The 72089-nt window shown below is 44.3% G+C and overlaps 2 protein-coding genes across 2 annotated transcripts in view; one reads left to right on the top strand and one right to left on the bottom strand.

Moving 5' to 3' along the window:
* Positions 1 to 11518: 11518 nt before the first annotated feature.
* On the bottom strand, positions 11519 to 40287 carry LOC119446788 (solute carrier family 25 member 35). The gene is made up of 4 exons (XM_037711337.2): positions 39102 to 40287; positions 33732 to 33950; positions 17630 to 17803; positions 11519 to 13459 (listed from the first exon to the last, which is right to left on the bottom strand). The coding sequence occupies exons 1-4, from the start codon at positions 39474 to 39476 to the stop codon at positions 13307 to 13309; spliced, it is 921 nt and encodes a 306-aa protein (XP_037567265.1). The 5' UTR covers positions 39477 to 40287; the 3' UTR covers positions 11519 to 13306.
* A 24424-nt stretch (positions 40288 to 64711) lies between these two features.
* Positions 64712 to 72089, top strand: part of LOC119446789 (receptor-transporting protein 4) — a 71241-nt gene continuing 63863 nt past the window's right edge. The window contains exon 1 of the mRNA XM_037711338.2: positions 64712 to 65262. Within this exon, the coding sequence (XP_037567266.1) occupies positions 65108 to 65262 (155 nt within the window). The 5' untranslated portion in view covers positions 64712 to 65107. The remainder of the gene's footprint in view (positions 65263 to 72089) is intronic.

The raw sequence follows: 72089 nt of genomic DNA on the forward strand, positions 1-72089 counted from the left end.
AGGTACAAAGTGCATCAGGTGACGGTTTTCTTGCTTTGCATTGCAAAACGTGTCCACGGCACCCTCTTCTAGATGACACTGCCATTATATACAGGGATAAACGTGAGAATGTAAGAATGATAATAGAAACTGAGCAAATCAATCCTCTCGGCCGCTGACCAATGTATCAGCAAACCGTCACTATCATTGTCGGCGAGAGAGCTAGATTATTTGTATATGCCATGAAAGCTGACCACATTTGCAATTCATCATTTAGATTCTTGGTGTTTTCTTGATGCAGCAGCTTTATATTGCTTTTATTACGTAATGTACTTATCTTCAGAGTTGATATCGCTGTGCACGTGGTTTCTTGTGTATAAGTACGACCGGTCCCGCAAATAAATTTCGTTGTTGATAGTTAGCGCTTGTCTTCGGCTTCGTTTCTTCTCGTGTCCGTGTTTTAACACGAAAGTGTTTTATGCCGGGGTCCACCAAGACTTCACTGACGTATTTCCGTCACGGAAATACGTCATAGAACATAATACAAAGAAAGAAACCAGAAGAAAAAGTTCCACAAACATGCAAAATTTGGGAATCGAACCCACGACCTCTCGGTCCGCGACGATAGATCGCCGAGCGTTTAACCCATTGCGCCACAAACGCAATTGCAGAGAGCTACACAGACGCGCCTTATATATCTAACTCTCCTCCGTGTACCCGCGCTCTTGCTCGGGGCGGTGCCGCCGCCTACGAGCAGAAAAGAGAAGTACTGCATTATGACACTAACGCGCACCGACAGTGAACGCTTCGGTGGTCTCAGCTCTACGACGCCTCGATGCCAGCATTCGAAGGGACGCTGGCATCAAGAAGCACTACCAACGCCACCTAGGTGGCGTTGGTAGTGGCGTTCACCGTACTCAGCACAGCGGAGCGCGGCCTCCGCAATTAGCTCTGAAAATGTTTCTGAAGTTGATCGCGGAGGCTGCAATTACGACGCGCTGTACGCGCTGATTTGACTCGGTGACGATTCAGTTACGTGCTTTGTCTTGCGCGTTGTATTAGTGTGTCAGTTACGTGCTTCGTCTTTCGCGTTGTGCTAGCGTGTGCAGCGTAGTGCAGCTTCCATATGCACGACGGTTGCTCATGGTCATCGACGTTGGTAGTCGTGATGGAGGAGACGTGCCACCAGGCGTCAGCGTGGGTGCATCAACGCCTAAGGGCGCTTTAGCCACAAAACACCAATAGACATTATATATCAATGTGCAATAAACATTACACTACTTCTGTGAAGACACGTTTCACTTTCGTGTTCTATACCGATGCCTATATAAGAGGGATCAACCACATTTTTTTTTCTGCGCTATCCAAACACCAGTCCATGATAGTCCTTGGCACCGAATCTTCTTCTTCTTTCTTGGGTTTTACGTGCCAAAACCAGTTCTGATTATGAGGCACGCCGTAGTGGAGGGCTCCGGATTAATTTTGACCACCTGGGGTTCTTTAACGTGCACTACAACGCAAGCACACGGGCGTTTTTGCATTTCGCCTCCATCGAAATGCGGCCGCCGGGGCCGGGATTCGATCCCGCGATCTCGTGCTCAGCAGCGCAACGCCTTAGCTGACTGAGCCACCCCGGCGGGTGGCACCGAATCTTGGTTAAAGACTTCAGTTGATGATAGTGAGGTGTTTCCAGAAAACTACGTCGTCTATCACAAAGATAGGCCCACTGCAGGTGGGGATGTCTTTCTGCTTGTTCATTCATCATTACAGTCTTCCGCAATTTATCCCGAGTGCAATGCACTGGAGTCTGTATGGTGCAAGATAGTCCTATCTGATAATTTCGCATTCACTATTTGAGTGGTTTATCGATCACCAAGCTAAGATATTAGCACAGTGCAAACATTATATGAAATTCTCTCCGAGGTGTCAGTGCTTCTTGGGCGTGATTTTAATCTGCTTGGGTTATCTTGGTGCAATGATACGTGTTTTAAGTTCTAGCGGGCGCATGAACCTTGCAATGAAAAATATCATTTAGTCTGACGCAGTACGCTACCGATCCTACTCGCAATGACGCTGTGTTAGACTTACTGTTTTGTAACTCGTCAGATTTCGTAAGAAATGTGACTGTCATTCCGGGAATTAGTGACCATCTTGCTGTTGTTGCCGGTATCCGATAATAAAAAAACCGAGCGAAGTTATCTACGAGTACAAGGGTCTACTTTTATGAGAAAGGTGACTACGATGCCATTTCTCAAGAACTTCGTAATTTCTGTTTTCGAGTTCTTATCTGAGGAGCGTAATGTGCATGATATGTGGGACAATTTTAGGAACATATTACTCGAGCTGGTAAGTGCACATATCCCCAATGTTGATTCTTCGCGGCTTAAAAAGCACAAACAGCCATGCGTAACAATGCATATACTAAAACTTATCAATAAAAGGATTAGCGCCTTTAACGCATTCAAGAAAAGCAAATCAGCTGCTCATTTTGAAAAACTACATACGATTACATTCGAATATAAGCTAAAAACGGGAAAAGCTAAAGATGACTACTTCACCGAGCTGAGCAACAAAATGAAATCAAACCCTAAAATGTTTTGGAAGTACTCACAACAGTGTGGTTCAGATTCCCTCGGAATACAGGAGTTAAATTATAATGGTAAGATAATTGCGGAAGGCAGGGATAAAGCTGGGTGCCTAAACAACTTTTTTCATTCGGTATTCTTACCCACCCACACCCCTTATACTCATCCACCTATTATGAATATTTCGCCTATGCTTCCTGTTGAGCTTGTGATAGCAACTTAGTAGAGAGCTATATGGAGTAAGGATAGTAGTTTTATAAGCTGTATAAACTTGGACATGCAGCAGCACCAGCAACGCGCAGAACTGTTGTCGACGCCGTCGCCGTTTTGCCCGCGTTCGCACCGAACGCGTGCGGCGTTGATGATGTTGCCAGGGCCTCTGGGGGCGGCTCGGAGGTTTTCGACGAGATCAGAACGGGAAACTCGTCGATCAGCATCGGAAGGCTTTACCACATGCTCGCCTCGCAACGTTTTTATATAAATACGCATTTAGTGCCGCAGCTAAACGTCGCCTCCCCTCCCTCCCTCCCGTCCCCCCATACGGCCTTTCGCGTGACGGAAGACGTCGCGTTTGCTCTCTCTCTCTCTCTCTCTCTCTCTCTCTATATATATATATATATATATATATATATATATATATATATATATATAGAGAGAGAGAGAGAGAGAGAGAGAGAGATATATATATGTATGGTAAATATATATAATAGTAAATATAATATGGTATATATATATATATATATATATATATATATATATATGGTAATTGTAAAGGAGGAAAGAGACGCTTAATTCTGCAGCCCTCCAGGGAGCACGGCGTAGAACGCGTGTTTGTTCTCCGCCGTGCGTTCGCTCCACGTGAAAGCGCGCGTCCCTCGCGCCCTTTTACTCGCACATACAGCGTCCGGCGCGCGGCGACGATTTCATCGCCGTTGACGTCATACGGAACCTCACGGTGACGGCGACTACGACGGCAAAAATCCTCTTTGAGTGTCCATATAATGGCTATCGCAATAAAGCTATTGAACGATATTGATGAGATTAAATCTAGTGGTCCTGATGGATGATGGAATTTCCATCAGGACCACTAGATTTACTACAGCGGCACATAACAGCGGCACATAACAGCTTCGCGGCATCACACCGCTAGAAAAAACCGTCTGCCACATACGCGCACACCACAGAATCGTAGTCAAGCACAAGAAACATGAGGCAAGCTGCTCACACACACGATCACACAAAAAAAGCACACGAGAATGCGCACGCAAAAGCACATCAACACGCATAAATCCTGAGACGCGCTCGCCCATTGACAGCGACGCGACGCAGCAGGCCGCGCCTTTTTTTTTTTTTTTTTTTTTTTTTTTTCTTAATCCAGGGGCCGTGGTAGAACATAGTTCAGGTTGGCCAGTGACCTCGCTTGGCCGCGCGTCCTTGAGTTGACGTTGCCATTCAACATGTCCCCAAGAGGAGGCCTTGCCACGTGTTCTGAAAAACCTATGACGCGCGGCGCACATATGCTCCTGCCTGCACGTTGCATCATGAACTGGATCATGTGAAGGACACGGTGTAGAATTGTTTTTCGGCGCAAACTGCTACTACGTTTAAATCAACAAAAGATGCAATTTCGAAAATGGGCTTGAAGCAGCATGTGTATGATGTAAAAACGAAAAATGTAGCTTGCGACGTACTTGCGGAGGATGTGGCAGCCTCCAACCATGGCACTGGCCTTCTTGGACAAGGCTGTCGTTATCGCCAACAATCAGCATATCACGGTGGTATCTCGTGGGCTTGCTACCGAGGCTACAGATAAGGCCGAATCGCAGCGATGGCATTATTGCATCTGCATACGGAATATGCCTAGGTCTCAGCCCTGGCGTCGTCAAATGACGACATGACTTAGAATCGGAATTTTCAGCATGAAAAAAGAGCTGAAACTGCTTGTATTTTCCCCGCATCGTACTATTGAAAGTGCTAGTGCCATTGCCATGGTTAGTCACCTGACTCTACGGAGCTGTGTCGAACGAAGAAGAAGAAATGACAACAACAAACATGGCAGACGCGCCGTCAGGTACGTGCACTTTTTTTCTTTTATAATTCAATAACCCCTGCGTAGTTTACGTTGCGGTTTTTTTTATAGTGTCTAAATAGATTGCAGAGAACGCATGTACTTGAATAAGCATCATTGCATTGTGATATTACTTGTAAGAAGATGTTTTTTCCGTGTGCGGTTTTGACGACATCAGGGCTTTGTGGTTGTATATGGCGTGCCGTCGGCTTGCCATTGCGTCCGATTTCATTGGGTTTTTTTTTTTTTCATTTTTTTTTTCAGGCACGCCTATACCGTTGTAAGAGGGACATGAGGACGATGACGTAGCCGGTATCATGGTCGTGTCGAGGACATTGTGCGCGTACTCGCCCGAAAGAGACCCCTGGAGAGAGCCGGAGGTGCGGTAGTGCATCGGGTGGTCGACGAGACGGTATCGGGGCAAGTCGAGGGAGGAAGGCTTGTCTGATGGTGGCTGACGGGCACAAGACGAGATGCGGGTAGCGCTGGCGGTGGGAACGCATGCAGCGATTCGCGCACCGTGCGGTCAGCCACTGGAAGAGGGTAGTACGACGGCTGTACGAGCAGTGCCGTCGTTCCTACTCAGAAGGGCGAAGGCGGCGAGCCGAGCGGCGGCTGCGACGACCAGCGTGGCAAGCTTCTGGAACGACACTGCGCGTGCCAAGCTTGCGCCTTGAGCACGCACTGCGCTTCCTTATTTTTCACTTCTTTGACAGCCGGCGCCAAGGCACCGGCTGAGAGCGCCGACCAAAACGCCCAGCGTTGCGGCGTCGGTGGACGCTACACCGTGTATACCGACAGATTCATTCTATTCCCGCCAGAACTTGCGTTCTAGGAAGAATGCACGGATGCAATTTTCCGTGAACTTGATAATGGAAACTTGTCTGATGTGGAGGGCGAAATCGACGGATCTTCAGACAGCGGTGATGAGTTTGAGCAGCCTGAGCCAGATATTTCACGTTATCAATGCCTCAGTTGTGAACGCATGACTGGAGTATAGAAGTGATGCAGCTGCACGAGGACTGATGCCTGGCAAGCAACTGGACTTACTGGACTTCATCCTCCATATTACTGAAGCACTTGCACGAGCCGACAGCCGGCCAAACGTGCAAAAGGGAGGAAGGCCGTCACTCTCCCCTCTGGTGACTTCGAAAAAAGCAAGATATGCTGAAAATAGGCCTGTACAAGACGTCAGGTTTGATCATGTGGGACACTGGCCTCTTCGTACCGACAGCAGAGAACACCGTTGTAAGCTTGAGGGATGCACAGGACGAACCCGTATCATGTGCGAAAAATGTAACGTGCACCTGTGTCTTGCCAAGGCTCGAAACTGCTTCAGAGGCTTCCACATGAAGAATTAGTGAAGTTTGTGTTTGCAATGATTGTGTTTTCCACTTCTGAATAAATGAGCTTTTCACTGCGTTTCGCAACCACTGAGCCCTGATGTGCGGTTTTGACGACATGACTGTAAATCGACAAATAATTGCACAAATGACTTATTTTTTGCTCAGGCATGTTTCTAGAGTCCTTGTGGTGTAAAATATGCAAAGCAAAAAAATATATGCAAGAAATAGAAAATCCAGGGCTGAAAGGGTTAATTAACAGTTACTGTTTGCAAACAAGGCTACGGTATAAATGAGTGGGAACTGTTATCAGTCATATGCAATAAAATCTTTTTATAGCGAAGTTGAAGGGGCGGCCAAAATTACGTCATTATATTCATTACTGCCGTTCACTGCAGTACATGCGCAATGTCGCGCACAAATTTGAACTGGCATAGAAGAAGACGGCTTTTTGGCCAGCAGAACCACTACATGGCCACGTGCTCGCTGAACTTCTAATAAAACAGCGAAAGAAACTTCGGCGTCCTTAACACACCACTTTTTAGCATCTGACACGATTGCCTTTACGGCAGCTGCCTTCTGTTTCAATGTGATGATCTTTCGTTACGCTTGATGGGTCTTCTCGCATCGCGAAACCGGCGAAACGGAGACGCAGTTGAATAAATAGGTTGCACGCTGCGACACCAACAATGTTCGTAGTGTTTGAGCAGCACGTGGTACACACAGGGAGGCGTGGCCTCTGAAATTGCACCGGTGCAATCTCCGAGGCCACGCTTATAGCTGCACTAACTAGCCTGCGCGGTGCCGCAGTGAGAAAAATTGCGACGGCGATCTAGAGTCTGCTTATGCGCAACTACGTATAGTGGTGACAAAAAAGTGTTCGACGGTGGATTCAACGCAAATACCTAAAGGTTTTAAACATCGGCACCGAATGTGTGCTCTACCCTGCGGAAAGCAGAAGCGAGCCTGCAAGGGTCTGGCATTTCTTGTTTCGTATAAATTCAAGTTTAGTGTATCTATTGGTAGGATGATTTTACTTCGTTGAAACGAGGTTATAAAAACTTGGATATCTTCGGGGATTTCAGCGGGAATGTCATTTTGTTGTATACAATAAGTTGTTATATCCCGTTTCATTAAAACGAAGTTTCACTGTAACATATTTGTTAATATTTTGTCTTACCTTGTAATTGCAGGTGCCAGATCTGAGGTCAAGCATCATTGGAACACGCTGAATTTTCTGCGGGTGCATCAACCTGTGGAACTGTTTAAGCCAGCTCCCTGAATCGTGAAGTGACCAAGTTATGATCACAGACAGCCGCAATGCAAACTCTAGGAGGTGCATTAGAAACATTTTGCTTATGTAGTGGCGTGTTACTGATTTATTAAAAATTCTTTGAAACCTTTGGCCACTTTAGCGCTTCATTTGTGTGAATAATCATGCTTTATGTTAAGCGTGGCTTTGAAACTTGTTTATCGCTTTTGTGGCTTTGCCAATATTTAAGTGATGCTATGGTGGGTTGTAAGAAATGGGCCATAGGGATTGGTGTTGTCGGTAAAGCCAAGCTTTTTTCAATATTGCGAGGAATAGGAACATTCTCATTGATTTCTCTATGAAGCAGATAACAGGGAGACACTCAATTCTTTTATAAATAATGCCATTATTGAAGGGTGTATTGTGTATCTAAATTCTTGTGCGTGCCAAACATCCATGCAAGGAAAACTTATCTAATAGTGTTGCAGGAGTCTTTGATATCATTCCATCTGCAAATCTAGATCAGTGTTGACGAGGTAAGTAAAATGATATTGTGTCTTCCCGGACCGTAATGGGCAGTGTATGCCGTTTCTAACCAGACCACTGAAGCTAAGCAACATTTCGTTTCATAGTTGACATCGGAAGGAAACAGACCATCTGGATTGCAATATGGCCCAATTTTAGCTTCTACAGACTTTAAAATGTCATCTTTGTGCTAGTGCTTCCCCTAGCTGAGAATAGATTAGGTGTTGAACTAAAGTTTAGAGAGGTGAAGTCCGTTGTACTTTATATATTAACACGAAAGTGTTTTATGCCGGGGTCCACCAAGACTTCACTGACGTATTTCCGTCACGGAAATACGTCACACGAACATAATACAAAGAAAGAAACCAGAAGAAAAAGTTCCACAAACATGCAAAATTTGGAAATCGAACCCACGACCTCTCGGTCCGCGACGATAAATCGCCGAGCGTTTAACCCATTGCGCCACAAACGCATTTGCAGAGAACTACACAGACGCGCCTTATATATCTAACACTCCTCCGTGTACCCGCGCTCTTGCTCGGGGCGGTGCCGCCGCCTACGAGCAGAAAAGAGAAGTACTGCATTATGACACTAACGCGCACCGACAGTGAACGCTTCGGTGGTCTCAGCACTTCGACGCCTCGATGCCAGCATTCGAAGGGACGCTGGCATCAAGAAGCACTACCAACGCCACTTAGGTGGCGTTCACCGTACTCAGCACAGCGGAGCGTGGCCTCCGCAATTAGCTCTGAAAATGTTTCTGAAGTTGATCGCGGAGGCTGCAATTACGACGCGCTGTACGCGCTGATTTGACTCGGTGACGATTCAGTTACGTGCTTTGTCTTGCGCGTTGTATTAGTGTGTCAGTTACGTGCTTCGTCTTTCGCGTTGTGCTAGCGTGTGCAGCGTAGTGCAGCTTCCATATGCACGACGGTTGCTCATGGTCATCGACGTTGGTAGTCGTGATGGAGGAGACGTGCCACCAGGCGTCAGCGTGGGTGCATCAACGCCTAAGGGCGCTTTAGCCACAAAACACCAATAGACATTATATATCAATGTGCAATAAACATTACACTACTTCTGTGAAGACACGTTTCACTTTCGTGTTCTATACCGATTCCTATATAAGAGGGATCAACCACATTTTTTATTGATATATTCACACTCACCATGTTTATTGCTTATTTGTTTCTTCACTTTTTTTTCCTCTAAGTGAAGACATGGTAACTTTATGGAATACATTGTGTTGAAATACCCTACATCGTGTACTGATTTCACGTCCTCTGCACTTTACACTAAGTATATTTTCACAGTCACTCTTTTGTAAATACTGTCAAACAAAATTTAAGGCTTAATTAGCTAAATACGAGTGACTAGAAAAGGCCATGCCTTAGTTTTCCAGTAGATGTTTAAAGCATTTAAAAACGTTTTCAAGACATCCTCAAAATGTACAGCAGAATGTTTTGTAACCGTTTTCAAAACGTTCCCAAGATGTCTTGCAGGACGTCTTCTAGCTGTCTTTAAGACGTCTGATATCCCAAACTTGGCAGTGCCTTAGACGGTCTTAGAGACGGTTACAAGACATTTTTAAGACGTCCGACAAAATCTTGGTAAGATGTCTTGAAGTTTTTAATATCTTTTGAAAACGTCTCCTAGACATCTTGTAAACGTCTAAAATAGTTTTGAAGACGTCTTGCTTATCTTGTCAAGACGTCTTAAAGATGGCTTATAGACCAATTTGTGTTCAGTGGGGTAGATTCTGAAACAGTTGTTTCGGTCTACAATGACACGTTAGTATTCCGCCGAAGAGGGCAAAATTTCCTGCAGTCCGTGGCCATTGCCGTGGCGTGGTACATTGCGTACATGCAGCGTTGCCTGTGCATTCATCTCACACGTTTGAGTTCCTTCAGCCCCACGTGGCCACAGCAACAACCGGGAGAGCAACGTCCAGATAAAACAGCTGAACAAAACACAGAGACTAACACAAACCTGCCCACACGATGCGTTTTCCACGGTACGAAACCTACAGCACAACACGTGTGAGCGCACACACCTTAACAAAGCCGCCATTGTGCCACAACATGGCTGCTACAACTCAAAAATTGTGCAAAAATAAACAAAAATACCATGACTACGTCACTTCCTCCACACTTTTTCCTAGCGCGCGGAGGGGGTCGGGCCTCTCGTCAGTTTTTTCCTTCCTCCATGCTAGGGTGGCTAGCATCGAGGAAGCATTCTTGCCACCCTATCCATGCCTTCCTCCGTGGTCACAATCGTCTCAACGTCCGCCATGTTGGATGTACAGCTGTGCCACCTATAGACCGTGAAAGTTGCGATATCGCATCACACTGATGGCAGAACATGAACCATGCTCCTACAGTGCAGTAGCTTGTTGTTCTACCTATCAGGGCACAGATGGATGCATCGCATGAAAATAACCTTACCACTCCTTTTGTCGTGCAAGCCATCGCTTTGAGACGCTCGGCGCGTGCGCACGTCGCACCGCATTTTACTTATAAAAGTGAGAGCGTGTTTCCCCTATCCTTCCCCTGTGGCAGCTAGTGCTCCGAGACGCTATGACACTGCCTTCATGATCGGCCCAGTTTACCCAGAGCATTGCTCCAGGTCGGCGGCAGATAGGACGTGCCCTGCATTGAGTGTTGCGTAACACTATAAAAACGAGACACACTTGTGATGAAGTTCATCTTCGAAATCGAACAGTGCAAAACAGGTGAAGGACAAAGACTCCAACACGGGCGCCGAGTTGCCCCAAGTCATCGCCTACCTTGACAATCATCTTCCATGGTTCCGCCACTTGTCTTTCCTTTTTCTCCTTTTATATTTTTATTTCTTTTCACTTGCGAGACTGACTGGTGTGCTTGCAGCTATCGCTTATGACGTGTCACATACTTGGAAAGAATTCAATCTCAATCACTTAAGGTCACTGACAGCCGAGTGACACATAGCTGTGACCACTTATTATTGAGGTAAGCTTCACGTACAGTCTTTGTCTGGCTAGCACGGTTGTTTTGTACTGTACAGTGGTACACATGCGGAAAATGCACAGTGTGCTAACAAGTGCTATTATTGATCCTTTTTTTTATCATTCTTTCTCAGGTGTTCTCTCACTAATATCAATGCAGTGCCCCTCTGATCAATGAAGGCATTCCCACACGACAGACGCAACTGACACACCACACTAGTGGCGCATGAAATGGAAGGGTTTGCACGTTTAACTTTGCATTGTGTGTTCTCTCATTACTGCATCCTCTTTTAAAAAAAGAGAAATTGAAATAGAGAAATTGAAATGGAAGAATACTTGTTCTCAGTGGGACGTGGCGGCAGCGACTGTCCCTCCATCCACATTCTTTGGCATTTGCGCGCATGTGCCAAGCCTAGCTATGGGAGTGTTATCCAATATAACTAATGATCATGGCAGCACTATGGAGCAACAAAACACATCAAGCAAGGTCATTGCACATGAAAAAGATTGGTTAGTTGATTCAATTTAACATCTCAGAGTAAACGAGTCTATGAGAGACACTGTAGAAGACTTCGGTAATAATGCCTACATGGAGTTCTTTAACAAGCACCCAAAGCTTGGTACATGAGCATTTTTACCTGCTGCCTCTATAGAACATAGCCACAATTGGGAACTGAGTGCATAACCTTATAGTCACCAGCAGAATGCTACATTGAGTTGTCATGGCATGTACATATGTAAATCAAGCTGTATGCATGCAAAGTAAAACAGAGGAGACACAGCTTTAATGCTGCTTTTTATTTTCCAGTTTATGCTCCAATTGTCCAATAGTATGCATCTTTGACATAATGGGTAACAAGTGTCACACTAAACAATACATCTTGGGAATAAAAAATATGTATAGCTGTGCTCTACATCTGGACACACAGGTACACAACAAGGCAATGAAACACAAGTAGAGGGCCTTGCCTTTCTACTGCATGCACCTACTTGTGCTCATATAAGGAAGCAAACCTACAGGTATTGTTTTTAACATAAGGACACATGAAATGCAACAGCAAAGCAGCATCTGTGTAGAGCAATAAATGTTGCTTATCCCAAATAGGGAAAGAATAAACTGTCTGAAGCCCAGGTTCAAAGCTGTCGAGAATAATAGTCACGGGTAAGATACATACTTGATGTACAAATAATGACGACATGCAAAATGGTTCAAGAAAAGTAGTTCTGAGCACAGATGAGATTCTGCAATATTTAGAAAGCTCCGCTTCCTTTAAATGGTTTTACAGGAGATCACATGTAAACAAAGGTGAAATGAAACAAAAGATTTCCACATTGAAATAGTATTCTCATTGTTAAAGCTATAAAATTATTTTTCATTAAATGAAGCTGGCACAACTTCACAGAATCAGGCACTAGTTTACCCAATATAACAATGATGTTAGCACTAAATACAGATGAATAAAATATATGAACAGCATAGAAAGTAGCTATATTGCCCAACTTGTTCCTAATTAAATCTGTACAAAACCATAACAACCATTTCCAACCACTTGGACAGACAAGGAGCTTGCCGGAAAAGGACACATTTTATCATAAATTGGCTATCAAACAGTCTATTCAATGCCCTAAAATAAGTTCCAGTTCTTTGGGTGAGAAAATGTTGAACTAAAGATAAAATACTCCTATATATTTCCTTCTAGCCAAGATCACACACTAGCTTGCAGGTAAACCACTACAGTAGAGGACAAGGTAGAAAGAAGCATCAGTGAAAAGGTATTCTTTCACAGGTGTCATAATGAAGGTAGTTGGAATAAATGGTTGAGGCTTTCATCTCGAAATCATTCAGAATGTGCACTTGTAAGCTCTCATAACCTCTTCGGCATATTTTGTTCCATAGCTCAACATTCTCCTGCACACTTGAGTGAATATATCCATGTGAAAACTGTACATACAGACAACACAGGTAACTATCAGCATAGTCAATGCTGATTCCCTGCTGTCACCAATCCTAAAAACTTTGCAATGCGTGCCCAGTCAAAAGTACGACACAGAATTCTCAGCCATGCTGCCAACACTCTTCAATAAGCACACAAGAGGAGCCATGCTTTATAAGAACGGAGGGAAACTTAAATACTGTACAGAGAGGAAAGCTCCGTTCCTCATGACTGTAAGGCTTCGGCAGGGCAAGGAACAACACACCGGAAATATTCCTGTCATTACAAAACTCCACCAGTCCACCTTCAAGGCAGCACCACACTTCGGATGCTGAACAAGACAGCATTTGTACTTTCTTGAACACAGCCTTACAAAACAGCACATCACATACTCATCTCTGCAGCAGATAAGTAAAGTGAACGTTTGGCCCAAAGTGTTAAAACACGCTTTCTTGACATTGTAGCTGCAAAGAGGCAACACACACAAACGTTAAAGATCATGTTGCATCATAATTTTGCACACCTTCAGTCACTTGGTACTGCCAAGCAAAGTCTTGGATATCTGACACCATGCCAAGTCTAAAGAACGAGGATGGGGAGTGAGAAACTAGATGTGGGACCAGAATGCACAGAGTCGTCAGGCAGCCTCGACACTTGGCTGTGAGAAGAGTGCATACTCTCGCCGCAGTTCCGACCAGAAGACGAGACTCAGCACAGTGTGGGGGCCAAGCCTGAGAAAGCTGGCTGTCACGCCCTTGTAGAAACCCAAAGGTCCTTCTGTCTTGAACACCTGCATCAATTTCAACAAGATGCCATGAGGCACATTAAGCAGGAATTGCCATTTGCATGGCAGAGTTCGCAGAAGTTCTAAGGTAAAAGATTCATGGATGTCCAAGGACTTCCCAAGGTCCCAACAAAGCATTTTTAAGATGATTAGTGTGGTTTATTGGAGCAAGGGCCTTTGTGGCCAAAGAGTGCCAAAAAAAAAGCATTTTTGAGGACTAAGTATGTTTGAGGTGTTGAAACAAAATGCATAACAAGCAAACTTTCTTATTGCGCACAAACAAAAATAGTACACAAAAATAGAGCTTATCGATAAAACCAGCTCCTCGACCACCATTAGCCAGCATAAATCTTCTTAACCTCATTTCTTTCACTTGACTTGCAGATCACACCAGCCTTGCATTAACATGTTTAAGCAATATCTGCTAAGCACAGCCAAAAATAATGTTCAAGATTTTGTAGCACTTCGTGAAACTCATAGACACACCAGCACCCTTGATACCAGAGAAACATGCTAGAATGAATGCAATGCTGTTGTATAAATACATTCTGAAATAAATTTTTCAAAACAAACTAATATGATTGGAGAGATTAAGAACGCCACATTTACTTTCCCTATTCCCCTTCGACTAAGTGCAGCACAGATAGCAATGACCTGCCTACCTCTTTTTTCCTTATGTTCTGGTGCACTCATGGTAACAGGCTGTACACACAGGCTCCACACCGGAAGACAAGTACTAGCACCACAGGGCAAGTCAAGAAAAATCTGCCCGAGCCTCTTAGGTCACCAGCTAGTGGTAAGCGTGAAAGTCTCTGCGGCCGCTCGCCAATTTTCCCACACATGGTTAGTCACGCTTCTGCCGTGGCAACCTGTATCCCCGCAAGAAAGTCAGAAACACCTCTTTGCCTAGCCTATCCGAGGATCCTTCTGTGATGTTGGCTACAGCTAGCTGGCCTGCTCGAAAGATTATATAGCTCTAAACACAGTACAGTGCAACCCCAATTATACGACTTTGAGGGGACCACGCAAGACCGTCGTACAATCCAGGCGTAGTATAATCAAAAAACTAAGAATATAGGCAGTGACGCTCAGTCTTGCCCAAAAATGGGTACAGACCGCCTGAATAAGCCCGTGGCACGAACCTGCACTGCTTCCAAGAAAGGTAGATAAAATTATTTTAAAATTATCATATTTATTCAATTGTAACGCAAGTTTCTTATTTCGTGATTTCATTGCTTGAACTTGACCCTCGCGTTACAGTCAAATAACGACAAAATTGACCATTTTAACACAGTATAAATCATACCGATTTTCAGCGTTACATTGGCAACTTGTAACTTAACGTCTCGATCCAATCCATAGACAAGTCGACCGAAGTCAGAACTTGTTTTTGGTTGGAATCGGTTGGAATCGACGCTGTTTTCGCTGTGCTTGTGGCTGGTTAAAATGCTGCAATACTCTATGGTATTTTGCGGTTCGACTCCGTTGATTCGCGACGTTAAGGCGATGCAGCGCATTCGGTATGATGGTCGCTTTGAGAGACAAGCAATTTTGATGACCGAGGAGCTGGAAAAGTCCGCCGCGGCTTGGTGTCTCGAAGTCGACGATTTGCAGATGGCGGGACCAGCGGCAGGCCCACTTTAAGTGTGAGGCCAGTCGGGAAAGCTCTGTGCAACTTGAAGTGGCTTGGTACTGACCCAGAATGAAATGGTTGTGCGGTCTTTTAAGAAATACTAAAATCTGAAGCAAGCTCGATGGCACGGAAGACAATTCTCGGGCGATCACTTTTGGAGATAGTTTCGCTTTCGCGAGACTCTGCTCACAAAACCCCTCAAAGTATACTGCCGATAGTTCTCTTGGCACTGATAACGAGATTAGGACAGCACCGGAAACACTTGTCGGGGACGTTTTCAGTGCCAAGCATGAAATTTTGCGAAAGTGAAAATATCTACGAAAGTGATCGCCTGAGAAGATCGCCCAAGGAAAGCTCCGTCTCCTCTTCCGACGACCATGATGAGTGAAGAGAACATTTCCAAATTGCGATTCCTTGAATAAAGGTACCATTTCATTTTCCGTTCATCTCGCGTTACAGTAGCAGTTTTATTTTCTTTATTTTGTGTGACTGGAAAGTCACCCCTCGCATTACATTCGGGTAAATACGGTATTGCGCACCCGTTATCAGCCTGCTGCAGTGTGCGTACGTGCCAGAATGTGTCTGCTTAGAACTTTTTTTTTATCTTGGGCGGTATCACAGAGGCGTACGAAGCGGGTCGGCGTAACATTGCATCGTATAACCGAGGTTATTAATACATTATTTCTATGGGGGTTTTGCTGGGACCAAACCAATTCTTCATACAATGCGGGTCGTTGCATGACCGGGGGACGTATACTCTAGGTTCCACTGTACGTATATGCTTTCCAAATGTACATGTGGTTGTCATCCATTGAAGCTTCAAGCTTCAATTGAACTGTCGTTGTCAGGCAGGATTGTGCAACCACAGCACAGGGAGTACTGAGGCGTAGCACCACGAGCACCCCTGTCTCATTACAACTGCCGCTTCCCCATTTTCTAGAGGAGTTGGAAGGGTGCACATGCGTACTATTTCGCACTCTTATGTTCTCATTAGTCGGGCAGGGTTTGCAACAGTAATGAATGTAAAAATAAAAAACTTAATGAAAAAATTAAATAGAAAAAACGCAGAAAGGTGCATTGAATTTGCAGTGCAGCCTACTTTATGAATTTTGCCAGTTGTCCCTCACTGACGTGAGGGGGGGGGGGGGGGGGGGCAACGCTGCTTTAGAATTTGTGTGCCGTAAACATAAGTACAAGGGCCAGTTGCAAGGAAGATTGCAATAACTCCAGCGTAAAAGATGAAACTACTACTTGACAACACCGCCAAATACACTAAATGACAGACTACATGCAACAATCACAGGCTATCATGTTGGCTTCCTCCGCGAAACCAAAAAGAAAGCTTGCATTATTCATTTTGTTTATGCATTGCTTCAAAAATTTTTGTCATATCACTTTTTAGATTTGTGGCACATTGTTTAGCAGATGAAGAACACTAACCAGACTTTTAACAATCAGGGTTTAATATTTTGGTTTGTTTCGATATTCAAAAATACCAAATAGTTCCTTCTTGAATACGAATAGTGAGCATGTAACATTCATTCGTATTCAAAATTTTTAATATTCACCCACCCCTAATACAGTCAAACACCCTGATAATGAAAGTGCTCAAGCTCTACAAAATCCTTCGTTATACAGGTCACTTCGTTGTAAAGGTCACGCACCATACCTCTGTTCCAACAAAAAACAACCTTTATTTAACACAAATTCTATAGATACTTTGTGAAGTAATTCACAAAGTTTTTTTGTGCGTTCTTTGTCTGACAATGTTCCAAGGTTCACAGGAAGCTCCAAGGTAAAAAGCCGAAGCTACACAAAGTAAAGCTGCAGATCATTGAATGCCGCTATTGCTTCCCTTGCCATCAAAATTCTGGGCTCACTCACAGGATCTTCATCACCGTTGTCTTCGCTGACATTCGCATCCTTTCTGCCCTAGATGGCTTTAAATATGTCGTCGGTTGCCAGTTACGATTTAAACATCACGTCGTCATCAACTACGATGTATTCGTCAGTTGTCGCAACCATTGGTGCGTTACAATAAGCAGCAACACGAGTTGACCGATTCCTGGAGCAGTGCAGCAGGACTACTTCCGATATATGCACGCTCGTCAAGTGCGTCTCTAGCACCGCCACTAGCGATATACATAGTGCAGATCGAACCTTTGCGACGTTTGCAGAGGGCAGTAACAACACTGCTACGTGGAGTTCATTGTAAAGCAACAAAGAAGCCATCGGAGACACCTACATGTCTTTGTTGCAAAGGCAAATTGATTGTAGTGGTCTTCGTTGTAGAGGCAATAACAACATATATGAAAGATAGGAATTTGGCAGGAACGTATTCAATCCTTCGTTATACAAGTCATTTCGCTGTAGAGGCATTCGTTGTAGAGGTGTTCGACTGTATTAATATTTGTAGCCAACAAAAATTCCCGAGCTACTACTACGATCTGTTCATAAGGATGCAATAATGCTATATAACAGTTTGCACAAAGGTGGTGGCTGCAGCTAACTAGGTACGCTAGGAAAAAAAATATAAAATGTACCTTTGCAAAGCAGTCAAACACGTTTTTATACATGAGGCCTTTGCCAGTAGCATCCGTAGGCTGGTTGTACAGACGTGTGCAGCAGACATCAAACGGGGTCATGGTGGCCACAACCACCAACCCACTCGCTGAACTGGCCACAAGTGCTTCAAGCCAGGACCGCTCCCGGAATATCTGCAAGCAGAAGAAGGAACGGTGCATAAGATGCACAAGTTTCTCAAAGCTGCTCATGAAGAGCAGACAAAAGAAACCAATGCACAGCAGTAATGGGCTTGAGCCAGGTGCTGTTTCAAGCTGTCTGAACATGCCACGTGATCATGATGTCATCTAACAGCCCAGCATCATGAATTTTAGCTGCAACTGGCATCAAGTATAGAGGTAACATGGTACAAAATGACGTGACCAGACCAGCTGGGATGAGAAAAACGCTTTTAGGTACTATAGAAAGAAGGATACCATGTGTTCATAGTAACATGGAAGCACACAAAAATAGGATGTCAGTATGGCCCCGAGTTCAAATTACTAAAGCAAGGCACAAAAAAAACAAATAAGTTATGTGTGCACAAGAGTTGATCTGGGCTTCTTTGCTGGAACACATTTATCATGGAGTGAAAATTACTCCAGTGTAAATGAGACCAGGCCATTGCCAACAAGTGCACCCCACATGTTCCTGTGCTTCCCTAGTTATGTGATATCACAAAGCTCACAATATTCACTGCTGAATAATTCCATCACGGCTTTATAGTTAAGCAAATAGAACTGGGCACTTGCAATACACATATGAGCAAAAGCCACAAGCCGAATGATCCATAACGCAGCATGCTGATCAGTTTTGCAGCATACACAGACGTGTGGTATCTGGCATAAAGTATTCCTTTCGAGAATGTCTAAAAAGTATGACAAATACAACCAAGCTGTTCTAGGCACTTTTCATAGTGGCAAGATGGCTACACAATTTCGCTTGCTTGCTAACAGGCAAACTGCATCAGCTGCATTAAAAAGGCCCTGAAGCACTTTTCTAGCTAATCACAGTATGGCCTCACTATTCAAGAATGTTGCAGTACGAATTTTCTGCCGCAAACATTTTTTCAAATCCTTATAGTATAAGCAGTTAGACGTGGTTATCGCAGCGATGAGTGGCTTTTTTTCTCCTTTCGTCCCCGCTAACTGGCCTGCCGGAAGCTACACAGGGGGCTCAGTCCAAAAGTTGTGTGCCTCACTGGCGAGAGGGCTCATCGCAGCACCCTGTGGTGATTGCGGTATCTACGTTACACAGCATGCAGGGGCTATCTCGGAGGTCACACAGTTACCCACAACTGTGGTGTGTAAAGCGACAATGCGAAGATTAAATGCTTTTTCTGTCTTTTTGAGTTCGCAGACATATATTTTTTTTCATTTATTTACCTCAAAATGAGAAATAGAAGTATTACTGAGAATGCCCTATCAATCACGAAATCAGCCAATAGCTGGTGGTGGGCTTTGCTTCTTGTGATGACAACATTGAGAAGGCGAGAGCATGCAATTTTTTACCGTTTTTCTCATGAAATTGTAATTTCATAATATACAATAATATTTGGCTCATATTTTCACAGGAGCCTCTTCTACAGATCGGCAGCATTTTCTTGCCATGTTCAAAATGTTCTTCAGGGCCCCTTTACCCGCAACTAACAACGTGGGGCTTGATTAAACATTGCGCAATACCACAGGATTCTGGCACAATGCCTTAGGTAACCCTAGAACTGGCAGAGTTGCATGCTTGCTGACCTGGGTCACTTCCTCCTATTTAATATCCGTTCCTGCAAGTGAGCCTTGGCAATTGCTTATAACTGCGATAAACATCAATTAAGATGATAGTATGAATGTGCACATGACCTAAGAAGATTTGCTAGTTCTGTATAAGTGAAGGTGGGTCATAAAACATTTTTTTGCCTTTATCATTTGCAAAGTCCATGAAAATGATTACGAGTGCTATTGTAGTCTTTTCTTTCTTAAAGGCATCTCCATAATAGCTTCAAGTGATCACCACAATGGTTGAACAGAAGTGTCTCTGGAGCCAACATCTTTATAAGGGGAGTTGCTTTTCAGCAAGGCAAAGACAACTCCCATTGTAGAAACGCTGGCTTCTGCGGCATTCCTTGTTCTACCACTGTTCATCACTTCAAGCCTTCGTCTTCCTGCAATCACATGCTTTGTTTGGAGACACAAAGGCTTATTGCAATAGAACCACTACTTTTGTTCTGCTACGACGGTTAGAATTCACTGTTGTAAAAGCCAGAAATTGTCATTTTTCTCCCCCCTGTGTAATATACCATTAGTTTCCAGTAGCCTGCAACAGCTGCATTTTCCTTGTCATTGCTTTAAGCCTGGATTTTGACAGGTTTCTTGTTTACGACATGCAACTTTTGTTTGGTCATTTGCCTTTTAATATACTACTTTGCATGTTTACATTAGGCATTTGACATTGCATGTTGTCTATGCAGATAACATTTGTGCAGCACATCAACACTGCTTTTGTCATTACTTGTGCAAGCACACTGCAAAGTGCAAGCGTTTGTATATGTGAACCTACAGCAGGTACCCTTTTACATTTGAAAAGGACACTAAAGGCAAATATTAAGTCAAGCTAAAGAAATAGTTTGATACTAAAAAAAGTCTAAGGTGTCAATATTACCAAACACACAGCTTAAATAAGCAATAAAATGTGGTAAGCGTAGGACACGATTCGAATCTCTACAGGGATTTACCACTACTAGACCGATCACACTGCACTGTTTCCCTATAACTGTCACTAGCAGTCAACCACTAATAAAAAGATTATTGCACCACATTTTAACACCGACGAAAATTCTGCTTGTAAACTTCAATTCTCAGAAAGAACTCCCTGACACTACCCTTGACAATGCTGTGGCTGGTTGAAAAGGTTCGTTTTTGCTCAACCCCGCGTCGCTCATGCTCTCCCGTTTGGGCACTTTCAACACCATGTAGGGCTGCGCTGGTTCTGCTGACTCACTAAGCTCATGCTGACTGCATACAGCAGAAAATGCCCCATTCATGTCATGTCGTGAGCATAAATCACTGGAATACAGTCTAGCACCACAAGTCAAAGCATTGTTACTGAGAGCATCAACGAGGTCCACTGCGACAAGCTTTTGAAGATGATTGGTAGGTTGTATTTATGATAGGCACGTGCTACGTTTTGGTCTTGTCAACACAACTAACCGCACCGTCATGGCTCTGTTTCCAGCCACCTCGTCAGGTTTTACACAAAAAAAACATAGTACCACTCACCGGTTACTCACCGACGGTGGCAAACGGCGGTGATGACGTATGTTTTGTCACACTGCCTCGCTTATTAAGGAGTAATTCGAATTCATTAGAGGAATGCAGCCCCTTCAGTTGCAATTTTCTCTGCAACTAAGTCGTTTCTCAGTACAAAATAAATGCTGCAAGGTTTCTGGAATGGTATTTTATATTTTAATAACAGTCTGCACTGACTTAATATTTGCCTTTAGTGCCTGTTGAGCTCAAATATATTAACATTGCACACAGTAAACCACTAATAGTAAACTTAAGTGTCAGTCACAACCAAACTCTAAACTTCCTATAGCAAAACATTATGTAGCAATCAACCAAGCTCAGCAAACCCGCTAAAGTAAACACCAGTGATAGTAGCTGTGCTACTGCAAGTAAGAAAACAGAGCCTGTCAAAGTGACAAGGTTTACATCCTAGCTCTAGCATTAGCTGCAGATGCAGCACGATGTATGGTGCTATTTTTCAGGGAAATCTACAGCTAAGCTCCATTCAGGTAGGTTTCGCATTCGCATGCTTCCTGTGCACAGCTATCACACTGTAGATCAACAAACTACATAATTTCTTTTATTGGTGTTTCTGTGTTCATGCATTTCATCATGCCTTTCATCAATGAGGAAGTAGATGTCCCATTCACTACTGAAGCAATCTTACAGGCTGGAGTAACGCTTCTATTTGATTCTTCTCATGGTAAAGCTATCAAAATAGCTAACATTAACCGTTGTCCAAAAATGATTTACTCTGATTGGATTCTACTGCACATACTAACATAATGCGACAGCAAAGTAGCAAACTGAGCATGTGCCACCACTGAATATACGGTGTGCACTGCTGGTCGCTGACTGTGCCATGCTTATTTTCAGAACATCATATATAAATCAAGAAAAAGCTCGTTATTAGAGATGTGCATTGGTGCTGCCACATCAAGTTGTCTCCTCATGATACAGAGGCCAGAGAATACACAGTGTTGCTGTTACAGACTTTCAATGCTCTTTGCATTCACTTTCTCTGCTGGCAACTACATTGCTCACCCAATTAGCAAAACTGCAAAGAGCTTTCTCATTTTCTATTCATTGCACACTTAACATGTGACACAAAGTTCTCTTCTGTGCTCTTATGGCTATCATCTCACAATTCCCACTGGTACTAGAGACCCATAACATGTCAAAACAGTTACATTTACCAATACGGTTTTACTCAAACAATCTGTTTTTCAAACCCCTTTCTTTCATTAATACAGCCGCGGTAATGTATTACGACATTGGTCATTGTGATGAAGACGACAGGGAGCTTGGCAATTTTGGGACTTGGCTATTGTAAAATACAATTTCTTGATGAACCTGGTATATGATATATAATTAGTAGAGCTTTATAAGTAAGTCAAATCATACTCTTTTCTAAACTTAGCCAAATGTGTGTGTCTGTGCTTGCTCCACTTTGACATAGAACCGACAGTAAGACACGTGTCCATTGCTGCTGCTTATCAAGCCAGACTGCTTTTATGCCACTTTTATCTTTTTTTCCGACATGCTGGCTGAACTTGGGTTCTAGTGTTGGAACTCATTTTATAGTAGTGAAGGTTTATGAAGAGATCCCATGAACTGATGAAGTGATACGTTTCCTCGAGCGATATTGCCACTATCACTTTATTCTTTAAGTGTTCCGTCCGTTTCTTTTTCAGATCACATATCGGAGAGAAGGAGTGCCCTATAAGAGGTACCAGCATCTCTCTGCAAACATTTAATATTAAAAAATAGAAGATAAGGCAATGGCAACATTTGAACTTCAGTACACCTTTCTGCACATTTTCTTTCACTGTTATGGGGGAATAATGGCAGGGAAGGGTTTGTCACGCCACACGGCTTTGGATGGCAAGTATGGCTACAAAGCAAGAACACACTGTTGGCAAGAGGGCGACGCAGCAAACCTTCCACAATGCCGAAGGGGGCCCTCTGGCACCGCACGCTGCACCGGCTGCAGACAGGAGCTGCAGGCATGGGAATCACACCCCAAGGGATCCCTTCCAATGGGTGGCTGAGCCAGGGTTCGAGCAAACACCCTCGTGTCTGCACGCCTGCTTTATGAAACAAGGGGTGAAAGCTAAGGCAGAGAGAGACACCCCGCTCCTTTCACGGCCATCTGTCGCTCACAGAGTGACGAAACTGCCTTCCATTGTGCCAAGATTAATAGAAATGTGAAAATAAAATATAACATCATAGTTGGAAGACGTTCAACATTTCAAGAAGACAGAACAAGAAAAAAAATGTTTCATGCTATGCAGGGGTGTGCGAATATTAGAAATTTCGAATATGAATTGAATAGTCTTTGCTATCCCATTGCATTCGAGAAACTGCTATTTGAAAATGTCAAACATTCATTTCCATTCAAATATAACATTTAGTACAGGCTATAGGGCGAGAGAAACTGAAGCAAGTCTGGATTGTTATGAATGATTCTGTTGCGGGAAAGCAGCAGTCAAGAAAGCAGTTTCCAGGTAAACGCACAACACAGCTACTGTTCAATAATCTCCTGCCATTCAATAAGAATGCCTCGCTTTTAGGCAGCCTATATATGAATTTATTTTCTCGATTTAGGCAAAGCTATTTATTATTTGGCCACCATCTCCATGTGTGCATCCAGTATTACCGCTACTCTCCAACATAGACAACCTCTCATGCACTTTTTAAGGCGTTGTTCCATTGCTTCATTATTCTCATAGTGCACTGGATAACTTAAAGAAACTGTTCACAATTTATAAGCTCCTTAGTTAACTGGACATCCAGCTGCAAATGTCATTACATGCGTTTATCAAATAATCGAAATAACCCTCTCCTTTTTTTTTACCAAACGGACCCCATACAACCTTTTTTTTAGTTGTTTAGAAATGGGACAATATTTTATATTCTATTCAATACTCGGAGGTCATCTTTCTCGAATATTTGTACTTAATTTGGAAATTTCAATATTCGAACACCCCTAGTGCAATGTAAACAGGAAGATTCAAATGGGTCATTGCAAATGGTAACCATCATTCTTGGTGGCCCCAATCCACTTTCAATCTAGTTTTATAAAACGCTGTCTGGGTGCAGTATTACAGCTGTATTGGAGACTACCAAGGTGCCCACCCTTTAATTAATACCATTTCTTTTATCCATCAGGCAAACACAATTTGGCTGCAAACTTTACTGTGCTACTATTGCCATGATATGTGTATAAGTGTCTTTTAGTGTGGACATAGCTACATTAACTTTATTATCAAGCACTAAAAACAAGTCTAGAAAAAAAAAAGGCTATTGTTTAGTGCCATATTTCATTTAGTCACAGCACACACATTTGCTATGCAGCTTTTGTAATTATTTTTGCATTTAACATTTGCGTTTATGTTATGGTTATAGGAATTACAATTTTGCATTTAAGTTATAAATCGAGCACCTCAGTTCCCCTTATTCGTCCCTTTTTCTGCATGTAATGTGTTTCATGCAATAATCGATGCACACTGTACACATTATCACACATCTTTTGAAAAAATGTTTCAGGTCATAAGAGGAAGCTTCAGCACTATGTGAATACACAGAAAATGTGTAAATTCTCTCATTATGCAAGTACTGAATTGATTTTGAAACTCACAGCATTTAAAGAAAGGTTGTATTCTAGCAACTGTAAATAGTAGACTTCCTCATTCAGTTTAAAAAAAAAATAAAACTGACAAAAAGAAGAAAACAAATGGGTGCGTCAAGTCAACTTCACCACTTTACGACAAAAATAGATAGTATTGCAGTTCAGCAAACCCTATTTAATAGTGTGCTTAAATTATAAGAAAGTTTATGCATTACACACGACTCCAGAAAGTCAGCATCGGCAAATCATACATGAAGGAAGTTTATTACATATACTGTAACTTAACACACTTTAAACTTGAGGCTTCAACTTTGTTTATTTACTCACTGAAATTTCATTATGTGCACCCACACCTGTAAAACATTTCAAACCTTGAATTAAGAACCTAAGCGTCACCCAGAATTTGCAACATATGCAACAAACTTTATGAATATCAGTTAAGTGATTGTCTAATGACAGCATTTCTGCATTTCACATGTATTTGAATAAGGGAGGACTCGCGCTAAAGCTTCCCCTAGCAGGCAATGAAACAAATTGAATATTAAACTGTTCAAATATAGCCACCCATGAGTTTTGTGGCACTTCCCATTCATGGTCGGAAACAATTAACTTCTCTGCTTCAGTCTTCAAGTGAGGATTCTCAAGGATCAACTGCTCTTAATATGAGAAATATAGATTCAAAACTAGTTCTGTAGCGAGTTTCAAGTGAGCATTCTCAAGGATCAACTGCTGTTAATATGAGAAATGTAGATTCAAAACAAGTTCTAGAATTAAATACAAAAATTTTGTGTACACATGTCCTTAATGACAACATTTAGTGACCAGCCTTTGTCTTCTTCCAAGCTTTCAACCTTGGATTTCACTTTTTCTACAGCTAGAGCTGAGCATTTATGTGGAGAATCAGAATAGAATAGACAATTTGACAGCAAATGCAGATCATTACCCAGTGTTGAAAGCTTGAAAACTGCACTTTGGGGCACATATTCGGCATCAGAATGGAGGGGCTCCAAATTAATCCTACCAAAAGAACAAGTTCTGCATTCTCCTTTATCAGAATGTGGTTACAGCAGCCCAGAAATGAACCTCCCACTTGAGTTTAGCAGCAGTATATTGTGACCTGACCACTGAGCTACTTACAAAAATATATGCATTGTTTATCTTTAATACTATCAACTTCCATTAATTCGACCCTGACGGGACTGACGAAATTGATCGAACTATCCGGTGAGTCGAATTAAACAAGATGCATGAAAAACGCCAGGACACACTGCCAATTCGTTTGACGGTGGTATTTTTCCAATTCTAACAAGCCCCCGAGACAAATGCACACCCACTTTCTGTGTGTCCAAAGTAGCAGACTGACGTACAAATGACATTTAAGCTTCTAAACAAAGTAGAAGAGATCACTATTGGAGTCATCATAGGGATCAGGTATGTGCTTGCTGACTGGTCAAGTTTGAATTATCTGGTGACGGTCAATTTTAGGATCGAAATAACGATGGGGATACATAGGTGCCGACCGGGACCTTTGGCCGGGATTGAATTAACCGGAGTTGAAATAACAGAAGTCTACTGTATTCAATAAAAGGTCTAAAAGACCCTATTCCATGAGTTCTTTTTTTCTTTTAATAAGTTTGTATATAAAATACCCAAGTATTGAATGAATGCATTGCAGTGAAGCAAATTCCATCTACAATCATGGACAATTAAGATGAGTCCTTGGCAATACCAGTACAAACTGACAGCGCAACCTCATTAAAGATTTGGAGGTAACCATTAAATTTATGTTCAAGAAGGATCTTTCCAACTTTCAGCCTTTAGTTCATGGTTGACCTTGTTGCCTTAAACTATTTTTTATTTACCAATATGTAGACTTCCACTAAATTAACTCTGATTAATGCAATTTTTCAGTTAATTCGATACCAACCGAAGGTCCCAGCAGGTGCCAATACATTTCTATGGGGCCAAACATCCATTATTTCGGTCTCAAAATATGCCTTCGCCGAATAATTAGAATTTGACTGGTCAGCTTCGCCGAAACACAGCCGTGCTATGCGGTGGAGCTAAGACTGGAAACGAGCCATTGTTAGGAGACATCGTATGCATTCCTTAATTAAACACGCGTGCACGCGCCGTCTCCGGTCACAGTACTAGCACCTAGATGCTAAATAAGCATATTGGCATCCATTCAGAGCTGTTTCAGCGGTGATTTGAGCCCTCGTTTTGCCCACCATGCGTGTCTCGTATACAAGAATGTTAACAGGGCCTAGTATACGTTCCTTAATTATACACGCGAGCACGCTCGGTGCACCGAGAAGAGGAAAAAAAAACATCCACGTTTTGGAATAGAAAAGAAGCAAGATGAAAAAACTTGAACATTCAAGGGGATGTTTCCAGCCAACAAAACAGCGGGTGTCTTTCCAAAACTCTGAAGGCCAGCCGGTAAACTTAATAGGTGTCTCTGTGTTCGTACTGTGACTGGAGACGGCGCATGTACTGCACATGTGTAATTTAGCGAGCATGTGCTATGTCTTGGTATGCTTCACCGCATAATACAGCTGTATTATGGCAAAGCTAACTTCGAAGTCAAATACCACGAAGTGAATGATTGGTGCGTTCCGGCTTTTTTTTTTTTTTTTGTCTTTTTTTAAATTCAACCAGTTTCGTCGGTCCCATAAGTACCAATTAATGAAAGTCGACTGTACACACATTCATTATTTGCACTCATCAAGTACAATTTACACATGTGTGCACAACAATATAAAAAACAGGAAAAGTAGTTCTCATTGTGCATCAATCCTCTGCGCAAGAAGCACAAAAATAATTTTTTTGACTGGGCGTTCTAACATAGTGAATAGAATAATTATACGGAGTTCTTTTGAAGCATCTGCAAGAACACCATAACAATGCTGAACCAAGAATGCTCTCCTTACAGTACTAAACATAGAGAGATCTCAATGCTGGACATGTAAGGTGCCAGTAATGATCTCACTGATAAAACTCAGCAAAGGAAAGAGCAGCTAGTTGTTAGTAATTCAGCGAAGTGGCAAGTAGATATTGGATTGCTTGAAACAACACATGGAGAGTACAAAACAAGTGCAAGCCATCAGCTGTTTATGTTTACATATCACTGTAGAACTTTCATGAAACATAACAGAAAGTACAGTGGAATCTAGTTGATATGATCTTCATGAGAACCGGAAAATAAAGTATCATCCGAAAATCATATTATCCAAAATACATTGCTCCTATAAGGCACTGGCCGGGAAATTAACAAAAAACATTATCCCGAAAAATGTATTATGCAGAATTGTATTAACGAGATTTTGCTGTGCTAGCAAAGGCCAAAGATAAGCAGCAAAAAAGATTTGGGAGCAGTGTGTGATTTTACCAAATGTGTTTTGGTCACAGAAAACTATGTGCATTTAGACATCAGGGAAGGGAAAGTAGTATTTTTCGGCACACAACACTCACCCCCAATTACAACAGCCTGGAAAGAAAATAATAGTCCGTGCATATAGCTCACGGAAATAACTGCATACAACAACACTCAAATCTTTGTAAAAACAGTCTCCATTCGCGGATGCACGACTAGTTTGTTCACATTGCATCTTCTGCCAGTTGCTCTGTTCCCTGGCCCACTTTTCAGCGATGCTGATTAAGCTGGATTCACACGACGGACTTGATCGCGGACGAATCAGTTACGTGACATGCGACGTGAATTAGATCATTTTGAAGCTAGCATTCATGCGACCGAGGATGAGAGTGAACGGAGTAGCCCTCGAATGGGCAATGGCGACGGAGCAAACGCGACCGAGCTAAATATCCCAGCAGTCTGGCTTTCCACTGTATCGCAAAGCACTTCACATGAACCGAGGGATCGCCACGGGAACGGGTGATGCACGAAACTGCCAGCGTTACGGTGCATTAATGCTCACAAGTGTGGCTTCACAGTAGCGTGTGCCGCATTGCCATGAATCCATACCTCATGGCGGAATTCACATATAACCTGCACCCCGACTTTACTGTTATGTTTTTAAAATTTTTGGTGTGGGTTATACGCACAAAAATACATACTGTCAGACCTTGTTGTACTGAATATGGATTTACGTATTCAAATTATTGGGTATATCGATTTCTCGTCAAGATTTTCTAAGAATTATAACATAAAATTTTGTACACCGACTCTGCATCGGCACGCAAAGGACATGTACAATATCCCAAAATTGAAGAATATGTACTTCAGACACATGCAGCAGGCTTCTCCACAACACAATGTCAATAACCAATGTGCTGCAGACAAACTGGGACAAAGTCGGAAAAATTTTTTGTTTGGATCAAGTAGTCCTGACACTTACTGACTGAATTGTGTGGCTTAGCCTTGTTCTGATTTATTTATCTTTTTTTTTGTACAAGCCTAATTCAGGCAACAAGAACCATTTTGAGAACTTCAATTGTTCGTTTTAACAAGGTTGCACTGTGTCCATTAATCAGTAAGCAAGCAGCACTGTTCAACGTCTCTTTCCCTGTGCAAGATATTTTTTTCCACTGCTCAAAGCGACAGATGGTATTCTGAAGCCAATGCACTTTCATTAATTGCTAGAGCTTCAGTATTCTCTCGTTAACTAGTACAGGTGCTATGCCACGTTCACGGTGCTATGCATCTAGATTGTATTGACTTGTTGCACGGCCATGTGTTCAGATGGTGCATTCTTAGAGAAGAGGCATGCCATTGGCCCAGTTGTTCGCTAACTACAGTCAACGACCGATTTTCCCGATGCCCGATTTTTAGGACATGCCTGATAATTCGGACACGCCTGATAATTCAGACACCTTAGTGGCACAGCCATGTACCCCACAGAGTCGATGTAAAAGAACGTATAAAATTTTGGACGTGAGAAATCTCAGCCGTCAGATTTTCCCGACTTTTTGCCAGGACTGCAGGTCCGAAATGGCATTAATCGAAGCCACCACTGCCGCCATTTCGATTATCTAGCTGCCTCAAACTGGCGCTTTCGCACGTAAAAACCGCTGGCAGCCACCACTGTGCCAACACTAGGCCTAGCTACTTTGACGCATGCTACCAAGCTTCTTGCTGTTCGGTGCCATGCTTTTCATCAAAACAATTCGCTGTTGTTAAAAATGGCGCCTACTCCACCTCTGTAACCCTCACCAATGGCTTCAAAGCTCAAGCGCGACGCGTTGCATAATAGCGCTTTCCGAAAGTCACCTTCGCCTCAGCACAGCAGTGTTATATGGTGAAACATATGCAAAGTATTGCAGTGAAGCATATCATGAGGGGAAAGGGGTATTGTCATGCGTGCACCCGCCGTTTCCTATCACAGTACAAGCACTGATACGCCTAATAAATGTACTGGCAGGGCTTTAGAGCAATTTCGGACCTGTTTGTGGCGATTTGAGGCCTTGAGGTGCAGTAAAAGGTATATATTCATTTTTTCGGACTGCCCAATTTTTGGACCTTTTCACAACCCCTAGGGAATCCGAAAAATCGGATGTTAACTGTATCCCATTTGGCTGTTAAAAAAATTGCGGGTTTAATCTTTCAAAACTGCACAGCGCGTCACGAGTATTCGAAGGTTTCAGAAAACCTTTGGTCCCCTAGGGTTGTTTAACGTGCACCTGAAACTTTGTACAGGAGACGAGTGTTTTTGCACTTTGCCAACATCGAAATGCTGCCACTGCAGCCAGGACTCAAAACTATAGCCTCGTGCTTAGCACCAAAACACCAAGCCCCATAGTGGGTCATTTGACTGTTGGAGAGGGGAGTTCGTACGCCATGTTGGTATGGTGCACACCTGGTTCAATGCTGCTATGAGCCTCCCTAGACGCCCACCCAAATTGACACATTATAGATACCTTGTTCAAGGCACATAAGATCACTACGGCAGGAGGCATACAGCTAAGAATGTTGTGGTCGCATATTATGTCCAAGCAATCATGCACAATCTAAAAATAAGTTGCTGCAAATGAAGGCACATGCATGTGGTGGTCGTGTGCTGAACACACAGAAGTGTTATGTGAGAACAACATCTTCTAAAAGAAGGAAATAACAGATGACACTTTGCACTTGTCCTGTCCTCTCAGGGTTTGCACTTGTCCTGTCCTCTCAGGGTGCTATTACAAGTAATCCATTCAGCACAGATCCCTACAATGGCTGATGAATGGCCAAGCAAACAACTTTGCTTAGGGTGTTGGGCATGCTGAAAACGCACCCCAGACAGCCAGGCCATTTACCAGCAGAGACTTATGGTATGCTTGGCCATTATACCTTAGAAGTATTTCTGGTTATATCAAGGCTACTGACGAAAAGAAAAGTAGCAGCAAATCCCTCTACCTGACGATTCAGAGAATTACTATTAAGGGCCAATTATGCCACAAAACAATAGAAATTGCAGCAAGTCCATACACACACACACACACACACACATGCGCACACACACACACACATCAAGTGAACAATCTAAAGAAATTAGAACACCAAGAATACAAACACCACCTTGATTCATGACTACAAAATGAGAATGCCAAAACATACTAGAGTTGATCCGGAATACACTGAACTCAAAAAGCTCATGAAATAGTTTGATTTATTGATAATTCGAAGTATAACATATGCCTCTCTAAATACTTTGTACCCACGTCTTTGACAATTCCTAGAGATCGTCAAAAGCAGGAATTTAGTGATTTGTTTCTTCAAGGCCATGTCAAACACACAAACATGTATTTATATTTTACACATGTCAGAAATCATTCATGGTACAGAATCATTTCTGACAGTGTGCTGCTGTTTTGTAGCAATGCCTTTTCCCGATGCCCTAATGCCTTTCGGCACTTTTCACGTTCATCAGTGGCCATGTTCAAAGCTCCACCCAGGGCGGAGCTCCGTCACTTTACCACTCATGAACGCGAAAAGTGTCGAAAGGCATTAGCATTGGGAAAAACCATCGCTACAAAATAGCAGCCCCTATCACAACACTAACCCGGAAAGCCCACATTGCCAGGCCACAAGACCATGATGTGCCTCGCACATGCCGATGTTCTTGTTGAGTGTTATTATTCGGGAAAAGGTAGAAATGTATGCAGCACAGAATGAAACTAGCATGTGTGGATGTGCCCCGTGCTGCCATAAGAGCATTTCTACTGCAAATTGCGTATGGATATGCCTCGACAAAACAGTCCATTGTCATATGTCAGCAACAAGTTGACCTGCCAGATGCTGTTAGATTCAAAAGTGGCTTTCAGCTTGCAGAACTTCCTAGCCTATTCACATTCATGTGTAACCCTGCGAGCACGAATGAAATTGAGCACGGATAAGTCGTGACCACCAGGGGATCTTTAACGTGCCCCAAATGCATGGGACACGGGCGTTTTTGCATTTCACCCCCATCAAAATGCGGCCGCTGCGGCCAGCATTTGATCCTGCGACCTCGTGCAACCCCATTGCCGCTAAGCCACCGCGGTGCATTACCGTGTTTCCAGTAGCTTAGATATAGCTCTGTGGGGCCAAAGTTCAGAGACACTAATAAGTCTTTTTGTCTGCCTTCGGTTGCAGTTTGCATATGCCTGTACACTGGATTACATGTAGTCGTGATTTTGGTATGGCCATGCGCGGTGCCTCTTCTTGCGGCAACTGCTCAACTGTTTCTTCTTCCCACTCATTTCTGACGTTTTCTTCTTCTGCTGAAATGCGTTTTTGAGACAACAAATTGATAGCCATAAATTATGCCAGACATTTTTCTCCATTTTTTACTATATCGTAGGCATGGAGTACACACATATTTCTGTGTATGCTGTTGGTGTGATTCTAGCATTTTTTTTAGACAACATATTGCTTCCGATAAGTTTTTTCTGTATTCATGAGTTTTCAATCATTTCCTACTACTGTATATCAAATTTGGCGGTGAATAGGAGTTTGGTACACGAGTAGTGCAGTGCTATACTTTCGCAAGGAATTTACAAGGGGATGTTACGACTGTTCAACATAATTTGATATGTCCGAGTGTGATATATATGGGATCAACTGTAGTATACATGTGTCTAGGAATCTGCAATTAACATTCGTAGTCCTCCATTTTCTTGGTTTGTATGCCTTACACTGTTTTCGTACGTTAAATAGAAGAAGCATAAGACGACTGAAATATTTTACTCACACATATGCAGTAAGTGTAGCATGATTTCGGAATCATTAAGCATATTCACAACATTAAGGAGTATGTCAAGGAATATATGTAGGTGCTCTTTCAAGATGGAGGGGGAAGGAGGGGTGCTCACTTCAAAAGACAGCCATCATCGGTCATCACTGCAGAGGGTGCCTTTTTGGCAAAGTTCAACACTATTATAATTTTCTGTTTCCCAGCAACATGGCAAACCATAAAAGCAGCAAAGTGAACCAACAAGACTGCAGCCGTTGCAAACAATACTGTTCCTAAGGGATCACTAGGACTCTACACAAGAGCAAGCCTACAGCAGATCAGCTGTTCTATTCAACTAGCCATGTAACTGAACCTTGTAAAACCCTTGAACCATGCAGGCTGAATCGCCCATACAAGAGCAGCACTGCTGCTTAGAGTCAGTAAGAAATATAGTACAAGCAATTTCTGTAACAAAAACATTGAAGCTATGGAGAATACATGTAATATTGCAGTTCTTAACTTACGCATAGACAGATCTCATGCATATTCAAACAGGTTGCACCAGCTATTCAGGCAAGAAATAAACATGTTTTAAGCAAAGTTACCAAATAGATATCACTGACGAGAATGTCTTGTTTGGCTGGTTGGTGTACCTTTGGTGACAGAACTTGCTGCATAAACAATACACACAAACATATATGCAGAATATGTGCTCGTGATGCGCATGTGTTTGTGTGTAGTCCAATATTTTCACAGAAAGTTATTTCACCAAAAATCTATTTTAAAGTAAAATAAAGAGAAAAAACACTTTGCCAAGCATATAAGCAATCTAGCTTCCAAGAAAACGAACCTGGGCAAATTTCATTAATCTCAGATGGCATTCAATGCCAAGCATTGGAGAAGTACCTGTTGTCTTTCATGTTCACTATGTTGCAGAAGAAACATGTGACAAAACAAGTGACATGCTATGCTATGCTGAAAATCAGGAGACTTGTAGGACAAGCAACAATGGAATACCCACAGCAATGTGGTTGATTTGAGATCTGATCTTGGAGAATGTGGTCAGCTGTACCGCTGAGCCAGAGGAGACCCGAAGCAAGGCAGCATTCACGCCTCGCCACAGGCCGCGCAGGTGGTCTCTGCGGTAGATGCGCAGCAATGCCGCCAGCATACCCTCATGGTTGTGCTGGTAGCCCACAGCTATGGACGTTGCTGACTGTGCCTGCAGCTGGACCTTGACCTGAAAGAAGAACGTGCAAAATGTAAAAAAAGCAAGAAAATGAAGCAGCAGAAAAAAAGATGCCAACAATATCTTTTGTCTCTTAATGTACATATAACCCAGTGAAATGGTGATCCATCTTAGCAATGGACACCTTTGCACAAAGTTTGTTTATGCATGGGCTTCCTAACGTACACCACTGTGTGTATGTGCGTGAGTATGTGTGAAGGGGAGGGGGGAGAAGATTTCATATCCCATAACCGCACAGTGGGTTATCAGTAGGGCTCCTTGTTTTCAGATTAAACAATCCGATAAACACTCGCCAGTAAAATTTTTGACAATTCGGATTTATCTGATAAACTCCAATTTTAACGGCCAATATGACCCTGTTCTATTCTACACCGAAAGGGCATGTTCTAAGCAGTCATTGATAAATCGGCCGGTTTGGCCAATATAAACTTTACGTCACGTCAACAGTATCTCGTAGACCACACCCATCACAAAGGGCTTGTCGCGCACGGAGCGAGAGATGTATGACCGCTCAACGACTGTCGCAGACCTTCATGGATACTACGCTGCTGCCGCTGAAAAGTGGAGACAGACAGTTGAGAGGAACCTTCGATGTACTCCAGCACACCAGTGAATCGTTTTAGTATAGTGTTCAAATTGTGAATCTAAATGTGAAGCATGAGTTGTCCCGCACGTTCGAAACCTATGCGCCTATTTTTAATTTAGTGTTTCTTGAAACTGACGACAAGAGCCAACTCATGAGTGATTTTGCGAATTATTAGAGCCAATTAATCAGTAACATTGTTGAACCCCTGTCGCTTTGGCGACTTCACACTGTCTATTGGCCAGTGCTTTCTCACTGCGCGCTGAGTCTTCTAGCGCAAACGTTGAAAGGGCATTTTCAAAGCTGAGAATCATCGATCGAAAGGAGCGTGCTTCCATCAGTGACAGCAACCTCGTAAAGTATGATTACGTCAATTACAAATTTAATGCTGTAATACGCACAAATGTAGGTGTTTTGTATTGATGCATTTGTGCTTGTGTGTATGTCTTTGTGCATTCAAACCTTCTAGACAACAAAAATACGCTTCGTGTATTCTGACGTTTTCGTGTTCAAACATCATTTCATCTAAGATTTTGGAGTATTGAGAATAATGCAAAATTAAACTCCGAATTTCAGAGAATTGGGTATTTACGAGAAATAAACTCCGAGAACACGAAGCCCTAGTTATGAGGGACGCTGTAGTAGAGCACCTGGGGTCCTTTAACATGCACCTAAATCTAAGTACACAAGTGCATCAAAATACAGCTGCAAGGGCCAGGAATCCGACCCATGACCTGGAGCAGAATGCCATAGCTGCTCTCCACTGATTAACCTAGCTCTGCACAACCATCAACTTGCTTTTGTGTTAGATCAAAACTGAGCTGGTCTCAATTGAAACTCCTTAGCTATGTTTTCACAAAGATTCAAGCTTACATTTCAGCTATGACAACCTTGTGGTTGCTGTAAGGGCTACTGCATGTATTCGTGGTCATGCTGAGCATTCCAGAATGAAAAACGTACTGTCTGTGCAATGTTACAAAGAAAGCATGCCAATAGGTGATGAACTGCATTTAATGAGAAGAGACTTCACTACCGAGTCCACGTTCACTGGTGTTTCATAATGCTGAACAATGACGTTCCAGTTTTTACAGGTCACACAGTGTGGGGTACTCTGCACATGCCTCCTATAATAATGCCAAGATTAGCTATATCAGTACAATAACTGGAAACAAACCATCTCCCCCTTACATACTTCAAATCAAGACTACAGCAGAGTCAAAAGAAATGCATTGACCACCCTAAACTTTGTTTTCTCATGTTTGTTTCCATGCCAGTATACTCAGATTAAATCTGGGGAATCTGTAGGTCTGGGGATCAAACAGAATCTGTTGGCCACCTGCTACAGCACACTATGTCCAAACAAGGCACTGCTGGATGTCCCTTGTATTTTTTTTTTTTTTTTGCTTAATGCCTTCAGCTTCACTTGTACTGAACTTTACACGACATGAGAATGCCACCAGAAACTGTTTCATTGTACTTTCTTTAGAAGCACCTGTAAATGAAATGCTATGGTTAACTAATTGGTATCCAAATAATCAATAGATATAAAATAACCTAACCGAATTCAGCGGTCTTTTTCTTTTCCCTGCACTTTTCTCTAGATATGAGAGAAACTGTAACCTCAAAAAAAAAAAAAAACTTGTTCACAAATGAAACCCTAGTTACAAACATAATTGACCAGCAGCAATGTGTACTTTCACGCACTACAATGAATTGAATAAAACTATTTCAATCATTTTACAAGAACTAATATAAACATTTTCTACTGCTTTTTTACTCAAATATGGACACTATTTCTTCAAAGGAGCAAAATTATTATGTAGCTTCTTTTCTTCACTCTCTTATGAAACAGAGAATGTCAAAAAATTCCCCATGCCCTCTTCTGGAAGGCCACTTGCAGTCCTTTTTTTCAAAAGCACTGTAAATAAAGATATTGACACTTGCTCTCAACAGCTGACAGGAAAAGTAGCAAGTCATGTTGCTATATGATGCAAGGAATCACGCCACTTTTAGTCCAGACAGAATGTTATCAGCTGCCCACAAGCTAAAGGCATGGGGACTCTCTTATCTGCTCAAAGGAGTAGGATAAGGTGCCACAGACGCAAACAGATAAGCTTGTAACACAGCGACGATTGATTTACCCTGTGTTTAACCATGATATGGCAGTTTCAAAGCATGCCATTTTTTTCCCACACGTCACGGCAACGTTTATATATATATATATATATATATATATATATATATATATATATATATATATATATATATATATATATATATATACACACACACACACACGTTAGCGAGCTTTAGCAAGCAGGCTTCAGATATATACAAGCTGCATTCAGCATAAAATGTAGAAAGGAAGACATTTAGGAGGTGCACATGCGTACATATTAAGAGTTTAAAATTCAGTCTTTCACACATTTTTTATACTTAAAAGGAAAAAAAGCCGTTTTTCCAAGCCAGCAACTTCAGTCACGTGCAGGAGCCCTACCCTGACGAACAACAAAAGAACGGAAATCCACAATATAAATTCAGATGACGGTCGCACAGGTGTTCTACAAAATAACTGTTGGCTGAAACCAGAGAAAGAGCCAGTGCACTGAAAAAGCTCGAATAAATGAAGGCAAATGCGATTTTAGAAGCATTCTGGCAGACTACCCTCACTTGCCCATCATACTCATGTGGCAGGATCAGGGGTCCCGTTTTGCTGACTCGTATTTGCATTTTCTGGGTCAGCAATTGGCGTATTCACTCAGGGTTAACCAACACACTGATACGAAATGTTCAACAGAAAGTGACAGAGAAAGGAAGCAAATGAGTGCATCAATCAATTCTTACCAACTCACCCAGCTGACAACTCTATTAACACATCATAACTGGCAGTCAATGCACTCATTAGGCCACTGCTTTACATTGTCTTGAGAAACTGTTTGCAAAACACAGTGTTTGCAAGAGCTTTTACAGGACAGACTGAGGGCTTAGCTGGTTTGGTATTGCATAGGAAAGAGCACAAACGCAAGAAAATGTTGTAAGTGAAGCCTGTATTCATACTCTCAATGCTCCATCTTGCCTGTTGAATTTGCACACTTCCTTCTGAGAAGTTTCAAAGACAATGCACATACAACCACCATAGAGGCTTGGGCTAGTCGGTACATACTCGACAGGGTAGCAGCGCGAACAGACTAAGGACAAGAAGGGGAACACACACCAGCGCTGATTGATGACTGAATTCTTTATTAAGAAAGGAACACAAATATACGCCTAAAGCAAACAAAGGCACATCACTGCGCATGACCAAGAAGAGTGAAACACCGATAAGATTTCCCCAGAATTATTGCGGTTGTTCAGATAGGTTAGTTCTGTCTCAGTCAAGGCCAAAGATGTAGTGCTGACGCATGACGTACCATTCCTTGCAATGGCAGCAGCCTCAAAGATTTTACGTGCACAAGCATCATTGTAGAGTTAGCAGATCGCGCACCATGAGAAGTCAAGCCCCGGAGTATGGCACACATCACATTCACTGTAGTGCAAGGCCAAGTTGCTTCCCGTACTGGAACGAAGGCTGCAGGCATGCTCTCTTAAACATTTATATAAACAAGGACATCCAATGTAAGAGCGTCACACAGGGAAGAGGCACTTCGTACACCACACCTGCTTTGTACTTGACGAATGATGCGACATGCTTCTTTTTACAAGCAGCTTCTTGGTCATGCACAGTGGTGTACCTTTGTTTTCTTAAGGTATGTATTTGTGTTCTTTTCTTAATAAAGAATTCAGTCATCAGCAGCCCTCACCCTCGTGAGCTTCGTCACCAGGCATGCTAAAGGAGCCAGCCCTACAACAGCTTCCAGTTACAGGTGATCTCATTCATGAAGCAGCTTCAACCTTTCAACAAAGACCACGAAGGTTGGGCCCCCTTCTCCAAATGCAGGCCTGAGATGTGCATGCAATAAACATTCGAGTTCCTCATGCCTGGAACATGGATAGTGAAAAAATCTGCATGTAGGGGCGTCTGCTAGGATACGCATTAACAACCTGTCTTTCCTCCTATGGCTACCACTGCAGATTCCTATGAAACACTGCTTGCCTCACTTTCACACATGAGCTTTTTCATAAAGCCGAATTCAGCAACCTTTCAATATATATATATATATATATAAAATGGAAAACGAGGCATCCACCTAATCGTAGCAATTGCTACAAAGAAAACCCATACGGGTTCCTCGTAAGAAAAGCCTCACAGTTGAAAAATTCGTCCTGGTTCGGGGCTCGAGCCCAGGTGGCAGAGCAAAGTCGATTTTATCAACTCGACGCAAAGGCAAGTGTTTGATGTATTATTATTATAACATTATATTACTATTACACATTTTACTGAACCTCTCTCTACCTGCGCCCAACGTGTTCTATACGGTCGAACACAAGGATCAATTTCGAGCAATGCTAAATCCACGACGCAATGCTAAATCTGGAATATGCTAGCAACAATGCTTTTGCGCAGTGCAAACAATCTGCCCACTCCTTATTCCTTGTTGGGCAACGCGGAGAAGGCTCACCAGGTAGAGGGGACTCCCCACGAAGGCGCCGACGCAACCGGCCACGGCGCCAGCCACGATGCTGCAGGGCACGTTGAGGCTGCCGTTCTTGTTCTTGGTGAGTTGCAGGTCTTCCATGATGTGGTAGGCGCCCAGGCGGGTGCCGTTCATAAAGAACTGGTACCACAGTGCCGGCGACAGGCCGCTCTGGAGCGCCCGGAGGCCGTCGTGCTTGCCGATGGCGTAGAACGCGTGAAACACATTGCGGTAGTGAACTGTGTAGTGTCCGCGAGCCTGCAGCTCGCCCTGCAACTGAATACGTGTCTTGACCACTTCCAAAGGATTGGTGAAAAAGCCAGCACCACACGCGGCCAGTCCGCCAAGCAAAAATTCCATGCTACGCGCCGCTGAGGCTCAAAGCAGTAGTAACCTTCAGCGGCTCGCAGCTAATGCTATTTCCCGCGCGTGATCTCGCTGCCGAGTCCCTTGCTTACCGCCTGCTGAGGGTGTTGCTGCTGCGACTAACAACCACCCGCTGCCACAAAGAAAGTGCGAGCGTTCACAGATAGGATGACAAGGCGATCGCTGTGTCGAGCACAGACAGGTGCTCCAACTATTCAGTTCGTCAGACTCCGCGGTGCATCAGCCGTTATATGGACACGGCAAGGGTATATATAGCAGTGGCGGGCCCCCAGGATCTCTTTACGATAAACGAGGTTGCGGTCCGATTTCATGCATAGCTGGAAAGATAAGCGCAGGCTTTCATCGAGACATCACTGTTACGTCTGCGGAGGCGCGGTCGCGAGCGATATCAGAGATAGCTGCTGGAGCGAAAGCAAGAATGAATGAAAACTTGACCCAGCCGGCGCAGCAACGTCACCTCAACAGCTTGTTAAGCGCCCACTTTCTTCTGAAACCAAAGGTTTAATGTGATCTGGTGCAGTCACAAAGCGTTCTTATCAATAAATGTACATATGGGAATCGCTTTAGTCTCGTCAATTTTGGACAGGAAAGTAATAATTACCACGAAACATCACCGGCACACGTGCAGTTGCTGGCTCCACGGTCGACTGGTGTCCGAGTCAGGAAAACACAAAGTTATTTACACATTTCCCAATACTCATTAATGGCTGGGTTTGAAAACACACACTAAAAACGTGCTTGTAAATGAGATCTACTGACCTAGTAACGCGAAATTTCTGGCATTTAATCGCGCTCTCAATCGCTTCCGCAAGACGACGGTAGTGCCCTCTGCGAACGACTCCCGCAAACATTTATTTTGGTTTCAGTTTCACTTTTCAAGCGGGGCTATTTACTGTGTTATTGTTGAGTTTTGTATTTTTATAATACAAAATGTAAAAGCTAAATAATAAAACTAAACAAACACCAATTTCTTAAAAGTTTTAATTTTATTAAACGCTGTTGTAACAACGATCTAACTGCTCTAACTTCACAAAGTTAGGCTCGGTCAAGCTCGCAAATTTTTTCACTCGTCATATTGCGTTAAATGAAGTTCCAAGTCCTATAAACCATACAAAAACACTGGTGACTCTTTCTCTGTATACAATGCACTACAATAATTACTTTCTAGACCAGTTTCGGTTTCGGTACCAAAGAGGTGCGCGCGCCAGGCGCGCTGTGTATGATGCTCCGCCCAGCCATGAACCTGTACTTTCTCCAAATGGATATGTCAGAATAAACAAATTGGTAGGAACAACGTGTCATTATTCAATGGACCGCGACCGCTAAAGCGGCGTCTACCCAAAGTTGTGTGTAGACTGAGCGCTCAGAGAACTGAAGAAGTCAGCTACAGATATATAAGTGCGTAAGAGTGCCTTCCACTTGCGTCATTTTGTACAAACATTTCTGTTCAAACAAGCATTTGTACAAACAAGCATTTTATTTTTCATAGCATTTAGATTAAACATTTCTGCAACTATTAAAGAAAGAGTCGCTTACATAAGCGAACCCGAAGCAATGGAAATTTCAGAATGACCCCTACAGATTGTAATAATACGGCGTGTCACTACATCACTTGAATGCTAAACGCATTAACGTCGACAGTTGTTGTTAGGTGGGTTCTACCGGAATTTTTTTTTATTATTAACAATGCCATCATAACTAGCCTTATAGTATCTGATATCACTTTATCGAGCGGCCGTGTTGATGAGCTACAACACGTCAGCCAATTTTGTACTCTGTCATGAAGTCATCCAAAAGGACTCTGCTCCTTTATATTCGCGATATTGCACTGCTAATTTTGATAAAGGCAAACTAACATCGAAGAAAACTTGCCGCCCGTGAGAGCCTAACTTACAAGTAGGGTATCGAAACATAAGTGAACCGTAAACCGGAAAAACAAGCTGTATTTTCGCGCGAACCGGGCTAAACCAGAACGTTACGATTTTTTTTTTTTTGCACTTCTGAACGGAATATAAACGAAATGTAACAGCTTTCGGCTCAGGCTGGCCACGATTAATCTGTGTATTGTCTGCATTTGAGGCTCAACCATGCATATACGTACCTCACCTCATTTGTACATAGGTGTGCAAATATTCTAAACTCTCGAATAACGAATCGAATATTCACCTATTTGATTTGGTCTTCGAATCGAATAGCCACTATTCGCAAATGCAAATATTTTTTCGAATAGTTTTCGAATAATTCTCATCGTCAGATGTGCATCTCAAACATGAAACTGGTGCAAAAAAGTCGCAGTTTCGCCAGCAAAGCGAACCATTAATAGTGAAGCAAAATAATGTTAGTTTTTTTTTGCCGTATAAATTGCAACAAACATTCACTTACTAATTAAACAAGCATGGTGTCACGCGCGCACAGGCAAATGTGAGCAGGGGTGTTATTCTCGACGATGTCAAATTCCGCCATATTGTGAAATTTGGTAAGGGCGGCATTTTGAGCCAATCAGATAGGCGCTAGCAGCCTTTTGGCCTGCTCTAAGACAATCAGCACGGACAAGACGGTGAAGTCGAAAATATGGTGGAATTTGTCAATGTCCAGGATAGCACCCCAGATCAGACTCGATGACCGCGAGCAATCGCTGTCACAACGCTGGCGTGATGAAGAACGGCCGCAGCGGGAAGCAAACTTCGTGCTGCGTTTCGTTTCACCGCGCCTCGGAAACTTTACGCGACCTCCAAACACTAGGGGCGCGGGAAGACAGGGCACGTCAAGCCACTAGCCATCTCTGCTCGCCCTCACCATTTGCACCCGCGGCAGCTTACCTCCAAGATGCGGCGTGCGAGCCGCCTCTGCGCTCAGTCACGCGGAATGTCATGGACAGCCATTGCCAGGCTAGAGTAAGAGACATGATAGCTCCTCCGCTAGCACGTGTTTTATCTTGTGACCTCCGACTCAGTCGACTGATTCGTCGACGCAAGAGAGCGTATTCAGAACATTGCAAAAGAAAAACGTTATTATCTGTAAACAAACCACGGAATCTGACGAAACTGTATAAAGCTAAATTAGCGGAGTGTAAAGACCGTTATTTTCAAAGCTTAGCTGCTGATTTCAAAAATAATAAGAAGTTTTGGAAGGTCTTTAAGAGGTGCAGTACGGAGTGTTCTGGCCCTCCAGATTTAAAACATAATGGTAGGATAATTACCAATGGCGTAGAAAAAGCTGCCGTATTTAATGATTTCTTCAAATCTGCATTCACTGCGAAGGCTCCGATTTCGCTTCAACCATCGTCAGAGAAATACGCAGCAATGGAGCCTATATTGATTTTCATGGAAGGTATAATAAAGCTTCTTGACAACATCGATGAATGAAAAAAAGCTACAGGACTCGATGGTATATCTCCTAGAATTTTGAAAAACTGTTCTCGAGAGGTACCTAAATACCTTTTTGTAATTTTCAAGAAGTCTTTCAGTGAAGGCCAGCTACCTGACGACTGGAAGCTAGCGTACGTAGTACCAGTTTTTTTTTTTTTTTTCAAGATAGCAAAGCAGACGAGCGTAATTATAGACCTATATATCTCACCCCACAGTGTTGTAAGACTTTCGAGCACATTATTTATACGGCCTTAATTAAGCACATTACGTCAATAGGATTTCTCAATCCTCAACAGCATGGATTTCGAAAAGGTTTTTTTTTGTACAACTCAGCTACTCGAATTTTACCACGATATAGCCTCCAGTCTCGATTGTAGAGAACAGATTTTTTGTTTATGTTTAGACTTTCAAAAGGCCTTCGACACTGTCTCCCATCAGTTACTAATACAGGAACTTGTGTACATTAATATTGATAACTCTGTTAAAAATGGATAATGGACTATTTAACATCACGGAAACAGCAAGTTGTTCTGAATGGCGAGTGTTCTCCGTGCGTTGATGTAACATCTGGGGTTCCACATGGATCTGTACTCAGACCCCTGTTGCTCCTTATTTTTTGTTAATGATATCTCTAATGAAATCAAGTGAACTGTACGTCTATTCGCTGAAGCTGGTGCATGGTATTGTAATATGTGGCCAGTGGGGCGGATTGCGTACAGCTTCAGGAAGATCTCCATCGTATTGAAATGTGGTGCAGTTTAAACAGATTGAAATTTGAACATCAATAAATGCGTGCATGTCAGCTTCACCAGAAAAGTTCATAAACTGCGGTATCGATACTATCTAGATAATCAAGTTGTTCGCCAGTAATCTTCGTACAATTATCTCGGAGTGGCTTTATCTGAGGATGGATCATAGGGTCTGAGCACATTGACTGCACTGTGCGCAAGGAGGAGGAGGAAAAAAATTTATTTAGCACCGTATACATGGATCTTATGTTCAGCGTATACGAGAGTCCACTGTTGGTCAGGCGGCCAGGAGACCTTGTGTCCTGGCCGCTGCCTCTGCCCACTCCGTAACCCAGGCTTGCGTTTCCGGGTCGGAGCTGAGCAGCGTGGCCTCCCACTGCTGAGGGGTAGTGATATGCGAACCCTGGGCATCATTAGGTTGCTGCGTTTGAGAGCAGCCCCAGAGTATGTGGTAGAGATTTGCGTTCTCTCTTTGGCGGAGTTTACAACAGCTGGAGTATACTGAGGGATTAATGCGCGATAGAATAAAAGGGGTTGGGAAGGTATTCGTCTGGAGTTTCCTCCAAACGATTTCCTGTCCCTTCGTAAGCGTTTTGTGCGCTGGGGGGTAAACTAATCTGGCTAGACGGTAATGTTGTCTTATCTCCTGATATGTTACCATGCGGTCGCGCGCCGACAGTCCCAGGCTCTCGGCTCCCGTAACCTCGTCCCCGGTTGGTCGATGGCCTGCGGCTCGGAGGATGAATGCTCGAGCCTGGTTGTGGGCGGCCTCGTTACCGGGAAGCGACTCGTGGGCCGGACCCCAGACGATTTTGATGGTGCGGTGGTTACGATTGCGATTGAGGATGGATTTGGCGGTAGGGGATATTCGACCCCGTGCGAAATTTCGGACTGCAGATTTCGAGTCGCTTATTATTATGGTACTGGTGGTGGTGGTAGCGATAGCCAATGCTATAGCCGCTTCTTCCGCCACCTCTGAATTAGCCGCTTTTATCGATCCTCCAGACATGAGTCGTCCTTCGTTATTCACTACTGCCATTGAGAAGACCGGTCGGTTTGGTATTTCCGCCGCGTTCACGTACGTTACGGCCTTATTTGCTTGAAACTTCGTGTGGCGTGTTTTGGCCCTATCTGCTCTTCTGTCTGTGTGGTGAATAGGGTGCATGTTGCAAGGTATGGGTGTGATCTTAAGGTGTTGCCGCTGCTCCAAGGGAATGTCTACTTTAGGGGTCATTGTCGGTGTGTATCTGATCCCCGTTTCTGTTAACGTGAAACGGCCCGCTGATGTCTGTGACAGCCTTTCGTATTGAGCCGTAAGATGCGCTTCTGTCATCTCGTCCAGGGTGTTGTGTACGCCTAGGGCGAACAGCTTGGCCGTTGATGTACGCGTCGGGAGTCCTGTGGCCACTTTGTATACCTTTCGCAGTAAAGTTTCTACCCTAGCTTTCTCTGCCGATGTTAGGCGAATGTATGGTAGGGTGTAGGTAACCCTGCTGAGCATGAATGTCTGAACCAATCGGTGCAAGCGCACTTTCTTCATGCCCGCATGTTTGTTGCTGATTCTCACAATCAGTCGCAGAGTTTGTAGCACAGCACTCTCCAGTTTGCCTAGTGTTTCCGAGTTTCTGCCTGTGTTTTGGATCAGGAGGCCTAGCATTCTAAGCTTAGAAACTTCTGGGATGGGATGGCCATTTGCCCTCACAAGAATTTTGTTTTGGTGACTCTGTGCGTTGTTCTTACCTCGTAGCCCGCATAGGAGGAGCAGCTCTGATTTTTCTGGAGAGCACGCCAGTCCTCTTGTGCGGACATAGTCATCAACTGTCGTTACTGCTGTTTGTAAAGTTTCCTCTATGTGCGCGTCGTTGCCCTTGTTAACCCAGAGAGTAACGTCGTCCGCGTAAATACTGTGTTTGAGATCGGGTATGTGATTCAGCTTTGATGGCAAGTTTTCCATGACTATGTTAAAGAGAAACGGTGACAGTACCGATCCCTGGGGTGTACCTCGGCTGCCGAGCCGAATTGTGTCGGACTTTAGTCCCCCTAGGTGTAGGTTAGCCGTTCTGCTGCTGAGGAAATCTTTTACGTAGTTGTATATTTTCGACCCCACCCCGAGTTGTTGCAGAGACTCGAGTATCTCGACGTGCGATATGTTGTCTAACGCTTTTGCTAGGTCTAAACCCAGTATGGCTTTTGTGCCTGCCGGGGATATCTGATCCAGTATGTCGTGCTTTATTCTGAGCATCGCGTCCTGAGTGGACAGCTTGGGCCGGAAGCCTATAAGAGTGGGGGGTAGTAAATTGTTGTCCTCAGCAAAGTTACAAAGTCTGTTCAGTATAACGTGCTCCATGAGTTTGCCGAGTCAGGACGTAAGGGATATCGGGCAGAGATTTTCTAATGATAAGGTCTTTCCAGTTTTGGGTATGAAAATTACTTTTGCATGTTTCCACGAGCTTGGGAGCTCACCCTTGCCCCAGTACTCCTTCATTTTACTCCGTGAGGGCAGTAATACAGTTGTCGTCTAAGTTTCGAAGGGTCTTGTTCGTTATGTTATCCTCCCCCGGAGCCGACTTTGTTTGCAGTTGAAGGACAGCTGCACTTACTTCTGCCTCCAAGATAGGTGCATCGAGAGTGTCGTTCACCTTGCCCTCGTACTCTGCTTGGGAACGCGATTGGTATGTTCCGAAGTATTTGGTCTCGAGGGCTTTGAAGAGCTCCTCGTTCGTCCCTTGGAACTGGTGAGAGAGCTGCATGAGCCGTTCTCTCTGTGCTGATTTGCATGCGCTGGGTTCTAGTATAAGTACGGAAGGAGGTGCCAGGTACGGCCCATACCAAGTTGGCCCTGCATGCCATCGCAAACCTGGTACCACTGTTGTGAAGTTTATTAATCGATATTTTCGCCTAATTTCCGAGAATCGTATAATAGGGGAAAAGCGCATTACCGAGATATTTAGCAAACTATAGAACCTAGCTTCATTTCTAATCATTAGAAATGTAGGTTAGTTTGCTAAACATTGGTATATGAATGATAGCTTCTACCAATAGGGAATAAACATGTTCTTAAATGTTCATATTGCTTTAAACATTGCTTTTCAAGCTTTTACAGTGAAGCTGTTAGTGTGACTAATAGCGCTCGAAAACTTTATATGCGAAAATTATATAATACACAGTGTTTAAATTAGAGTGAATGTCTGTAACGTTAGGGATGACCAACAGAAAAATTTTGAGTGGATTAAATAGGGTCTAAATCAAAATTGCTAGACCATCGTATATTTGCCTGTTTGGAGGTGGTATTAACACACTCACAAAGTGATCCCGCGACCCTGAAAGAACCAAAAGCTGGTATCAATTCTCAATTTAGAGAGAATGGGCGCCGTGTCATGGGTGACGTGTATACCGCAACCTTTACAAGCGTATATTGTGAACAGCGCAGGAAGTTTGCCCAGTGTACTGAAAGAACTAAACGTGCCGCAATTCTAAGGCAATAAGGGGTATCTTATGTGTGATGCTATTTGAGGCCCGAGCTGGTTGCCTAAGGATAAAAACATACCGGAGTAAATATTCGCAACACTGTGAGGCATGCGTCTGCTGCATCAAAAATTCGGAGACAAGTCAGCACATCCTAGTGGATTTCGAAGGTATTCACCCAACGAGACCATTAGATTTAGGTTATTGGTGGAAAAAAAAAGCAGGTAAGAGATTGATAGGACCGGATCTGTTATAGGCATATATAGAGATGTTTTAATGAAGATAGAAATAGAAAGTAAGATAGAAAAGATTAACTTAGAGACATATACAAAACGCTAGACTGATAAATATCTATAGATCACTCAATTAGTTCAAGCAGGCTAGGTGAATATCTGTCGCCGCCCTGTTTCGAAGGGAATGAAAATAAATCATCATTATCGTGAGTAAATTTTCAAGAGCATCAGTTATTTACAATTTTTCAGAAAAAAAATCCTTAAAGAGACATTAAAGAGAAACTCCAAATTAGTTTAAATTGATAAAGCAGTCTTTGAAAACAATTTTTATTTAGCGATAATAGGTTGATTATTAACAGAGAAAATGAAGGTGAAAGTTTTATATATATATATATATATATATATATATATCCGAACTTCGTGCCGTCGCCGAATTCCCTGAACCGACGTCCGTCAAAGAACTGCGTAGTTTCGTAGGCTTGTGTTCCTACTTCAGGCTCTTTATTCGCAATTTCGCCGCCAACCACTCCTGCGTTGCGCCGTCAAGCTCGCCATTTCGCCATTCGCGACGACCTGCTTCACCGGCGCAATTACACCTCTGACGGCCGCCAGTGGTCATTAGTAGTGCCTCGAAGCCTGCGTTCTGAAACCTGCGCATCGTTCCACTCTGATCCACAGTGTGCACACTCGAGACTTTTCAAAACCTACCCAGCACCTCCACCAATTCTAAAGGTGTTTATTTGGCAGAGCTCGGAGCAGCGCAACGTCGACGGACAGGGCAGTCACAGCTTCCAAGCACGAGAGCCGTTGCTGAGCGAGAGCGCTCGATCCACTAGGGTATATATATACAACTTTATGCTGAAATCTTAGCGCCGGTATGTCTGTGACGTGACCGATTTCGAAGTATTTTTTTTTTCAGTGTTAGGCTTCTTTGGAATTAACACAATGGAATCCACCTTCATTGATCAACAATTGACTAGGCCCTAGCAGATGCCGCCAAATCCATGACGTCACAGCGATTTGATGCGGGAAGTTCAAGGCAGCGTCGCCACCCGGTTTTCCTTTTGGCGCCGTTTTTGGCTTCTCGTGGCAATTAAGAGTTGCATGTTTGGTATCCTAGAAGCATAATTAACTAATAAAGGTGAAATCATTTTTCTCTTTGATGTCCTTTTAAGCAAGTGTTCGAAAGCGCTGGAATGGCTGGTGTCATGTGTATATGTCATGTGAGTGCTACTGCCATGTAAGGGACCCTGGGCCTCCGTCAAGCTGCTGCGACAGCTTATTGCTCAGGTGTCCCTCCAGTTCCTTTTGTTTCTGGTAAATAAAAATGATTGATTGATTGATTGATTGATTGATTGATTGATTGATTGATTGATTGATTGATTGATGTTGTCGTGTTTCCCAGTGTCTCGAGAAAACTGGTTTCATTTTACACCTGACTTACATTTGATGCTAATGGGGGCATGTTAAGCGTAATATGGGGCGAGGAGCGATGGGCTATTATAAATTTATTCGAATACGAATGGTAAGTATCGAATATTGAATCGAATATCAAATAATCATACGCAAATGCATATATTTGCAGCGAGAATATTTCTTGCGGTATCATTAGGTACCACGCCTGCACTGCTTAGTGCAAAAAGCGCATCTAAATATCAGGGACAAGTGTTCAGATTTATAGACAACATGATTAATTATTATTAAAAAGAACTGCACGAATAGCCTTTCAACATACTGAAAGCCTCGTTGTAAACAAGCTTAATTTCCGGGAATGGATGGCTGGCGTGGGACCAGCTTTCCAAAAACGTTAAATTAACAGGCTGCTGAAAAAAAAAAGATGACGAATTGTGAAAAAAAAAAAAGAAAGAAAGCTGCTGAGGAGAAGGCTTGTGTGCGGTAAACACGAGTAAACAGGTTCATTGCAAGGAAAACATCACTTGTTGCATAAAACGTAAAACTGCTTCATGGCTAGACTTCCGAAGACATAAATGACACACTACAAGCAAAAATCACGGTTGTCGTGGAGGCTGCCGGAGCAACGCGAAAAACAAAGCTTGCATTACCCATTTCGTTTCTGCATTGCTTCGAAAACGTTTGCCGTTGTTTGAATTCTGATAATTCGCGATACTTTGCTTAGCAGACAGAGAACAGTAGCAAGACATTAAAATTCTGTTGTTGGGAAATGGCTAGTTTCGAGTATTCGAAAATATCGAATAGTTATTTTTCGAATACGAATAATAATAGTTAGTGTGTATAATTAGATTCGTATTCGAAACTTCGAATATTCGCCCAACCCTAGTAGCACGGCTGCAGGGTTTGTGGTTTAATTATGAGTTTTCGAAATAATTACTAGCTGAACCTCTGTTTTCTCGCAAGTCACGGTTACGAGGTTTGTAGTCGGTTTCCCCAGTATCTTTGGTGAAATAAACTAGGTATCTTGTTTATATTTTGTGAAAATAAAGGGGCTGCTATGGGTAATGAGTGGGAAAAGTACGAAGTACGAAGTAGGCTATTACAGCATTTGAAGTAAAATATGTAAACAAGTGTTCCGGAGTGTCTTAGATGTGTTTTACGAATGGTGCAGAATGTATCCCGCTGTATTGATAGAAGTGTAATTGCAAGCAAGATCGAATTTGTTGATAATAGGGAGAACATTATGGCAAATGAACATGCGAAGTTGAATGTGTGTTGTTACATTACAGCCTTTGTAAAAAAAAATCCTTCAGCAAGTGATTGAAAGCGTGAGCCTGCCGTTATTCGTTTTTTCAGAGTGTCCTAATTGTGCATGGTATCAAGTTCACAGTTAGTGGAAATGGGGGCCATATATTATGCGTAATAATATGTTTCCCCAATGTCCTCGGTGAACTAAACAAGGAACTTGGTTAGTGTTTGGTGAGGACAAGAGACAATTGTATGGGTAACGCGTAGGTAACGTTCAGAGTGTGTGGGTCCCGTATATGTGGCCTTTCCAGTAAATTATTTATGCAAGCGCTCAGGAGCGTTATAAATGTGTTTTACGAACAGCGCATAATTTAGCCCGCCATCCTCGTAGAAATATAACTGCTACCAAAACGACCGTATCAACATTAACCGTAACAATATGTTGAAAATGCGGGGATTATACGTATATCCAATGCGCATGCGAAGCTAAGTATGCGTGCAAACGTTATAGGCCTTTGTAAAAATTACTTCATGAAGGGCTCGATAACGTTATAAACGGCCGTTATCCGCTGTTTCCTGACATCCCGAGAGAATTGTACGTCACACCGTCTTCATACCTGGTGAAAATTGGTGGCATGTTATGTGCAATATGCGGTCTGTCTTCCAAAATTTACGCAATGAAACAACAAACGCTACCTAAATACTCTCACTGCAATAAATATACGCCGTCAAGGGCATCATTTCTGTTAATATTGAATAGCTTACTTTAAGCGTACGACTATATACTATTTCGCTTACATTGACAATCATCGTCCGATGGTTTTTTATTAGTTATAGATTGTTCATGATGGTTAGTGTCAGACTCCAGGCAGGAATATACACATAGTCCCTAAGACCCCACACAATCTACGAATCATAGCCGGTGAGTTTGCAAGGCGTATCCACTTGGAACGAATTCTCAGAACTGCACCAGTTTCAGGATATTGATTTTCAACGTAAATGCATTGGCGTTCCAGTTACTTCTTTTAAGAAAACGCTATTTTATGCATTGAAGCACAAAAGTAACTATGCATATACGCGTTTTTGGGCTATTCCGCTGTCATCATAATCGTCGTCGTCGTCGTCGTCATCATCATCACAAATCGGTCCCGACGAAGCAAAATTGTTACTATATCAGAAACTTTACTAAAAACGGAGATCACATTGAACCTTTATTTCAGCCCTTGAACACACAGCATTAAACAGAAGGCTGTAAAAAAATGTCACAGTTTCACCCGAAAGGCGAATCATCAATTGCGATAGCAAATTAGTAGAGAGCTATACAGAGTAAGGATAGTAGCTTTATCAGCTGTATAAACTTGGGCATTCAGCAGCACCAGCAACGCACAAAACTGTTGTCGACGCCGTCGGCGTTTTGCCCGCGTTCGCATCGAACGCGCGCGGTGTTGGTGGCTGTTGCCGGTGACTCTGGGGGCGGCTCGGAGGTTTTCGACGAGATCAGAATGGGACACTCGTCGAGCAGCGTCGGAAGTCTTTACCACATTCTCGCCTCGCAACGTTTTTATATAAATACGCATTTGGTGCCGCAGCTAAACGTCGCCTTCCCTCCCTCCCCCCATCCCCCCCACGGCCTTTCGCGCGACGGAAGAAGTCGCGTTTGCTCTCCGCCGTGCGTTCGCTCCCCGTGAAAGCGCGCGTCCCTCGCGCACGTACAGCATACGGCATGCGGCGACGATTTCATCGCCGTTGGACTTCGTACGGAACCTCCCGACGATGGCGACGGCGACGACGACGGCAGAAATCCGCTTGGAGTGTCCATATAATTGCTATCGCAATAAAATTGCTGTGATCCATTGAAACCACCTCTAAAATTTTCAGCAACTTGCTTTCTTGTTGGGGTTGCTCTCGTCTTTTATAGTATAGTGTGCGGTGATCGTGTCTGGCTGTGATCGGGTACATTTGTGTTCTCTGCTTTCTTCTAATCTCTTTAGCTCCCCCGTTCTCCAGTAGTGTGTAGGAGAGCAAACAGGATTTTCCGTTCCGTTGTCCTTTCTTTCGTCTCTCACTGTGTACGAGTCCATCCTATTTCGATATGAACTCGGTTTCTACGACAAATTCAAAGCCCCGCGTGCCAGATGTGTATCAGCCATCTTCATTTTCGAGGCCTAATCATCGAAAAGCTACAGTGCATAGCTTAAACCCTTCAACGAACGAATTTTGCGTGAAATATATATAGCCTATGTGTGAAGTTCACATTACAACTGAGCGGTGGCTGTAAATCGCCGCCTTTTCAGGTCTGCTTGTGTATAGTCGGGGTGTTTACCATAGACGTAGTAGGTATTCATTTCGGTAGTGACGCATTCAATTACCGTATAGTATATAGTTTTACTGCATTAGGAGTTCTTATAACGGGACCATGTTACTGTAGTGAAGTAGTTTTTTCACAAGGCATTCGTATATCTATGCGTACGTATTTTTACTCATTCCTTCGGACGTAAGCAATCTGTACTTAAGTGTTGGGGCCACATCTTGTAATTATTCTTGTCATTTCCCGTTATGCTTGCTCTTCGTCACACGACGACGCCCGGGCCCACCTGCGTCATCGTGGAGCATTGGTCAACTTGATGTCACGGATGAAAATAATAATCGGAAGAGAATCGTTGCGAAATACGGTCATTGGGCGCGGTCTTGATAAGTGGGTACGTGTCCGATTTGGCCCACAGTGTCATTGTCTTTTAGGCGAAATATCGCATAACTTTTGTGGGACCAGGGTTAACCCACTCACAAGCATTTCATGAGCTATGCAAAGTAGTCATGTTTACGGGAAGCTGTCAGCTCTCAGCTGCCAAGCGTGACGACAACAGTATAGTGACAAGTTTGTGTGGTAGGCGGCGTGTAACAGCTATCGACGCAACAATAGCCTCAGAAACCGAGAAGCAGGCTGTCTGGAAACACCAGTAGTAATAGAATAACAAACGCTGTTTCTGAACGTCAAGCGTACTTTTATTTGTCCTTGTTGTTTATAGAGCACTGATTCATCACAGCGACGGCACTTAACGACCGCGGTGGCGGCTATGATGTTGCGCTGCTAAGCACGAGGTCACTGGATCAAATCCCGGCCGCGACGGCCGCATTTCGATGGGGGCTGAATGCAAAAAAAGCCCGTGTCCCGTACGTTTGGGGCACGTTAAAGATCCCCTGGTGTGGTCAAAATTAATCCGGAGTCCCCTACTACGGCGTGCCTCAAAATCAAATCGTGGGTTTGGCACGTAAAACCCCAGAATTCAATTCAATTCAGCGACGGCATTGCTGTCAAAGGCCGCTGCGCTAAAGGGTGCAGCTGCGTTCACCGTCAAAGTCTTCAGGCGGCACGACCAATAACCTTTCATACTAAGGTAATTTGTTTCGTCTCAAGTGTTTCTGACTAAGCATTTACGCTTGTGTAAGATTTCTTTGCAATATACCACGGAATGTGATAGCCTAAAATGACGGCTAAAATTGTTATCTGCAATGCTAAAATGGCACACGAATAAATAAAACCAAAGTCCATATGTACATACATATGCTATATATGTATAGCTGAGAGAAACATGAGGAAGATGCCTATAAGTGCACGCTCATTATTTTTAGCATTGTCCCTCATCAGCACAAAGCTTCTGGCTTATATACCACAAGGCCGTCACCCTGCCCGACGCGTGTTATCCTGTTTCATTTGATGCACTCTTCTCCGTGGCACTAATATCGTATTCGACATGCAAACGTTTTTTTCAACGCCACGAAGACGATCACAGAGGCCGCGTCTTTCGCGTAGCCTCTAAAATGTCTAATCCTTCATCCTGCGTTGTCATCCCGGAGGCCTCCTTCCTCACTCCTGTTCATCACAGCGTCAACTTTGCACATGTGAAGCAATTTGGCACGCTGTCAGGAAGACTCGATCCTTTCGGCTGAAGGAAATGCGAGCACTGGCACTGGAGCAGACGAACAAGAGCGACTTAAAGGAAGAACACACACAGAAAGAAGAAGAAGAAGTAAAAAGAAAGGCCGAAAGCAACCGCCTGCATGCAGGCCCGCACGGAGGTTTTCGTGACAAATGCGAGCATACTTTGCGGAGCAGACGCTGTAAAAAAGTAGAAAAAGGAAATACATTAAGATCCCACGACTCACTCGCATTATGAAGCCAGAGACAATGCGACCCTTCCCTGTGTACCCCGTCGAGCGAATGCGTCGGCGTCGCCAATCCGCGCGATGCTGGCGCCTGCGGTGCGGAAGTTGCTACGTTTCCACGCTTAATTTGATGTGCATTTCAACCAGCACCTATGAACCAGGTACAATGTGCAAAGAATGTGGGAGAAAAAAATATGTCGCGATAAATTTAGGCTACGGATACGCTGCGCACTTGACAAGAAGTCCCCTTATGATAATTCGTAATCTGACAATAGGATAGAATGATAGGCGATCACACCTTTGAATAGTTCGAAGGAGAAAACGTTGGGATATTTGGCGTCGACGAAAGTTGCCATGACATGGCCGCGGTAGGGATTGCAGATATTGTATAGATAGTGCTATATCACGATCGGCACTCATGATATGACGAAATGAATTCTGCGGAAACATGCAAGGAGCGGTTGAAAGGAAAGTTGGTAGTCGCCAGAAGAAGCTACAAAGGAAGCCCATACAACTTGCTTGGAAGTGACAGTGCCAACAGTACCACTCCTACTGAGGTCCCTTGTACATTATATTGTAAGCTGCCTTAAATTTTGCTCATGGTTAACTAGAAAGCCATTTTGTGGCATATTCTGCCTGGATATAATGTCATATTCATGCGGAATAACTCTATGAAAATGGTGCAATCATATTCTTGCCACCTGCTTTCGTGAGAATTGATAATAATTTAACGCAGGTCGTTCTGTCGTCACACACAACAAAACGCAATCATGGAGTGCGTTTTGAATACTGTTAAATGACATGAAAATATATGATGTAGCGCCAACATGGCCACAGTCACCACATGGTGTTACATCACATCACCCCGTGTTTAGGCCAAGAAAAGCAGTTTTTGCTACATCAGACGTGAATGGTATTATTATTCTATATTATAGTTATTTTAAAGCTTGCCTTGAACGCACGCCTTTTCGAGAACACAGATGTTAACGATGGTTTACTTTAAGACGCAACGCACGAACAAGCTTGGCTAAGCGAATATTGACAAGTAACACAAGTATTCACAAGTGAAATAACGTTTTTAGTTCACGACTTTTTCACCAACTTTGTTGTTTCTGATTTCGCCTGTTTCAACGAAAAAAAATATGGGGTTTTACGTGCCAAAACCACGATCTGATTATGAGGCACGCCGTAGTGGGGGACTCCGAAAATTTGGACCACCTGGGGTTCTTTAACGTGCACCTAAATCTAAGTACACGGGTGTTTTCGCATTTTGGCCCCATCGCCTGTTTCAACGAACTCATCGGTATAAACTTGCTCGTAGCAAGTGCTTCTCTTGAGTTATTTCATCATCAGAAGAATTCCAACGGAAGGTTCGGAGACCGACGAGTGGACATTATTTGCGAACTAAAGTTGTTCTTCGTAAATCATGACGCAACATTCGTAAAATCGTAAAACGAGCCCAAATTCGTAAACGTTAGGACAAAGATCGGGAGAGTTGGCAGGTATGGTTCACAGCAAAGCGCGTGACGTAGAAAAGGTTTATTTGCATTAAACTGGCACTAAACTAGCATTCTGTAAAGAGTGCCTTCGTTGCGCGAGATGTAAAAACAGTGCTAGTCCATGGGCCGTGTCTTGGTTCAAAGGATGACAGTTGGTGGCTATGGTTTTCTACACGCTCACAAAGCGGACGGACGAACCAACCGCCATCGACACCTCAAGGGGGCGTTGTGGGTTCGGCTGCCACGCCAGGTTGATATTCCTGCTGCTTTAATTTCCCTTTCCTTTTATTAAGAATATAAAAAATATATCCATCATTGATATAAATTATGCCTTTCAACTTCAAAGCCGTTGAGTTTACCATTTGGCTTTCCTTGGTTTTACACGCGGTGAACTAAGCGCGATATCAAGCGTAAAACCACGTGTAAACTTCACGTGATACAGCGCTTAATAAATTAGACGACAATCTTCTTCCTGCTCAACCCACACTCCGCTACGTCACATTTCGCTGAATTGCTGGTTCCTGCGAGTTCCTTCCACTTTATCTTCCATAAAGTTATTGGCGTAAAAGCCAACCTGATATGGAAAATTATAATTTACGTAAAATTGTTACCTCGCTGACGTTGGTTTTGCAAAGGGCCCTGTTAACGAGCCGAACAATAGGATACGCAGATTATCCGCTTTAATCACTATTTAACAACGAGTGTCATACGTTTCAGTCCTTTAAGTTCTTTCGTTCTTTCATTTTTTCTTACTTTTACTGTGCGCTATTCTCAGTTTGACATATTGCATAGACTATTCCAAATATAATTTTCTTTTACGGACAAAAACATTTGCTCCAAATAGCATTCATGAGCTCATTTTGTCAGAAAAATTGCAATTGGGTCGGAGCTAATGGTCGCCCTCGGCCTACGAAAAACAAACACACTTATGCTATATATAGGTAAGCGGTCGACACCAACGACGCCGCTTGCGCGGTTGGGGCATGCTTAATTTTTTCGGCGCTTTGTCGAAAAAGCTTAGGAAAAACAGAAGGAATGGGATCTGCGAGCATGTTTGAAAAGGAAAAGAAACACGAAAGACGCCAAACAGCGAGCGAGAGAGAGAAATAATTCTCTGCCGCAGAGCTGCGTTCGGCCGGCGACCTCTCTGTCTTCGTGTGTATGCAAGGCGTGAAACATCTTTCTTTCATTTTATTTCCTGAAAACCAAACTCGCGGCCTGTTTGCCTTTCGGAAATGCATAAAGAAAGAAACAACAGCGCGGACAATAGGGATGTGGCGGGAACGTATCCCTGCGTCAGCCCGCAAGTCAACGTCCCGAATGGGAACGGGTCCTCCGTTTCTCTTTCTTTCCTTTCCTTTTCTCTCGCTCTTTAAGAAAGTGCGTACGGAGAAGGAGGCAGAAGCGTGCGGCGGCTTGCTTTGACGACGACCTCCAGCGCTGCCGGCGCCTCCGGCGATTTCGGCTCGGGTGGGCTGATGCACGGCCACACGAGGGGAAAAAAAAGATCTGCGTCTCGGGCTTCGCTAGAATGTCGACGGTGTGTTTCTTCAATTGTGTATACTGTCGAGGCAGCGCTGCCAGTGTGGCGAGATGGGCTTGTTTGTTCGATAAAACATGTTGTTGGTCGAATTGGTTGATAATGTTTAAGAAAGGCTACTGCGCCAAAGACGGACGAGAGGGCATCGACCCGGACGAGCTTATTGTTAGTTCACGATGGCCTATAGGTACAGCGCACTCAGAGTCGGGGACACAGTAAAACAAAGAACGACGAACATAGCTCCATTGACGCAATTTTTTTTTTTTTTTGCGCTACAAGAAGAAAATCTGCAAACATATGTGACACCAACAAGCCCAAATGTCTACACTGATGAACATAGCTCAGCTATATGTATCCCATCCAGAGTTGTCTGGCAGGTGGAGCATGCATCCCAGCTAAACTGTGGTCGGCTATACTATAGGCGTGGGACAACGCCTTTTACGACTTAGTTACAACGCAGGATGCTCATTTTGTTTTCTTCTCTCTCGCTCCTGTGAAGCGTTGCATACGTTTTCTTTACGAAGTTAGTGCTGTTGTTTCTTGTACTTGTTGTACTTGTTTCAATAGAGATCTATAGTCGCATTCGCAGTGCTTTCAGTTTAAAAATGATGTTTGCCGCTGGCCGGTTGCCTTGGATAATAATTTGTACAACATAACATAGTTTACAATATTTTTTCTAATTATTGATTGTGCGAAAAGGAGTAGCCATCGCCATTACTGTAGGGTTGACTACATATCATCCTTTGACTACATGTTGGCTACATGATGACCCAATGACATACTCTGTTGCTGGCATTTCGTCTCTCATCGACAAAATTAAACTTTCATCATCGGATGGCGCAAACGAAATTAACTCCAAACTGTTAAAAAATACTAAACAAATTCCTGCTGCATATTTCTCAATTCCTGCAGTGTATCAGTTTGGCCGCGGTCTAAGAATATTTGTGCGTTACACTTATGCTGGAACAGGGATCGAGAACACTTTAACTCAGCCTTCTGTTCGAGGCAGAGTTTGAGGGAAATAAGGCCTACCACTACTCGTGGTAGTGGTACATTTTGAACTTAAAATGCTTGTCTCTATATGCTGTGCTTCCAGACCAAATCCCCCGCCCCCAACTTTTTATTCGTGTCCTGTAATGTATGCAGTATATACTTGCACATATATATTTTTTTTACTACTACAAATTGTTTTTTTTTTTTTCGACAGCGCTGATCGCTGTGTGCTGTACGTCTGAGGAACGAGGCCTCGGCAGGTGCCAAACAGGCGCCTTTTGCCTCGTTGACTCTGGTAGGAAGGTGTCTCTGCTGTATTTTTGGGTTTTTTGAATGTTTCCTGCCAAAATAAAGATTATTATTATTATTACTATTATTATTATTATTATTATTATTATTATTATTATTATTATTATTATTATTATTATTATTATTATTATTATTATTATTATTATTATTATTATTAATGATTTCTCACTGTCACTTGAAACCGGAATTTTACCAGACGACTGGAAAGGGGGAAAGGTCATTCCGGTTCGTAAATGAGGTAACAAACTATCCCCCCTAAACTATACCGCCCCATTTCGATAACGAACGTCCCATGCAAAATTATGGAACCTATCATATACTCTTACATACTTCCTGGGTACTTCCTGGACACTAACAATTTCTTTCATTATTCCCAGCATGGCTTTCGTAAATCTTTATCTTGTGAAACTCAACTGGTAATATTTATTCATGATTTACATTCTAATCTTTATCGCAACCTTCAGACTGGTGCAATCTTTCTGGACTTCGCGAGTACCACACAAACTCCTGCTAATAAAACTTGCCCAGTTGAACCTGCACCCTCACATTCTCGAATGGATTTCAGAATTTCTCACTAACCATTCTCAGTTCCTCTCTATTAAAAATAACCGTTCTACAGCTCTCTCTCAGTAACGTAGGGCATCCCCCAAGGGTCTGTCCTCGCACCCCTTCTGTTCCAAATACATATTAACGATCTACATCCATGTATCTTCTCACATCCAGTATGTATGCCGACGATTGTGTCTTTATCACACAATTACTACCCTTTCTGATCAAATTGCGCTCCAAAATTACCTTAACCATGCAAAGGAGTGGCGCGACCTTTGGTTAATGAAGCTTAATCCCACTTAATGCAAACGCGATTCAATTCAACGCCAGCCTAATCCTTTGCTTTTTTTTCGTACATAATATCTAACTGCATTGTTGAACGAGTTCAATCCTATAAATACCTAGGCGTCACCTAATCCTGCGATCTTCCCTGACGCACACAGGTCACCAACGTCAAATCATCAGCGAACAGATCTCTCGGTTTTTTTTAAAGCGTCATTTGCGTCACGCCCCACAGGACTCGCGCATAAATGTCTAATCAGATCTGAACTAGAATGCGCGGCGCCTATCTGGAGTCCGCAACATCTATACTTGATCAACGAATTATAATCCGTCCAAAAGCGTGCCACTAGCTTCATTTATTCTTCATACTCCTATTACATAAGCATCCCTCAAACGTGACACTGGCCTTGTATATCTTTCTGTGTGTCGCCACATCGCCAGCCTCTGTTTGCTTCACACGTTTTTCCACACCTCCCTCAATCACGCACGCTACATCATTCCACCGACGCGCATATCCCACCGCACCTCCCATCCTTATCGCTAATCGCACGCTCACGTGGTCTCACTACCACTTTCGCTACCTCATTTTATTGCGATAGCAATTATATGGACACTTCAACCGGATTTCTGCCGTCGGCGTCGCCGTCGCCGTGAGGTTCCCTATAGATAAAATCTTCGCCGCGCGCCGTATGCCCGAGCGGAAGCGTGCGGGGACGCGCGCTATCGCGGAGAGCGAACGCACTCAATCTCTCACGCGCAAGCAAGGCAGCGGGAAGCCAGCGCCGGAGGGAGAGGGGGGGGGGGGCGCACTTCTACTCTGCCAACAACCGCGCTCGTCGCTCGCTCGCACCGTCGCTTATCTCCACACGGCTCTGACCTTTATGCGCCGTGCATTCGCCGCTCAGTTTCCGTTGAAGCGATAGACCGCACGTACCTTCGCCCGCTGCTGCGGCGTATGCGCTTGCTGCCAGCGTTTTGACAGTCGTTGTCTGCAGTGATTCAGTGTGATCTATTCATGTTTGTTTGTGCGCGCTCACATCACGCTTGTTCAATCAGTTAGCAATAGTCGGGCCACATTTTCCAACGCACGCTACACATGCAATGCTGCCCGGGTCGGCAGTGCAGCGCTACAGGTGTGTCCCTTCGCACGCGCTGCCCACGGGAAGCGCTTCTCATCAACACCACCGTTTCACACGCGCCTTCTCGTGGTCATCGAGCCTCTCTTCATGTCGGTCTACTTACGCCGCAGCACACCTGCTTACTTAATCAGCTCATGTTTACTACAATTCATATTGCTACCAAAGCCGCTCACCTTACTTCGTATGACATTGCGGTGTTGCTATCGCATTCATTGCTTCGCCCTTAGGGCGAAACTGTGACATTTTTTACTTCATGCAGCAGTGGACTGGAATGACCTTCCCTGTGACATTGCAGCCATCACATGTCCATCAACTTTTGCAGAAAACGTCACAGTACGCTGTTCCACCTGAAGACTGTTCTTCGTAATTTTCATTTGTTAACCCACCCCTTATGTAATACCCCCACACGGGTATACACCTTAAGGTAATAAAGTGAAGTGAAGAAGTGAAGTGCGCCTTGCCTATCAGCTACGTATATAGCAAGACCGAAATTATATTCGTGGTGCAAATGTGAATATACAGATGGTCGTCAGTCTTGTTGTACTGAGTGCAAACAGCTGACAGCCGCTGCTGATGGACTGAACGAATCTCAGGTGACACATGGAAACTTGGACATGATCGCTCGCTCTAGAAAGTTTGGCTCCAAAGTCGTGTGCCTGACCAAGTCGTACTTTTAGAATGTTAGCGAGTTTGAAAGAGCTGAAAGGAGTACGCGTTTATATGACGCTCTCAATCGACACTGCTGACATCCGTGGTGCAAGAAGAGCATCGACCGGCTACTACTTTAACAGCTTAACTAACCTTTTATATTGTTTTACAACAAAGACCTATATAACGACCTATGCAACAAGGTTTAATCTGGTTTATGTGTAATTTTAGTTCATGCATGTGCACCTACATATCAGCGGTGTTGTGCTGCACAAATAATTGTCGAGAGAACGTCTAGCAAAATAATAACAAACCAGACGAAATAATAAAGAAAGAAACAAAGAGAGAGAGGGGAGGGGGGGAGGCAGGGAGGTTAACCAGAAGCGAGTTTCTGGTTTGCTACCCTACACTGGGATGGGGGATGTAGGGGTTGGAAAGAGTGCAAAGAGAGAGAGAGAGAGAGAGAGAGAGCGAAAAAACAAGTAACACAAAAGGCGTTCCGATCACAGACGTGCACACAGGCCGGTAGATTTCAAGAAGTGCAGTAGCGCTTGCACCGCCTTCTGATGCGATGTTTAGTCGCGTCGATGTTGCAGAATTCTTTCTTCCGATAGAGGCTGGTCGTTCAGCACGACGGAAAGCGATTGTCTCTGCACACTGTATTTTAGGCACTGACAAAGAACATGACGAATCCATTGCGCGTCCCCACAATCGCCACACGCTGCGCTGTCGGCCACCCCTATGCGGAACGCGTAGGCATTGGTGAACGCGACGCCCAACCATATCCTACACAAAAGGGTCGCGTCTCTACTCGGAAGTCTTGGTGAAAGTCGAAGGCTTAAGGTTGAGTCCAAGGTGTATAATAGGGGGTGCATAAAACGTGGTTTATTCCACTCTGATGAAGTGCATTGGCGTGCAAGTAGGCGGAGCATCCATGCAGCATCTGTCCTAGACAGCGAGATCGATAGGCGGTTGTCTTCTTCATGATCTGAACGAGCAGCTTGATCGGCGCGTTCATTGCCAATGATTCCACAGTGACTTGGTAGCCACTGAAAGATGATTTCATGTCCTTTCTCAATCAAGTGGTATATGGCCTCCGTGATTTCGAAAACCAACTGTTCATGCGGACCGCGCCGTAAAGCTGACAGTAAACTTTGCAGTGCCGTCTTCGAGTCGCAGAAAACGCACCATTTGTGGGTTGGTTCGTCATTGATAAAGTGTAGTGCGACTCGATCGAAGCGCTGCGAGTTCTGCTGCCGTAGACACTGTCAAGTGAGATGTTTCCATCTTCATAGCGGTGGCTTTTCCTGGAATGACGACAGCTGCGGTAGAGCTGTTCTGCAGGACGGAGCCGTCGGTGTAACGTGGGTGTAATTCCGGTACTTCTCATATAACAGGAGTAAGGTAAGCTGTTTAAGAGCCGGCGATGCCATATCTACTTTTTCCAGACGCCCGGTACCGTCAGGTAGGTCGTTGGCTGAATAAGGCATCAAGGAGGAGTGGAAGGTCCCGCGGCAGGTGTGAAGAAAGATGGTATATCCTCACAATGTGCGGATACCGTTCCGCAGAACGAGGGGGGTGGTCTCTCCGCAGGTAGAGAGGCTAGATGGTGGCAAGAAGTCCGGGCAAGGTGAAGAAACAAATAAAAAGCAATACCATAGTACCATGGCAAATTCTTCGTCTTGTAAGGTTGAACAAATCAGGGGTAAGCCGCATCTATTTATCACGCACGCCTTACACATAGAAACAGGCCTAACGAATTTGACGTCCGTCGGGAACACAGCAGTATTAATGTACTACCGCGCAATGCACTTTTGAAACACATCTGTCCGCCATATATAAGTTCAGTGTAGTTCCGAACAAGCGCAGCCTGTGCGGCCACCTGGGCCCTGCTCTCCAAAGTGTGCGCGCCAAATGCACAGAACCATGCTGCAAAAGACTTGCTGGAACGATCAGAAACCTATTTGAAGCAGACCCCCAGGTGCACGCTGGAAATTACAAGAATTTATTGATAGAGCACCACCGCAGCAACACAAGTTATTGAAAATCCAAAGCCAGGTCGCCTGCCGAAAAACAGTCAACTGAACCGACGTGTGCGAAAGCAGTCACCAGCCGTGACCTAAAACATTTATATCATACAATCTCCCCGAGTCCTCTCCAGATTTTCCCGGCCACGGCGTGGAAGATCTCCAACGTTCTAGCAACAAAACTTTCGTCTAGAAGAGGCACTTGGTGGACTTGGAAGCTTCCCAAGATTAAAAGCTCAGCAGCGGGTGCACAAAAACATCAAAATAAGAAATAGAAAAAAGCCTAAGGTGCAGTTTTACTCCTCAAGGTTCCTTACAACACAGCCTTGTGCAACTTATGCTGACATTCTAGTCGCAGAAAGTGAGGTGAGTACAGAGCACACCGCTACCGAGGAGTGACGCAATGTGTGATGAATATATTGATAGGCTAATTTTACTACGTGCAAGCAGAACTTTAGCAGACCTAGCATATAGCCGCTCGGGTATTTCAGCCACCTCATTTATCTTGAAATTGGGTTGAGCCTGCTATACTTAATGGTGGCGTAGGAACTTTCCCCGCGTGTATCTTTGGTTTTAAAAGCTAAACAATAACAGGTATAGCAGCCGCACGCGTGGAAGGCATCCTGTCAAATTACGAGCTTTCAGGAGGGATGAAAAGTAAGCGGAGTGACTGCTCAGTATCGCCGTTTGAATGTGCTTCGTCACCAGCATGCGAGTTATAACAAGAACCGCCGGGTGCACTAGTAACGACGAATTTCAGGGCCGTGTGCAGAAGTGCAACTCTGAGACGGTTCTCTTTATCCCACGTATAACTGATCGAGGCAGTTCCTGCAACAAAACTGAGATTAGCCCGGCACTCCACGATACACTATGAGAGCAGGACAAATTGCCAGTCCCTACTCGGAGCAAGACAAGCGATTTCTGTCGAAGACCGAGGTGGTTTAGGACTACCACGTGAATGACGAGTCAACGGCCGGATCGCAGCATCAGAGGTGGCACATGTCGCAAGCATGCACTTGAGAACAGAATGGAAACGTTTCGACTAATGTCTTCTAGCCTTGACAGTATATGGATCCCGTTGGTCAGCACACGTCCGGTGATCCGGTCGTATCAGCCCAGCTCGCCAACCTCCGTACGTCGCGCCCGGTACAATAGACATTTGACGATCCGATGAAGCCGCGCTGCATCTCGAATAGCGGACCGCTCGAGTGGCTGCGTTGCCGACCGGCCGCGGTCTCCGTTAGCTGCAACGGCATCTCCCCTTTCCGCGCAGCGCGTCAGATCCGCATACGAGGACCACTGAAACGAAACCAACTCAGAGATGTCGTCGGTGAGCTGAAATGGTTCTCCCGAAGCGAAGCGTAACGTGCGAGAGGGCTCGGCGTACAAGCGATGCGGGGGAGATGGCGAGGGTGAGGAACGTGTGCGTGCGTACTGCGGCAGCCGCGGAAACAACGGCCCGCTGCAGGCACCTTTCGTTCGTTCTCCGTCAAAAGCGGCAACCAACCAACACGCGACGCCGGCGGCTGTGGCTTACCGCTCTTCTTTCCCCCGCTTCGCGCGCGCCGATCCCGCGTGTGCGCCGCGCACGCCGTCTGCCCGCCCGCGTGTAGTGCGCCTCTCGTGTTGCACACGTACTCGCACCCATCACTCGCGGCGGCACTACGCTAGAGAGAGGGTGTCGAGAGAGAGAGAGGAAGGGCTGCTGCACTCGGACCTGGTGGCAGGCGCGTGCACACTGCGTGCGGCACCTGGGAGTCGAACAGGCATGCTGACAACTCCACCGACTCGGCAGTGAGTCGAGTAAGCCACTCATGAACGGCGCCAGGAACAGCTGAGGCGAGGGACCTACAGGTGGCGGCGAGGACCCGCGATACACACCAGCAAGGGTGTGTCGACCGCCCAGTCGTCTGTGCCGCGTTCCTGCAGCGATCGGTGCGGTGCCAGTGACCAGGCAGCCGAAGCAGCGCTGACGGCGATGGTCGTGTGCCTCACCTGGGGCTGCCAGGCTCCCGCGGCGGCCCTGTGCGCCCCGGTGCTGGGCCCGCCGCAGCCTCCACCGCCCCCGCCTCCGCAGACGACCGCCACAACGTTCTGCTCTGTGATTCCCATCCACCCCTGGAAGCAGTCGTAGTGAGTACTCAGCCTCCTTGATCGCGGCGGCTGTGTGCCTCTTGCCCGAATCAAGTCACACAGTGCGAGACGCAGATTGAACGCGTTCGTGGAGCGAAAGTTTGGAACACGTGCCCTCATCAGTGGAAAGTAGTGAAGGCAGCTTCGCGCTAGTTCCTTTTGACTTCGTCATATGGGCCTTGCGCCCACCTCCTTTGGAAAACGTTTACGCCACCTCGGGCATCTCGGAAACATATCCATAATACACATATCGTTATCGTTGATGGGTTAGTCGGCTCTTACTGAGAAGGAGGCGCCAGTTTTTTCCAGGATTTCCTGATTTAATCAATAAGAGCTGCTTACTACTTCCGATAACTCTCGCACAATATTTGTGTTCATCGCAGAGTGTCGCGGATTACTACGAGGACAGTTCATCGACAAAGTGCTCAAGGCCTTATGCTAGATGGAAAGCCTGTACGAACAGCGATTTGTGGCAGCGTATTCGTGCGGTTTTCGTTGAGATGATACATTGGCCGCTTGTTGGCACGAAGTTGGTGTCCGACCCTGCAGGAGCTCAAAACACGACTGCTGCTGTTTAGGCTGACAAAAACGTTTGCCCTCTCGCAAGTAGGACTGGATGTCTCTCTCTCTATATACGTATTAAAGCGATCCTGTCACTATCGTTACACCAAAACGACATTTCAAAGTCCATGCAGTTTATTTGTACAGACAATCTCAACAGCTGACGCCCAGGCCTTGTAATAATGCTGGGAATCTGTGTAACGTTTCCGGCGAAAGTGATTGAGGGAGTAAGCTGCATACCTTAATTACTTATGCACATGAGATCGTCACTATCGTGGACGACACTTGACACCATCTGCTCTTAATGCTTCACGTATGTTCCGATATTTGAAATTTAACCTGAAAAGTGCATCACCTGAAATAACTCATTTTAAATGCTAGCACATCTGACATTCGTACGCCCAAAGCTAGAATAGGGTGCATCTGTCTGGCATCCTTTACAATCATATCTCACTTCTGACCTAGAAACTTACAAAACTGCGCTGCTCGGTTTATAATTTCCCAATATTCCAGTGAAATCAGCGTAACCACAGTAAAACGTACAATTGAATTACGATCACTTGCCTCTGGCCACATCATTTCTCGTCTCCTCTTGCATCGCTCAACTCGTTGCCCGTTCGCAAGAAAAGATCGACATACAGGTTGTGACAGCAACGTTGCCCTCTTCATTGCGTGCGAAATCGTCTTATAATCAGCGCCGGCGAAATACTGCTGCTCTTTGATCTTACTGACCCCACATCATGCGGGGTCACAAGATGTGGGGTCAATAAGTTAGATCAAAGAGCAGCACAACTATCTTAACTCTGATAGTGTCTAAATTGGTGAACATACGCTAGTTCTTACAAAACGAAAAGGGGTACACCTCTCTTTTAAAATTGGGTCATTGAAGTGTGCACAGTGGGATGAGATCGACGTTCTACGATCGACTGGAATTCCTTCAGCTTAGCTGGTCATGCTCTAATATCTCGCGATGATATATAGTTGACACGGCTGCTTCATTCGATCTTACGATGTCCATGTTGACGCTCTGACTTCATTCTATGCTTCTTCGGTTGGTTGTGACTAACAAAAACATTTAGCCCCTTGGATCTCCATCTCGTTCATTGCATGCGAAGCTGTTGTACTTAACATTGCTTGTATTGGTTTGTAAAGTGCTGTCGAATGCCTCTATTACGAAATGACCTGTATAACGCAGGTTTGATAACGCCCTGACCGAATTTATATTGTTCACATGTATTTAGAACGCCTCTACAACAAAGACCACTACTACGAATTTGCCTGTACAACGAAGGAATTTGGGAGTCCCTTACGGCTGATTTGTTGCTTTACAACGAACGCCGCGTACCAGTACCACCACTGCCCTCCGCAGACGCCACTTAGCTTCACTCTGCAGTAGTGCTAACAGCAGCGCTAGCGACGCACTTGACGATCATGCCGATATCATCGAGTGTTACAGTACTGCTCCAGGAATTGACCAGCTCGTACGCTGCTCGTTGTAAAGCAAGAGCGCGTGCGAGTACGGCTGACGAATACGTCGTAGTTGATGACAGCGTGATGATGCAAATGAAACTGACGACACACGACGCTTTCAAAGCCTTCTATAGGACGGAAAGGGCACGAATGTCATAGAAGGAAGCAATGATGAAGAGCCTGTAAATTAACCAAGAATTTTTCACGGCAATAGAGGCGATATCGGCATTCTCAACGATCTGCAGCATTAAGTTGCGTCGTTCCGCGTTTCGCCGCGGAGCATATATATGTACAGTCTGTTTCACACTTAGGGGAATACTCGGAGCGCATTGCAAGACGCTCCGAGTTTTCCTCTAAGTGTGAAACAGACTGTACCTCGGTGCAAAAGGTCGACTACAATCGAACATTCCGTAATGTGAAGTGTTAACAAAATATGGGCTGCTTACTTCACTAAGTCTCTCTTGAATTCGTGTTAAAGGTTCTCTCTGGTTGAACGTGCTTAGCCTGCTAACGTGCGGTGCGTGGTCTTTACAACGAAGTGTCGTGTATAACGAAGGATTTTGTAGGTTCCAAGCTTTAGACATTGCATACCGCACGTGCGTTCAATCAGACAAACACGTTGAATGAGGTGACTTCATGACCTGTTAGTCTGCTACATTTTCGTATGATGCGCCATGATTCCAAATATGCATGCTCACCACGAGCTTACGTACTTTTCGTGGCTACCAGTGGCTCTGATCTGCTCCACAGTGGGTCGGTTGCGTAGAAGAAAGCAGCTTACTCAATATATATAGAGGGTCCGTGCAACATCAAACGAATCACATGCCCGACGCTGCACAAGAACTGATCAGGTTGCTTAGTCGCTTGGAAAGACGTGCGTCACATATACATATATGCCATCATAAAACAGTTGTAAGAGGCGTTTTTTTTTTTTTTTGCATTAGCGGGCATGTTGATTGCTGAAATGCCACCGGTTGTGTGCACACGTCCCTCTGCAAATTGTACAAATTCTAGTTTTTCGTTCAATATCGTGGCAGCTGCTGCTACTTTCCGCGACAACACACTGACACAAAAACTATACATACAGGAAGCACGCCGCGTGTGTTTCTTTTTTTTTTTCCCCGACACTTGGCATCTCACGTTGCTGCAAGCTAGCGCAATTCATACAGAGAGAGAGAGAAGCCTTCATTCATTTGGTGTCAGTGATGAGAGTAGAGACTCTGACCTGAGCTTCTTGAACTCCTTCCACTCCACGTTCATTCGTCAATTGCGAACATTAGGCGAGTGTCAGCAATCGATACCTCATCCTTTTGGATCTCAAGCTGCCAATTAAGCACAACCGTACTGTGTATTCGCAGAACCGACACACATCTGCAGAGCAGTGCGTATGCCGATGAGGATAATGGAGAGGGCGGCCTAGCAATAAACCTATGTCAGGACAACCCCGTTCCCTAAATATCGTGCCACGCCGCGGTAATAGCTAAGGAAGTTTTGATGAAAATTCAATGAAAGAAACGACTTTGCTAAATGTATCCGGTGCATATATTGAACGCCAATTTAGCGCGTTAAAGATCGTGTTAAGGTAAAATTGTACTTTAAAAAACGTTCAGGCAGGCAGCTCAATACATAAAAGAGACTGCTGTCCAGCTTTGTAGGAAAGGCATTCTCTTGTTCCTCTTTCGCCCTGAAAGTCTTAATTACCCAGAGTAATGGTGTTTCGACCTGCGAGGATGCAATTATAAGCTGCGTTTAGTTAATGATGAAGGGGCTATGAATGTGCTGGTATTCGGTTTAAAGTTATGGGGGCTTACGCGTCACTTCGCACATTATTCCTGCTTTCTGACATATATAAGCTTTTATTTATATACACATACGCTGATCTGTACTGGACCGGCTGTACTAGTAGATTCTTGGCTATCGGGTCTTCACATGTCAGATGCAGCGTTAATAAAGGTTTGGATAGATAGATAGATTTTCTAATATATCTGTATTAAGCTGTATCAGTTGTATACCCTCTCCCCCTTTATGTAATACCCTCATCTGAGGATCTTTAGGGTCATTCCTGATTGATTGATTGATTGATTGATTGATTGATTGATTGATTGATTGATTGATTGATTGATTGAGGACGCCTAAGCATTCCTTATGAGTTGTGAGTGCGAAGGCATTAATTATTAGTCCAACTGAACGCCGCTGAGTGGTCCTTCGAGTTTTGCTCTGCAAGTAGTGTATACCATAGCGGTACGTGCTGCCCGAGCCAGCAAGCAGCAGCAGCCTGCAGTGCCAACGCCGCGGGCCACCGACGTCCTGCGCGACGAGAGATCGAGGAAGCAGCACCGGCCACTAAGGCCGGTAGGCGCGCGCAGCAGCTAAGCCCAGTGGGGATGAGAAAGAGAGATATGAACCACGCGCGGGCTTGCCGGTTTCCGAGAGAGAGAGAGAGGTGCGCTGGTTAAAGCCCCTATATAGCGCTGGTGTGGTGCCGTTGCGCCGATGCCCTCTCCCCTCACGCAACACCTGGCTCACTATCGCTGCAGCAGGTGTTCCGATTCGCTTGGCGCTGAGCCGTGCTCCCTCAAGGGCTGCAGAAGATAGCGCCAACCTTTCCCTTTCCCTCAAGAACCACTTATCATCATCATCCGATTCGCCCGCTCTGTTCCGTCGAGGCGCGCTCGTGACGTGGCGTCGCAACCAATGAGAATTTAGGCGCCGCTGCTACAGACGCCGGCATTTTCGCTCGATGGGCCATTTCACGCTTTTGCATCAATAATGCAGATATCTAGAAGTTTCATGAGGCTCGTAGCTGGTACAACGTAACGACTCATCTGGGAATTATCGAGGGTTATATTTCAGCCCACACCGTTTCGTGCATTGATGTGGGCAGAAGGAAATTATTTCTGTTACCTGAAGCATGATCGAAATATGGTGCCGAGAGCCTTCGCCTGTGCCTTCGCCTGTGCCTTCGCCTGTGGCTTCGCTGAGCCAACGTCCGTGAGCTCGGCGCTCTTTCGTGCACTGCGCGCGAATCTGTACCGTATACTGCCGTCACTGTTGTGTTGGCAGACTGTGCGTCGTAGACGCCGAGTTGCAGCGTTCGTATGTTTCGTCGCTTACTTTGTTTGGAACGTGATACGAGTCACAGTGCGCAGCGGTTACTTACCCGTCCGAGAGAAACGCGCCTTATAGGTATACAACGTCCGTGCAGGAATGTGCCGGGGGAGATCGCGAGTGTGCAATTTTCGGCTGCAGTGTACTATGTTCAGTCATTCAGCTTGCATGAAAAAATACCAAACAGCCTAAATAGTGTGTCAATCCAAATCCACTTACCGACTGTGTGCAGCTCGAATAAGGCAATTCAAAAGAGCAGCACGTGTGCTTTCTCCATCAGCCCCTTTCAAGCTGTCAAAAGCGTGCTCACTGTTGGCAAGGTGAAATAAATGAAACTTGTCGTGAAAACCACTTGCACATTGCAGAATCCGCATATGTACTACGCGTGGCTGCTGCCGTGAAGTCTGCGCAGTGAAAGCGTGCATGTGGCGATCTTAAAGGGACTTGCTAGCACGAGCTTCAAAAATAAACGTTCCTTCACTTATGGCACCCTTCATGAGAAGTGCAGAAAGTTCAATTGCGTTACGAATGATGCATCATAGAATTTCTAAAGCTCCTTGTTGAAGAAATTTATGCTGTTTGATGTATGGTCGTATCTTGTCAGAAGGGCACGGGCCCGTTTGAGAACCCTCTACCGTTAACATTCGTCTTAGATAAGGATGGCAGATATCTCCATATCTCCATATACCACCATACATACAGGTTCACAGGATACTGGAAACTTGAAGTGATCCCTGCGAACGACATCCCTCTTAGGCTGGAGCCAACAAATGAACCCTTGTCGATATACGTTGGCTCCAGCGTGAGACCAGCTCTTGTTCGACCGCTGTGAATCACTTCTTATACGAAAAAATGGCGCAGTTTCACCTGAAACCTGATTTCGTGACCTACCTGACACGCATGCCATGACATTCATGTCATGAGTCCTAAAGAGTCCCTTTAGCTACACCTAGAGACCTTAAGAGACCTTAAGGCGAAAACCTTAGTCATGCTCGTGACTATGACTTTTCCTTCACTTAGTACCACGTCTGAACCCATTTCAATGGTTTTTGAGTGTTAATCTTTTTATTGCGATAGCAATTATATGGACATTCCAAAGGAGATTTCTGCCGTCGGCGTCGCCGTCGCCGTAAGGTTCCGTATGACGTCAACGGCGATGAAATCGTCGCCGCGCTCCGGACGCTGTATGTGCGAGTGAAAGGGCGCGAGGGACGCGCGCTTTCACGGGGAGCGAACGCACGTCGGAGAGCAAACGCGCGTTCGCCGCCGTGCTCCCTCGAGGGCTGCAGAATTAAGCGTCTCTTTCCTCCTTTCCATATATAGAGAGCAAACGCAACCTTTTCCGTCGCGCGAAAGGCTGTCGGGGGAGGGGAGGCGACGTTTAGCTGCGGCACCAAATGCGTATTTATATAAAAACGCCGCGCGCGTTCGGTGCAAACGCGGGCAAAACGCCGACGGCGTCGACAACAGTTCTACGCGTTGCTGGTGCTGCTGCATGTCGAAGTTTGTACAGCTGATAAAACTACTATCCTTACTCCGTATAGCTCTCTACTAATTTGCTATCGCAATTGGTGCTTCGCCTTTCGGGTGAAACTGTGACAAGTTTATAGAGCAAATGCGACTTCTTCCGTCTCGCGAAAAGCCGTGGAGGGAGGGGAGGCGACGTTTAGCTGCGGCACCAAATGCGT

Source organism: Dermacentor silvarum, chromosome 3, assembly GCF_013339745.2.
Source record: "Dermacentor silvarum isolate Dsil-2018 chromosome 3, BIME_Dsil_1.4, whole genome shotgun sequence".
Taxonomy (NCBI): domain Eukaryota; kingdom Metazoa; phylum Arthropoda; class Arachnida; order Ixodida; family Ixodidae; genus Dermacentor; species Dermacentor silvarum.

Coding starts and splice junctions, on each gene's coding strand:
- LOC119446788 (XM_037711337.2), bottom strand. CDS start 39,476: ATGGAATTTTTGCTTGGCGGACTGGCCGCGTGTGGTGCTGGCTTTTTC. Junction 33,951..39,101: donor TGGGGAGTCCCCTCTACCTG/GTGAGCCTTCTC, acceptor TTCTTCTTTCAG/GTCAAGGTCCAGCTGCAGGC. Junction 13,460..17,629: donor TGTTTGACTGCTTTGCAAAG/GTACATTTTATA, acceptor AAATTGATGCAG/GTGTTCAAGACAGAAGGACC.